This window comes from Seriola aureovittata, chromosome 16, assembly GCF_021018895.1.
Source record: "Seriola aureovittata isolate HTS-2021-v1 ecotype China chromosome 16, ASM2101889v1, whole genome shotgun sequence".
NCBI classification, from domain to species: Eukaryota; Metazoa; Chordata; class Actinopteri; order Carangiformes; family Carangidae; genus Seriola; species Seriola aureovittata.
The window spans coordinates 3056532-3118544 of record NC_079379.1 but is presented as its reverse complement, the minus strand read 5'-3'; the positions used below and the strand labels follow the sequence as shown (position 1 = coordinate 3118544).

General features: G+C 40.5%; 1 protein-coding gene across 1 annotated transcript; it reads right to left on the bottom strand.

Annotated features, from left to right (window-relative positions):
• Positions 1 to 3579: 3579 nt before the first annotated feature.
• erf (Ets2 repressor factor) lies at positions 3580 to 43320 on the bottom strand. Its single transcript, XM_056399147.1, has 5 exons — positions 42646 to 43320; positions 20500 to 20734; positions 13813 to 13925; positions 9522 to 10429; positions 3580 to 9419 (listed from the first exon to the last, which is right to left on the bottom strand). The coding sequence occupies exons 1-5, from the start codon at positions 42665 to 42667 to the stop codon at positions 8772 to 8774; spliced, it is 1926 nt and encodes a 641-aa protein (XP_056255122.1). The 5' UTR covers positions 42668 to 43320; the 3' UTR covers positions 3580 to 8771.
• Positions 43321 to 62013: the final 18693 nt, after the last annotated feature.

Below are 62013 nucleotides of genomic sequence, written 5' to 3'. Positions count from 1 at the left end.
TTTTATGTCACTCCATCCAACTCACAGTGTAGGCACAAGCACATAAAGTCAGTTTATAACTTATATAATTAGAAATATGTTAATAATCATGTGTCTCACCAGGTTTTAAATGTTGGAGGTCCAAAGTTTTCGCAGTGACCTGGTGGTGAAAGTGAAGGCGGAGTCCCAGCAGGAGCCCTGCAACAATGCATGATAATTAGCCTTCTGTTGTGATCTGGCTTCTGTCTCCAGCTCTCTGGACTGTGACCTCTGACCTCATCCCTCAGCCAGACAACAATCCCTCTCCGCTGGAGGCCAAACAGCCCGTCAGTCAACCTCCTTTTAATGCGACCCGTCGCCTGTTGAGATCAACTTCAAAACAGATAGCAGGGGAGAAGAAGAAGCGATGGAGAGGAGGATGAGTGCTGGGGGTGAGACAAACAATGAAATGATTAACAGGATTTTAAAACTTAGGACAAAAACTGTAAATGTGAGGAAAGTGAGTAAAATTAGATTGTGTAGTTACGGAGAGGTGGTTTGGGTCAGATAGCTGCTACATGACCTTCAGTATGACAGTCAACCACGTGAAAGTAACTGAAATTCAATTTTGTGTACATCTTACCTGGCACAGAAAACATTGTCTTTGTGGTTTGTTTTCACATGAGTTAAAGGAATAGTTTGATCTTTTAGGAAATACAAACTTGGTTGCCCCCGTTTACTCAATAACATTTGGGTCATTTGATTCATTATGAATTGGTTAGATATAAATAACGAAACTGCCATGTATGGGTCAACAGAGGCCACACAACAACCCCAAGTTTTTAGATCACAACTGAAATATGTTCATTTTGCAGATTCAACTGTCCAACAATAGCAGTTAGGTACTTAATTATATTATATTATATAATAATCAAAATATATTCAATTTACTTTTGATAATTGAAGCACATTTTCCTGACCTCACCTTTGAATGCTTTTGAATACAGGACTTTTAGGCTACTTGTATTGGAGTATTTTTCACAGTGTTGTTTTGTTACTAGTGAAGTATCTGTTTTATGTTTTGGTTTTTTAGTGATAAAATATTAAAACGTTACGTTAATTAGTGAGTTGTAGAGGTGCTGGTAGGTTTTGTGACCTGACACCAGAGCCAGGCTACTAATCTCCCTCTGTTTCAAGTCTTTAAACTACGCTAAACTAACCTAAATTAACCTAAACTAACCTAAGCTAACCGTAGCCTAGCTAATTTGAACCGTTTTTACTCGACAAAACCAATCAAATGCTGAATAATATAACTTTACCTATACAATATTATGTACAATATAATAGTTTGTAAAATATATGAAATTACTGAGTTATTTTTCTTTCCCAATTAAAAACAATATAAGATAATTTGACCTGCCAATGCAAAAAATATGAAGAATATGAATTTACAGTGATTACACAGCAAACGTGCCACTGAAATGGTTAAAAAAAAACTATTACGAAACTTATATTTTCAATTTAATACCTTCCAAAATGTTGACTGTTCCTTCTGTACAAGTTTCCTGACGGGGAACCTGATGAGTCTGGACATGAATATGTGCTCACATTTTTTTTATGTAAACTATCTCCAGATTAAACACGCAATTGAAAAGCCGGTCACGATTCTCGGGTCAAGTCTCGCGAGAGCTGGTAAAGCAGATTCCAAAAGGAGGGAGGCTGGAGCTGTAGGAGTAGTACTGAAAGCTGACAACAGGGGGAACCAGAGTCTGGGGGAAAAGATGTTGTAAAATGATCATTAAAGGGGAAATCAGCTCCTCAGGGTGTGTTTGTTTTAATGAGCCTCATATTTACAAATAAAGAGACCTTGTCCAAGTGATACAGTTAGAAAAGTTCCAAAACTTGTACATGTGATTTCTTAAGTATGAGGGAGAGCTAATGTACTGTGTTATTAGATTTACACTCTCATGTCTAAGCCTTGCAGTCTAAGAGCCCTCTGAGGAGAATTTGTGTGAAAATAACAGAAATAATTTTGTTTTAGTGGAGAAATCCAGAGTCTAAAAATAAAAATTGAATTCATTTTGATTTTATGCTGCGAAAACACCTTGGTCTCTGAGAACTATTTTCTGACTTATTATAGATCAATTAGTGGCTTAATTAAAAAAAATAAAAACTTTTGGCCAACTATTTGATAATGAAATTACTTGCAGCACTAGTTTTGCTTAAAAAATGAGAATTTCAATATTAGCCTCAAAAACACAAACTACAGCCAAATACTGACTTTCTTATAAAACCCAAAGGGGGCACAAACATTACTCTGACTCAAATCATGAAACAAAGCAGATGACAAAGTCACATCGTGTATGAGAGGTTTGCCAGTCTAGTGAGTAATTAAAACGTCCACATCGGCTGAAGTGAAAAAAAAAAGACACGTAGTGGCACGAGGTGTCATCTGGGACACAATTAGCATCAGAATTATTCAAGTTTGCAGGGATTTTGTTGGGGCACTCATTTTTCATGCCGGTGATTTAAGAAGTAAAGCATATTATTCAACAGCTATTACTATTAAGATTCATTTCTATATCTAATATATCAACCAACATCTTTCAGTGGACTAAAACCATAAAGCAGACAGTGCTGGTGCGAGAGAATCATATAAAAAACATTCCTCTCATCTGAACATAGACACAGCATAAGGCAAAAATAACTACACGACGACTCTGTATGTTTAAGACAAAAAAAAATCTCTTCCTAATATTTCTCTGCACCTGAGCAGAAAATAAAGTCAGTCTCCCTGTTGAAGGTTGACACAAGCATCTCTCCTTCTTCCTGAGTCATTTCCATTGTCATAACCAAATCCCTCCCATCAAGGTCTTTTTTGTTGCAGCTGTCTCTCAGACGGGCACAAAAAAAAAAGAAAGAAAAAAAAGAAAATCCATCACAGACCTATTGTGAGGAGAAGAGAGAATACTTATCCCTGGATGGCTTTTCTTTTCATTAAATGTGCCAGGACTTTGATGAATATGAAGCACTTGACTTGCTGTTGACACAACCTGAGAAACGAGGTGTTCGGAGAGGAGGGATGGGCTGGTACGACTGCTGATACTGCTTCAATACAAATTTACCAACACCAAAGAAGAGATCTGACTCAGTGATACAGTTTGGCAGAAGTCAGCCAGTAAGTTTTTATTTTCTTCAGACAATGGCTAATCAGGGCTTCAGCTAACATTTATTTTCATTATCAACTCACCTGCTGATTATTTTTCAGATTGATTGCTGAGTTGATAAATCTTGAAATTTCTTGCTGGTTTGGCCTACAGACCATTTTATAACATAAGACAAAGAAAAACAGCAAAGTTCTAAGAAATGAGAGACTAGAGCAGTGGAATATTTGGCATTTTATCTTAAAATTGCCAGTTTTCCATTGATTAATTGATTTTAGCTCTATGCCTAACAATTCTATTTCTGTTACAGTGATGCAACTTAAAACAAGCAACATCCAGAAGTAAAACTAAGTTATTCACAATGTTATTCTTGATTCTTGACTTTTTGTCAATTAAATGTAAATGAAGAAAAAAAAAAAAAAGGTGATTAAATGAAAGAAAAACTCAGAAACTGACATCAATTTTTTACCTTTTTTAATGAACCCTGATTATTGTTTAATTACAAATGAAGATGAACAGATAGAAGAGAAACAGAAGTACAGGTGGTTCCTCCATGATAAAAACTAAAGTCTCTGTCCCTGCTCTGGAGTGACAGCTCACCACCGAGGTGGACATGAGAGGAGGGACAGAGACGACCAGAGAGAGGGCAGGGGGATGCATTTCAAATAATACAATGGCTAAACAGTACAATGCTCTTTTTTTCTTACAGAATCCTCCAAAATGGAAAAAAAATATATACACAACATCAAAAAATGAAAACAATTGTTTCTTTCTCCCACTGTATATCATGTGGGGTTTATGTGACCCTCCTCTTGTCCATGGTAACATGGTTATAAAATCCGTGTGAGTGAAAAAAAAGATTTAAAAAAAAAAGAAAAGAAAACATTAACAGAAAAGACTGCACTGAAGTTGAATAGTTATAGTTTATGGAGACGAGTGCAAACTGGAACAAAAACTCACAGAAAACCAGGAATTCATGGAGAAGAGGCTGGGCCATGGCAAGAGGGTACAAAATAATCAAAAATAGTCATGTTAATAATATAATAATTACAAGAGTAACAGTAATACGTCTGAAAACATACAGAAGAAAATGATAAGAACAGCATCAATGAAATCGAGGGGTGCAAATATCGGTGGGCAAATAGTTAAAACTATCCTGTGTTTTGTTTTTGAAGCCACGTTGGGTAAGGCAGCGCGGGTGTAACAGTTCACGTACAGCTCTGTGTTTTTAAATCTTTCTTCACCAGACACTTGTCAACTGCTACTTCTGTCCTTAAACTTCACTGAAATATTACTGCTGGCACTTTTAGAAATCTCCACCTAAAGTAAGTGGGAGGTTTGACCCCGTTTTTAAGAAAGGAGGAATGCTGATAATGTTAACAAGTATGTAGAAGGACAGACGTACAAGTTTCTTTGTGCCTGGGAAGAAAAATCAATTGGAAATGACAATGTGAGTCTTGAAGATTCAGATGTGAGACTGCAGCTGGTTCCACAATCTGGACACGATAGCTGGGACTAAATAACCCAGGGCCGAGACTCTTTGTAGGCTGCATTGAATAGCTTTGTGTGTGTGTGTGTGTGTGTTGATGGCATAACCATAGAAACCACTCATTCTCTCTCTCTCACTCACTCACTCACTCACACACACACACAGGGCAGAGTGGGCGAGTCAGATTATGGGAAGTCCCTCTCTCTCCACTCCACTCTGAGGTTTTGTGATGCCATTTCCTCTGTGTGTGTGTGCGTGTGTGTGTAAATGTGTGTAAGAGTGTGTGTAGTTTGTATGGTTATGCCGTCTACTCTCTAGAGAGAGAGAGACTGCAGGGGCGTCTGATGTCACATCTGATGTCATGTTTCCCTTTATTTTAGCCACAGTAAAGCCATGTCTCTAGCCAGGACTGTGTGTGTGCGTTTGTGTGGGTGTATATGGGCAGGGTTCAGACCAGCCCATACACATGTGGTTCACACACAAAGCAGCTTGAGTCCACAGTCCACACTCAAACCAAAGTCTGGTCATATCATCTGTGTCGTCCAATCAGAATCAGAATCCAATCAGAAGCAGTCTGCTCTGAACACATGAGTCTGTCACTCGCTCCCCGTTACAACCCGCACCTCCGTGGGTTTTGATCAGATCTGGGTCAAACAGTGGCTGCAAATAATTCAGGAGTTTTAGTCCAAGGTGGGTGGGATTTACTAGGTGGGACAAAAATGAGGAGAGTCAAAATGTTTTACCTAACAATGAGTTTAAATTTACCTTTGTGTCCTGACTAGGCAAACCCCACCTGAGCTGCTACTCCAGGGATGTTAAAACAAACACACCCACTAAGAAGGTAAACATAATTTGACCTAGGCCTGGTTAAATGTTCTTGCTTGCTCATTTATCCTTGTCCCATCACACCCTCCGTCCCCTGAATACACAAAACTGTTTTTTATTTTAACAATATAAATATAAAACTCTGATGCCGGCGGCCTTTTGTCACTGCAGCTCAACGGTCAAGAGAAGGCAAGGGTGAGAAGGCAAAGGCTGAATTATACTGGTAATAATATGCCATTAGAATATATACATATCTTTACCATTAAAAATAGTAGGATTTTCCTGATTTGTATCAAATGACCATATTGAAATATAATATTTGAATTCAATATATATTTGAATAAAATATATATGTGTAGATTTACTTATTCTGTATCTCTCTTTTACAAAAGAAGAAGGCATGGTGGTACTGTACTGTGTGTGTGTGTGTGCATGCGTGCGTGCGTGCGTGTGTGTGTGTGTGTGTGTGTGTGTGTGTGTGTGTGTGTGTGTGTGTGTGATAAAATATTTTGCTGGGGGTACTTGATAAAACTCACGTTGGCTTAAAAAAGGCACACTCTTATTTGGAATTGTTTGTTCATTAAAATGGGTCTTTTTCTTTTTTTAAACTATTTGAATAAAACGTCATAAAAATAAGTTGTTTCTCAATATCTCAGTGAAGGTTTTGCCTGAGTTAACCTTGATGCTCGACATTCATGACATGGTTCCCGTTCTGCTCTCGACAGATTCGAAATCGTCGCTTCTCAAAAAACATCACATGAACAGATTCGGCTATTATCTCCAAAAATACAGAAAGCCCTCAGATCACTGCAAATGCCCTAAAATACTGTCCGTGCCCTCGGGAGGCACAAGCGTACTCTGACAGAAAGAATACAGTCTTTAAAAAATAAACGGGGGGAATGCAGAAGAGAGCTGTTGATCTGAAAACTCCAAACACCTCCAGGATTGTGCGAAGTCACACAGGAAACAAGAAAAGCGCTGACACCCTCTGTATCCTTGAGACTCTGGGTCCACGCACACATTCAGAAACAAGTGTGTCTTTAATTACAGCCTTTGCTTGTAGCTGCTTCCTCATTTCCTCCACAAATGAAGAACAAGAGACAGAAAGATCAGACGCTTTCTTTCCTCTCATGGTTTTTTCTGTACAGTGGGAACCGCGTCCATTCGCTGGCTAACAAACGTCTTAATGATGATGCTGTCTGTCCCTGTGACAGGTCAGAGGTCGAGAGGTCAAAGTCGGTTCATCAAAAATGCGCCTCTCCTCCTCAGGCTTTAGTTTGTCTGCCCTCAAGATGTACAAGTCTGTCCTCATTTCATGTCTTTATACACTGTAGTGAATGAGCGGGGGATGAAGAGACCACTCAGTCCGGCCACACTGAAGTCTGACAGCGTCCGAGCCGTTTCCTGGAGAACAGACTGTGATTGCAGAGTTCTTTCTAATCACCTCTTGAAAGGGAGAAAACCCTCTTTAGTCTGTAAGATCCATCGGTGCAAGGTCTCAGTTTTTTTTTAATAGTTTTTTTTTTTTTTTTTTGTCTTGCTCACTGCCCTCCACCTTGTAAACGACTGCATGGTGATGGGTGCAGACAGAGGCACTTCTGTAATCTCTATCAGGGCTGTTAAAAGTGTTTTTTTTTAGTAACATCAGGATCTGTTCGTCTGTTATGGTGAACACAAAAGGAGGGAAAAGGAAGAGAGGGAAGTTACGAAAAGGGGCTCAGCATCTTCAAATGAGCCAGACATGAGTGAAAAATTCATTCTATCTACTGCTGTACAATTCAGGCTGCCTCACTACTCTGTGAAAGAGGAGGATGTGATTCGTTTCACTGCACCAGACAAACAAATAGACCCATTAAATCCCATTAAAGACATAATCTGGGCACAGGTGTGATCCCTGACAGACTTACTGGCATAACTGGCACTATGAGGGCAAGGAGGCATGGAGAAGGCAGTGTGCAATTCCTAAGAGATATTAAAGAATAGGCTCCCTCTCTGTAGGGTGCTAAGTTTGAAACAGGACAGAAGTCAATATACAGACTAAAGTTTGGTTATCTCTTAGTGTTGTAAGTCACATCAGAAACTCTGCTGTGTTCTTGTCTTGATAAGGTACCAGGGACACAGAGGTGTCTTGCCTTGCAGTACATCAGAGGCTACACAGGCCATCTATGTTTTATGGTTTCACACAGATCATAACGCCCAGCAGCTACTTGCTAACAGCTCTGACGCATCAAAGCTACAGATCCTGCAAAAGCAGTGACAAAACCTGAAAGGTTAATAGATCAACACATTCATCTCGTTTTTTACTACCTTTCTAGGAAAAGATTGTGTCTCTGTTAAGTAATTTAAGGAGGCTGTGGGGCAGTGAGGTCAGTAAAAAGTGCCGAACAACTCCTTTAAAGTGATGGTTGTGGTTATTTGACGTGGGGTTGTGTGAGGTAGTCATACATAGTCAGTGTGTTACCTGCAGTAGATTCAGATCAGCACGCTGCCTGTTAGGAGAGACGGCAGGAAACACTGGGACACTAGCAGAGCCATGTGTTGCTGTGGGCGGGGCCAGCAGAAAAAACATGTTTTAGACACACCCACCCACCGGAACAATTCAATATCCATTTAAATGTGTGCTTCATATAGAATATTGTCAGTGCTTTATCTTTGCGGGAAAACAGCATTGGTTTTGTACTGTATTATGTTACAGCCGCATGTCACCTGCGTGAATCAGAAAGCAGCTTGATATAGTGCGTGCTGTAGGTGCGTTTGTGTGTAGGAATACAGTCATTTTCACGGGAAGATAAAGCACTGAAAATATTCACACATCTAAAAGGATATTGGATTGTTTCAGTGGGCGTCTTTTACAAGTGTCAGAAACATGTTTTTTTCAGGTGGCCCCTCCCACAGCAGCACATGGCTCTGCTAGTGTACCGTGTTCCCTGCTGCTCCTCCTAACAGGCAGCGCGCTGATCTGAATCTACTCCAGGTTATATACCGACTATGCATGACTACCTCACACAACCACACGTCAAGTAACCCCGACTATAACTTTAATTATTGCACAAAAAACTGTTTCCTACATAGGATGAAAGTAAATTTTCAAATTTACACTGAAGAAAATGAACATGTGTTTATGTCAGAACCTTTCGGTTTTGTCTCCATGTTTGTGCTCGGTCAAGAACCCACGAGGCATCATGGTCTACATGAAACTATTACACTTGTTAACAAGACTCCCAAAGGTGTGTGTTTTGTATCTAAGCAGGATCCCCTGTGTGTGTGTGTGTGTGTGTGTGTGTGTGTGTGTGTGTGTGTGTGTGTGTGTGTGTGTATGTGTGTGTGTGTGTGGCTCAGCAGCCAGTGTTTTCCAGAGACAGCTGCGCCGTGGCCCGCTGCAGCTCTGAGCTCGCTCTACGCTGGGTAGGAGGTGGTGGCAGCATCAACCCCAAAATAACACCTCCTCTTCCTCCCCCATTCTCCACCTCCCCTACTCTCCTCCCTGCCTCCTCTGTCTTCCCCTCCACCTCCTCCTCTCCCTCAGCCCTCACTTTTTTGTCCTCTGCCTCGTCCCTCTCTCCATCTGCCTCCATCTTCTGGTCTTCGCTCCAGCGGCGTTTGAAGCGGAGTTTGAGCGGGATGCAGCGCGTGCCTCCGGGGCTGATGGGAGCTGCCTGACCCGGCTCGCTCTTCAGGCTGATCAGAGGAAAGGCCAGGCCGGCACTGCCAATGGGAGGAGTGGCGGGAGTTTTGAAGACCTCCTCATCGTCTTCAGGATCATCGTCATGGTTACTGTGTGGAGGAAGAGCAGCAGAGGGGCTGCTGCCGTTCCCATTAGCCTGGTGATGGTTGTTGAGCTGATGATGATGATGGTGATGACGAGCTGCCGGGGTGAAGATGTCACCTCTAGCATCCTCGTCGTTGTGATTCAGCTCATCTTCCTCACTGATGTCAGTCACCTCCACTTCTTCTTCTGACTCGATGTCTGATATTGGCTCCACCTGGAGAGGAAGAATATCATTCATGACACATGCTTCTCATGCTCACAGGGTTTGAATCATACCTTAGTGGAAACACCACATCCTGTGCGGCGGCAGTCTTACCTTGATCTTTGGAGCCCCAGCAGCCAGGACAGAGTTGCTTGTCTGCCCAGACCCTGTGAATGAGGAGGACAGGCTGGAGGATGAGGAGGAAGCAGAAGCGGCCAATGAGCTTCCTGATTCCCTTTGCTTGCGCCCGAGTGGAGGAGGTTGCAGCTTGAACTTGAACGGAGACGGGTGCTGTTGGCCCTCCTCCCCTGCTCCTGCATGCTGGCTGAGCGAATGAGAGAGCGGCAGGGGCGGAGCGTGGAGGTGATGGGTGGCCGGTTTCTCCAGGGTGGGGCGGTGGGGCTGAGGGATGACGATGTTGGGGTAGTGGAGGAAAGCTCGGGGGCTGAGGTGGTAGTTGTACACAGACTGGGTGTGGGCCTGCAGGTAGTGCTTCATATCCTCTGGGTTGAAGGAAAAGTGGGAGCCCATCATTGGAGAGGACAGGGAGGGGGAGGGAGTGTAGGGCAGGTGGGGGGTGGGGGTCATGGACAGGGCTGGGGATAGAGTTGGGGCCAGAAGACCTCCGGGACCAGGCAGAGGGGAGACGGGGAATGGGGACAGAGACTCAGGGTGGACCCTGGGGGCAGGTCTGGGTAGCCCTGCTGGGTTCGGGGCCCCACCGTAGACCCTGAAGAGGGAATCATGAGGCAGGCGGGGAGGAAGCAGACCCCTGAAGGCCCTGTCAGGCCCCACGCCTCGCTCATCGGCCCCCACAGCCTCCTCCAGCTCTGAGTTGGTGGAGGTGCCATCACTGCAGTCGCTGACGGAGCCTCGGGCCATGCGCCGGGCCACGCTACTGAACATGCCTGGACTGCGCAGCTCCTCGCTGGATGAGAGGACCTCTGATGGCGTGGAGGGGGGGAAACGGAAGTGGGTGCCTCCGGTCGGCACTGGAGGGGCACTTTGAGGGACTCCTCGACCTGTGAGGAAGAAAAGTCAAAGTCAGAATCACAATCAGATTTATTTGTCACTACCATAAGGGTGCAGGTCACATTTAAAAAAACAGAAGACACATTATATGTGTGACATGACACAAGAGAGAAGCGTTTAAAACTTTGATAAGAGATTTAAAAAACATTTTTTAAATGATGTAATAGGTGTCCTTAATAAAGAGACAGTCATTAGACACTTAAAGTGATTGTGCATTTATTTTTTTCAGTCAAAATCAAAAACATGAAGTTTAAATGGTCTGACCAAAGATGAGACAATGAAGATATGGACATGATGATATGACAATGGATAGACCTAAAATCTTAAATGAACATTTCACCTGAAAAAAAACCCCAAAAAACACTTTCCTCTAGTGGCATCTCTACCTGCAGATAGTTTTGTTTTATCTTATCAATCTAATAAGGTTCTGAGATTTCTGCCTCCAATGTAGACCAATAGAGGCTCAATAGATCGGTTTTTGTGTCCTCAAAAATAACATTTAAAATATTCAATAGCAACATCTTTTGTTCAGAATCAGTGTCCTTGCTACTCTGGATTATCCACACAACGTGCTGTTAACTATTTTTACAGGGACAATTTTTTCAGCCTGTGAATTAAGCAGAATAACAGGGCCATTGTTTCTGTGAGGGGCATCTTTCTGTTCAGTTTTGTTTAGTCGGTTTTAAATGCTCCAAAGAAGTATGGACAAACCCACGGACAACATGAAATCATAATGCTGTCGCCAGCGCGGAGACATAAAAACTAACTACATGACTTGATACCACCCAAGCTAAGTGAGAAAATATGTTAGCTGTTTTTTTATTTGTAAATCTGGATGAACTAGGCCTATAAACTGAAGAGAAAGGGAAAAGTAACTAATGAGAGTAGGTCACATGTCTCCCATAACAAACTATTTTATCCAGAGGGTCACAGGCACACAGAAAGAAAACACTGGGTTACACAAAGCCACAAGTTCCCTTCTCTTTCAACCCCTCCCCCACCTCTCTCTCTCCTGCCAGGGAGACTGTGGCACTGCAATAAATTCTTGGCATCCATGCACGTGCCAGAATTAAATATTGGAAAAGTCGCTCCTACTGCCATCACAAACATGGGTTGGGTTCCTCTGTTTTTTCCAGCGCTGACGAGTGTGTGTGTGTGAGTATGTGTGTGTGTGTGGTTGTGTATGTCTCTCTCTCTCTCTTTTTAAAAAAAGCACACATCTCACAACCATGTGTGTCAAAGACAACGAGAGAGAGAAAAACTGTGTGTGTGTTTATGTAGTGTGTCTGTTGGTGAGTGTCTCTGCTTGCGCATAAATCCAGATTGACGTGGGCATGTGTGTGTGTGTAAAACCATCACATGAAACCATCATATCACAACATGTCAGTGTGTGGGCCACATCACACAGAGGCTATAATTAAAGTTTCGTGCTGCACTTATGTCACTCGTATCCAACGCTCCATATGGGCTGTGTTTACACTGGGTGGCCGGGACCAGAAAGAGAGACGACTTCAGAGGAGGGAGGAGAGGGATAAACTGGGACGTGGCACACTGATGTCTTAGAAAACACACACGTGCGCGCGCGCGCACGCACACACAACCAAACCAGATACATGCACAAGCACCCCACCCACATTCTATTGGTACATATGATTATACTTCTATTAATGATATTTTTCACAAAAATTGAGATGAACTTGCAAATATGAGTTGATTACACTTAATGTACTATTTCGACTCAGACTCAGTTTGGCCACGAAACTGCTCCCCGTCTTTACCTATAGCATTTGTCTTTGGCAAGTGAATTAGTCACCCACCACACTGACTGGAAACCTTCTCAGACAATAACATTTGAACATTTCAGCAACACTTTTGTCTGCTCCAAAAGACAACAGAGAGTTCCCCAAGTTTAATTTAATACTTTTATAGACACTTTAATACCACACAGAATGGAATTTAGAACCTGTTTCCATAGTAAGTACAGCTGCAATTTATTGACATGGTATGTGCCCAACCAAGAACTGAGATGTGCAGAAGGAGGCCTGTTGGTCACCCCTAGGTCAAGGTTTGTGACTAAAGGTGACCAGGTGTTTGCTATTAGAAACCCCACACTCTGAAATCAGACATTTTAACTTCCTTTAAATCTCTTCTTAAATGCATTTCTTTGTCTTAGACTTTGGTCATGTTTGATACGTGTTGTATTTATTTTATTCCTAATTATTGTTTTTACATATTTTATTGACTCTTTACTGTCAGAACCTTTTGCATGATGATCTATACGTTTTTATTTTTCTGTGAAGCACTTTGTAACTTTGTCAAGAAAAGTGCTATGCAAATAAAATGATCATTGTTATTATTATTATTATTATTATTATTGTAATTATTATAGTATGAAAGATATCAATGAAAACCGGTAGGGATGCATGCATGGACTTCCCAACAGGCTAGAACAATAACTCCTAAGAATATCCTCAAATACAGCCTGGATAAGCAGCAGAAAATGGATGGATGGATTAACTCTTTAAAAAAAAAAAAAAAAACTGACTAACTAATTAACTTTCAAATTTAACATAAAGTCAGAGGTTTAGGGCAACTATTGCCTTCAGCAGGCTAGAGCAACCTCTAAGACCTTTGTGAAACTTTTACAACATAAATGTACACTTTTTTATTTCATTTAAAAGGGCTTTTTCAAGGAAACAGAAATCATTGGTTTTTAAGCCTAAATATGACTGGCTGCCTGTAATGCTACATAAAGTAAGTGTAGTGGCATCTAAACCTCTGTTCTTGGCTAACAAGTAAACAACATCAAAATGACAATAGGAACCTCTACACCAGTTGTATTTACAAGTTATTTTGTCTGATTTAAATTATGCTTCACAGGTAATTTTTGTTACAGTTTTTAGAAGTCAGCAGCTGAACTACAAATTCAAGAAATTTAAAGACTGCACATACGAGCACCTAAATCTCAGACAGCTGAAGGACAATGTTTTTTTTGTCTGTCCCAGAGACAAAACGCTCCTCAAACATGGCCTTGCTGTCGAGTGCAATTCTGTTCTTTTCATCAGAAATAACTACAAGACAAGGGATGTCATTGAGGCAGAAAAAGAAATAAACGGGTCAGACACAAGCTTAAAACTCCTATTTCCACAACTGGTGCTACACTCACAATTTCTGCTTTTAGAAATTTAAAAAACCCGGTTAAGTGTTTTATAAACTGTCACAACTCCATGTGAATTATAAAGTCCTCTTAAGACTCCTGACCTCTTCATTGTCTACAGACATCTTGAGGATGTTTCAAATTGGCATGTTGCCAGGGCACTTGGAAGGATTTAATCAAGTAAGTGTAACAAAAGAAACAGGCGCGCCTACGTACCAGAGCCCATGTCGATGAAGGGGTAGTTGACCAGCACTAGTTTGTTAAAGTTGAACTTGTAAGTGAATCTCTTCCCTTTGGTCTTATGGAGGATCCTCTTGTTGTAGTAGTATCTGAAAGAGAGCAGGACGTGGAGAGTGTTATTTACCCTTTTTAATACTCAGCACATCATTGGCAACACATGGTAAACCTCTGATTTTGTTTTAGCAGAACATTTTAAGGGTAAAACTATGGACAAATACACTTACTGTGAACATTTTACCAGTTGATTTTTCCGACATGCCATGGAAATGACTCACAGTTGCACAGCCAGTCAGTGATTATTCACAGTGCAACCAAAGTGATCAACAAATCACCATTACCTGTGGACCTGAATGAACTGCCAAATCTGGCTCATATGTGGAGATTTAGTAATCTTACTGACTGTCACAGCTTTTAGGGTCGTTGACATCAACAGCCGATCAAATCTGCACATTCTTGCAGCCCTATTGATGTAAAGTGATTACTATATGTGAACAGTTCTGCATTGCATAAGATGTAGATGAAATGAGAAGACAATCAAAAACATTAGAGGGTCAACGGTCTTGAACACACGGACGACAGCTGTGTTCAACACCTGGATTACCACCACTGACCTCACCAAGATTATTATGTTCAATGTTAGTGTATTAGTGTTTGCTAGAGACCTATCCCATATCAAAGCAGCAAAACAACTGGTACCTATAACTAGTTTATTAATTGGCTTGTTAACACTTTATAAATCATTTATAAGCCGTTATAACACATTACATAGACAGGACACCAGTGATCTGGTGCCTGCTAAATAGTGAGCCCAGATGTCTCTGTACTCTTCAGCCTCATATCTTACTTGTTACTGAGCTTTCTTTGTTTTCTCCATCATCAGCGTTTGTACCTGCTGCTTCATCATGTTTGTTCAGTTACTAACAATGAACCAGCATAAGCATTTTAATGGTCAAAATGTTTCATCTGTCAGATCAAATTATGGCAGAGCACATGATTATATCAAATGATCAGACTCATCCTCTAAGGCCTTCCTCTCAGCAGCCGTCCTTCAATTCTCAGCTTGTTCTGCACAGTGGAGATTAACATGGAGATGCTTTCTGCTGGTTGGTCTCTTCTTTAGGACTTTCCAGGTAGAACACAGGTGGGAACCTTCCTTTACCTGGTGAACTGCTCACCAATTCTTTGTCCCACTTTTTTTTTTATTTTTACTTTTATTGTAAAGTGTGAAAAACACAATTTATTAATGAGTTACGATAAGGCTCCTTTTACCAGTTATAAATGTTAACAGAATCAATAACTTAATCATAAACCATTTATTAATCCTTTGAGGGTAGTCTTATTGTAAAGTGGTACCAAACAATGTGACATTGCAAAGACAAAAGTGAAACTTTAGAGACCACAATGTGGTTGTTCAACACTAACCCAGTGTACAGCACAAAATTAAACAAGCTGTGCACAATGTGAACACACAGTTAGATTCAAACTCTCACTGTGATTACTTATGGAAGTGAGGCAGCCACTCTGACTTAGCCTTACCCAGACGGCTCCATTAGTACGAGTGCATTAGTCATCGTCAATACACAGAGAGATGTGGAAGAGTGAATAGGGAGCCGCTGACAGCTCATCTAAAAAGATGATAAAATGGCTCCTGGTGACTCACCGATAGCCTCAGGACCAAAACCACATTCATATTTCCTCACACAAAAACTTCTACATCAGTGTCTCTCATTCAATTGTCAGTGGCCACTTCATTCTGGGAAATGTAATGCGTTATTCATCATTCCCTGTAGAATTGAGAAAAGAGGAGCTCAGTGGATGAATTTCTACATAAAAAAATTTTCTTGAATAAAAAGTTGCATACAGCTCTTCTATTGTTAAGTTTTAATTGAGCTGCTCTCCAGCAGAATAAAAGGCTGAAGGTTAAAATCAGAGCAGGAATACAGAGTTTTTCAGTTTCTTCCATCGATCAATTTTTCTTTATACATCTATCCATCTAACAACATTAACAGTTTCATTTTGGCAACTTATTATTATATATTACTAATGTGCTGGTGAAACTTCAGAGATAAAAAAGTAATAATGAACAGCATTACATAACTGTGAGGTGACCAATGTTTAAACAAACACAATAACCCTGTATTAAAACCTACTATTTTTCCTCCAAGTGGAATAAAACCAATTTTAGGAACTATTTGCAAAATGCTATTTAACTCTTTGCTTTTCCTCCCAGCTCCAAAATGATGCATGAAAATAGGAAACTCTGACCACAAAACAGCCCTGGACCATATTCAAGGTATAAATATAAAAATATTCTTTTCCTAAAAACCAGTAAAACCAGAAGTGATGGTTAAAAAACACTATAATCATGGATAAAATATTAGTCACAATGACAAAGCTGTATCCGTGCTCCAGTATGAACTGAGCATTAGTCACTGGGGTTTGGTATAATAGAGAACAAAGTAGAGCAGGAGTGTGTGAACCAGGAGCTCATCCAAGCCCTAAATGACTCAATGAGTGAAGGGCCTCTTCTGACTGGGCCAACTACTACGCACACCCACACCCACACCCACCCACACCCACCCACACCCACAGTAGGAGCAGGCAGGTATACTGCACGCACACAGGCCCTGACATACAATGCGGAACATTTGCAAGTAATAACTACAATCATCTCCTCGCAGTTGTATGACTGTGGTAACGATTTCTTCTTCTTACATTTTATCCTGTAAGACGTTTATTTAAAATGTGTGATAATTAGCGTATGAATTCTTAAGTCATAGCCAAGATATGTTTTATGTGGTGACAGTGACCTTTCATCTTTGACCACCATATTCTAATCAGTTCCTCCTTGAGTCCCTCTTGAATATTTAGAGCTGCGGCGACAAATTGATTAGTTAAATTGACTGAAAATTTCTATTTGAAAATTGATCACCACCCACGATATCAGTGCAGGTATTCTTATCACCTTGTGAGTCTGTGTGTGTGTCATCATGGTAAAATGTGATCCTGGAAATACCTAATGTAGCGGGAACTACCACTGAGGTGGTTTTGAGGTTTTGGCAGGTGTTAATCTGTCTGTCTGTGGACACATTGTGTCACCTGACAACCTGCAAGATACAGTCATGAAAGTTCACAGGTGTGTGGCTGACATGAATAGTCAACATGTTGACAGGTGTGGTGGCTGGCCCTTCGCAAGATGCTCTCTAGTTAATTGTTTTTAGCACTATTCCCAAGTTCCAGTTTATGATTTGTGAGGATTTTATTCTTTTCTGTCTTATATCAATGTAAACCAAATGTTTTGTTTTGTCCAAAAAATAGTCCAAAACATGATATTTAAAACGTCGTCATTGATTTCATTTTTCACTATTTCTGACATTATATAAACTAAAAAAATAATCAGCAGATTGATTGATAATGAAAATAACTTTTAAACACAGTCCAATTTCAGAATGTGAAATTATTAAGGTCTTAACCTGTAAGAAGTACTTGAATTTTTGAGATAGTCTTAACTAATACACGCACTAACAAGTGAACAGTTAAAACTCTAACAATGCTCTTTTTTTAAAAGTTGTACTGTGTATTACATCTAAACCCTTAATATGCAGTAAGATAAAGCAAAGGTCTGAGAGCTGCTTTAAAAGAAAATGATTTCCCTCTGAAATGTAGTTGACTTGAAGTATGAAAAACTCAAGCAAACAGTAGACACTTAAACTACACTTGAGAAGTTAGGAGAGATAAACATGATCAAGTACAGTTAATCTGGCATGCAAAAACAACAGAGAAATAAAAACATCACATATGACACACGCACACACACAATCCCTGTTCAGACGTGTGGCTGGATGGATGGTACGTGATGTGGGAAAAGACCACGCACATACATGTGAAAGGAACACACACACGTTCAAACAGTGGTGAAGTCAATGTATGACAGACAGTCTCACACACTGGGCCCAGGCTTCCTCGTGGCCTCCTGCTCTTTGAAGACCATTTGAACTTTCTTCAAATAAACTAGAAAGGACTTTGACTGTATAGACTCAACCTCTGTGTATTGAACACACACATAGATGTACGGGAAACACAAACTCACATACACACATACATGTCTCTACACACATGTACTGTATATGGATGAATGAACACACATGTGCACCAACGCACGTTCACTTCAAAGACGCTAAGAAGCATCAATCAAAGACTTCACATCTAACAGAGACAGAACTTCCCTCCAAAGACTTCACACTTAGTTAACAGCCCTTCAGTCCAATAAAAGGTTAAAAAACCACAGTAAAGTTTCACAATAAAGTTTGGCTCCAGCTGGTCCTTGATGTGAAACGCTCACTGTGACCAGAGAGAAAGCAACTGCTTCTGTAGCAACATCCACACTGATATAGTTTAGTTTTAAAACACATCACACCTGGAGTCCATGCTACTCTAGTGTCAACCTCGTCATCTCTGGTCTAACTTTCTGCTGTTAACCATTCGTAGTATTTTCTGCTTCCTGTTCACACCGCCTCATACATGCCCAGTGAACATGAATGGTCATACGATAAGGGTTGTGCTGATCATCAGAATGATCGTCGATTGTTCATGCCTTTGCAAATGTCACGACAATATTTGACTTGTTTTCTCATTAATATAGTAACTTATTGTTATTCGTAGTATTTAATTAGTATTAAATCTAATTCGCCCTGTGACAGTTTCACGTATATATAACCGCATATAACCATGGATACGATATGCATTTGAAATAAATCAGTTTGACTGCAAATTAGCTTCTATTTCTACCTGTGAAACTGTGTGTATCTTTATTGTTAAGTAAACTAGCAACTAAATAAAGAATGCCACAAAACCAATGTTTTACTTCAGATTTATAAATAACACTTTAAATTCACAATTACATGGATCAGAATGTAATTGTGAAGGGGTGTTCAAATATATTCCAATACATGTTCAGAGAAGGATTGGTGTCTGTAAATATGCAGTCATATGATGCTAAGTTGAAAACAAAAAAAGGTTTAAGCAACAAACAAGACACAGATGGGCTGGAGGAGGGCTGACATATACCAAGGTGTTAAGTATGTGAGTGTGTACGTGGGTGTGTGTGTGTGCGTGCATGTGTGTGTGTGGAGATGAGGCAGTACAAGTACTCATCGCCGTGGCAAACTATAACCCACACCAACCTACAACACAGGAGGTGACATTGATGACTAGCTGTGTGTGCATGTGTGTGTTTGTGTACATGACGATGGGAGAACAGACTGGCAGCTAAATAAAACTCTGCAGCGTCCCACATGTGCTCTGCGGAGGGTGGAGGTGTGCGTTTCTAAATCTACTGGAGTTTTAACATGAGGCAGAGATGCACGATTCACAACTAAACACCAGTGGGGTTGGGCGGAGACAAACAAAACGCCATAAGATGATGTCAGCAGTGAGACATGGTGAAAAAAGGTTCAAATTAGGAATAATTAGGAATTTAAGGTATTTAAAACATGCTTTCACTGGGTGGTAAATAGTGTGATTAAATAAGCCGTTTTTCAATGAGTAAATCTGGCACAAAGAGCTATTTCAATAACTAGAACAAACCCATGCTTAATTTTTTCATTGTCTGGCTGACACTTCTTCAAATACATGCAGTTCATCTGGAGTTCAAAACAAACAGGATTCTAGTGCCTGAAACTTAAGATTGACATGATGAACCCATCTGGGCTCTTTGCCATGATCTGATTCCTCTGATGTTGACACCTATTAGGAACACATGAACTGAATATGAAGCTGAATAGTAGACTAGCCTTACTAAGCACAGATAATACCTTTTAGACTGAGGAAAGAAAGGATGAAGAAAACCCCAGTGTTTGCTGCCAGTGTTAATATATCAAGTGTTATCCAACCAGGCTTTGTGGTCCTGTCCCAGACATGGGTTAAAATCAGGTCTAACATGGCTTGGCTTCGGTAGGAAAGGCATAACAACTTATATTGTGTATAAGTTGAAAAACTATTCTTAAGTTTATAAAAAGGTTCAATAAAGGCATGGTGTCAATGAGTGATCATGTTAAATAATCATGATCAAAATAATCGTGATTATTATTTTTGCAAGCAGCCCAAGTTGGGGGTATGAATATGTTTTGCAGTCATCCATGCTGACCCTTTCAGACTTGGGAAGATAATAAAATTGAAAATTAATTCATACCTTAAAATGATTGCAGTGAAATTTGTACTGCATTTACTCTTTAAAAAACATAAAATATCCTAGGAGACATCAGCCACCATGTGTTATCAACACTAGGTGTGAGACTAAGGTTTAGACCCATGTCAAGTTGGAAGTTTTGGCTGGACACGTGTTCAGTCTGCTGTGTCAGGGTTTTAGCTTCTAAGACACAAACCATTAACTTTCAGATATAAACATTTGTGTTAAGTGACATTGTTCTTATGGAGCAAATAACGAAGAATGTTTAAGGGGCAGATATAGTAAAAAAAAAAAGAGAAAAGATGTGAACGTCGTTCTGTTTAAACTACGTCAGGTGTCTGCTACCTTGTTTGTTGACACACAGTCTGCAGAGATTTATGTCACTCTGACCGTTGCAACCTCATGAATTCGAAGAATATAATATGGGCTTATTAGGTTTTGTTTCTTTCATTCTTCTTTCACCCTCTTTGTCTCACCTTAGTGCTCGGCTGAGCTTGTCGTAATTCATCTGTGGTTTACACTTCCTGGCCCCCCATAAGCGGGCCACCTCGTCAGGGTCCTTGATGACAAACTCTCCATAGTCTCCCTGCCAGGCAATGACGTCGTGGTATTCCTCTTTCCTCAGCAGCTCCAGGATGAAGTGCCACAGCTGGATCTGCCTGGAGCCCGGGCTCGACTCGGGCTTGTAAGCCCACTCCGGGAAAGCAAACCCTGTGGGAGGAGAGTGGTGTTCAGGTGGTGTTGAATTCAAAGAAAGGAAGGACACGACGAGAAAAAAGGTTGTTTTTTGTGTCTCCGGTGAAATTAAGCAAAAAATGTATGGAAAGAACAACGTGAGTGAAGAAGTACAGAAACAATAGTGACTTTGTGGAGAGAAGCATTTTTGCAAGAATACGCGAAGACATGAAATTGCTGGAAGCCACAGAATCAGGGGTGAAACTGGATGAAATAGGTACATTGAAATTCAAAAACACATTTGGATCTATAGCTTTCCCTCAAAGTGGATCTATTGGTTCCAGGAAAGCTGATGATGAGCATTTCAGCTAAATCTGTTCCCACAGACCGAAGTCATATCAAAACCTGCTATCAGCATCAAAAGCTGGAAAATCAGCACTGTTATAACAGATTAACAGGCTTTGAGATATGAGCAGACAAAATATAAGCTATGGTTTTATAACCACCATCAGAGCACACATTCACACAGGCACACACACCATTATCCAACAGTTAAAAGTATAGGCTTTGTGTTGTAAAGCAGTGGGTGGCAGTAAAAGACTCAACACCACTTCAACACAAGGCCAGGCTGCATAGCAAAGGCATAGTGACACACACACACACACACACACACACACACACACACACACACACACACACACACACACACACACACACACACACACACACACACACACACACACACACACACACACACACACACACACACACACACACACACACACACACACACACACACACACACACACCTCATTAGGACCAGATGTGTCTTGGCAATCAGGCTGAGAAAGCTGAGGATGGGAAACATATGGGCACAATATAACAATGCAGAATTTTGTGTGTGTACGTGTGTGTGTTTATGTAACTGTAAAAGACACACTATCCTAACTACCAAGGTTACAATCAGTTTCCCACACTCCATAAAGCCTGTCATATCTATATAGCAGTAGCAGTGAACTGTTAACAATATGTTCAAGGCTGACTGACTGTAACACTGGTGTGATGTGAGATCGATTACACTGCACCACACAATCATGCATAATATTAAAGCCATTGCATCATACTGTAAGTGATCAAGGTCTAGCAATACAAAAATACACACATCTAATGTATATGCAACCAATAGTCTGTCATATTAAACATGGAATTGTTTATTTTTTCAGTATTGTTGCCTCGTCAATGTTTGATAGGAAACTGCTTTGGGGAAACTCCATAATGGCAGAGAACCACACATAAGAACAACCACACAAAAGAACATAAGTCCGGACGAAAGACAGATAAGACAAAGAAAAAAAGGAGTTGTAAAAGAGCTGGGGAGAAAAGAGGACACACCTGGCAACTAAATTCCAGAAGTAAACTGTATATGGATATAGTGCCCAGATGGTGATTAAATCAATTATGACTTTTCCATTTACACAGTATGTACTTACTGGGATTAGAGTCATTTATGAAGACATTGGGAAACAGTAAAGTAAACTGAACAAAAATGGCAGGTGTGAGTTTATTTAAAATTATTCAGTTTACCTGATACTTACTTTTCAACACAGTGAGATGGATTTTCTTACTTTCTAGTTTTTTTGTAGCTGCTTTCAGTGACTGTTTCACTGTGGATCAGTTAAAGGAGCAACAACTGGTGAAAACAGATCGTGCTCGAGTCTTTTTGTGAAGCTGAGTGGACCACAAGCTCCTCTGTGAGTCACGACATTCCTGCCCACATGGGCGGTTCTTTCTCAAAAAAAAAAAAAAAAAAAAAAAAAAAGACCTGCATTTACAAATAGCTGACTCTGCTGATATCAATCGCAATGCCCTGATATGTTCGATCAAATCCTGACCAGAAAGACGTGTGTGTTTACAACCTGCCTAGAAATTGGCATGTGTTTCCTCTTATCCAGATACAGATCACATTTTAATAGCAGGTGTAAATGGAGTCAAAGTGAGTCATGGAAAAATGAACCATGTACACACCATGAACACGGCGAAACCAAAGTCCACCATTAGGTGTGCAGCTGTGTCTGCAATTGTCATTAATACATAGTAGTCGTAGTAGTAGTAGTAGTAGTAGTAGTAGTAGAGGAAGTAGAGGCAGAAGCAGCAGTAGATGTGGTAGTAATACATAACTGACTAGAAGTGGAAAAGTCTGACCACAACAAATGACACTTTGGAAACTAAGACCTATGAGAAGAAGCCACAAATATTCACTTTGAAATGCTTCCACACTACAAGTGACTAAGCACTGATTTTGTTTAGTGCATGAAAAACTGTCCATACTGCCACTGGAGTGTAACTCCAAGTATTTCACAGGCACGTTGCCTCTGATATTGCTGCAAGCTCCCTTGTGATCAATGTCTGGCTAAATAAAGGAGACACTCACAAGTTGAGTAACTGTAGCAGTAATCTGCTTTCCCCTTTAGGATACATTTAAGAGGTTCAAGCTGTGATGTTTTGTTGTCCAACAGACACCAGATTTTGCAAGAATTCTGGTGGGGCAGAGTTGCATCCTTTCTGTCCTCAACCTTCTTTCCTTTTGTTTCAAATAATGATCCCTTCATTCATTTTGTGCCTTGTAATTCATGCAAATACTTCAAAGATATTCCCTTATTTAAAGGGGTTCAACTTATATCAAACCATAAATGTGGAGTGTCCTAATTCTAACGTAACTCTTGATACAAGAACATAACGTAGCTAAATATACTTTAACATAATTTATCCATTTGTACACATAGGTGCATCTCTGCTGAGAAATATGTCTTGTGATGAGCCTGCAATAGAGGCATTGTGCTTGTTTACACATCGGAATATCTATATCCGTCTTTGCTGTGTTTTCAAAGTATCCGTGACCCTGGGAGATTATCAGAAACAGACTAAACACTGATAATTCAAAATATAAGAAAGTGATGTGAGATGCTCACTCTCCAAATTACAACAGTTTCACAGACTAGCACTTCACTTTTTCTGAAGGCGGCAGCTAGCACATGCAAAAAATATCTTACAAAAGCCATATTAAGGAAGAGAAAAAAATATCCCAAAAACAAGAGTTGCTCCTGGTGACTAATAAACCACATGCTGCTATCTGATCTCCTATGGTGCTTGGAGATCGAGCAAACACACAGACAAGCTGGCTGTGACAGTTGATAATGGCCATTTGAAGGCAGATTACTAATGGGCATATGATTCATAGACATGACAATAAGGCTCTTGTCACTGGGGACAGGTTAGGCGTTGTGACCGAGACACAACGCACAGCTGTATAATGGGGTACACTGGTGATTGCTGCAGAAAAATACTCATGTGCACATGCAGTACACACATGCACAGACACGCACTGAGACACACAACACACAGAAGGAGTGTATTAACTCAAAGTGGGCGAGCTAATATCTCTCTCACACAGGAAGTACACAGACACACAACACAGGTTAGTGGGGAGAGGTAAGTGGGTTCATGCGTGGGTGCACAGAGCACACAGACAAAGAACACAGGAATAGCAACCATGCCCACCGCATGTGTGTGTTGCAGATGTCCCTGCTGACTCATATCTCGTTCATTTGTCGTTCAGCTTTCACAGATTCCGCCTTTCTCCCCCTCAACACCACTGCCATCGATGTCTTGCTTTCTTTTCTCTTTCATTCTGTCCCTCCCTCGCTCAGCCTCTCCTAAGACACAGTCTCCTAGCAACAAAAGCTTTTAGCTCTAAAAATAAATGGCCGAGTCACGACAAACAAGACAAAATATGATTCAATAACAGAAACTGGCCAAAAGAGTTTGGAGATAGGGCGCAGATCCAGGGACCTGCGATGTGAGTGTGTGATCTGTCTAACCAGCGGAGACCTCTCAGCTCACCGTCAGCTTCGCTGTCACACAGAGTTTACAATGGAAAAGGACTTTCCGATCCCTAGAGCACCGAAGCACCACGTTTCACTTCCACTAAAGTCAATTCAAGCTTAAAATACTGTACATTAATAACATTTTGTCTCTGAACACAGACGAAGCACATTCATTCACATTCAGGGTCCTGAATCAGAGACACCACCTTGATAGCAAGACAGACGGGTACAGAAAGTCCGACAGCACAGCTGATCAGCTGATCGTGTGGCATTCTGGCAGACTGAGGGTCCAGTTGGAGGTGCATCTGTTACAGCTGGTGGTTAATGTAATGTGAGTAAAAACAGAGATTAACAGATAGTGGATGGCACAGGCAGAGCACTAGAGAGAGAGAGAGAGTGACAATGACAGTAAAGGACCAGGGGATGGTTGCACAAAACACCTGAAGTTAAGATTATCCTTAAAGCCTGAGTTACGGTCTCCTTAAAATAAAAACAGTTACACAAAACAACCTTAAGTCCTCTCCTTAAATTTTTCCTTAAAATCTTCACTAAAGTATTTTAGGTTTTCTCCTTACCTTAGCCTTAAACCTTTAGAATCACTTAAAATAAATTGTTGCACAAAGGACCTTAGCGACCAACTTCACCATGATGAAGTTCCTGTCAAAACAACATGAGGATGAGCTAACAGGTATCAAGAAGTGCTAATGGCAGCAAATCAACAATCTCCATGGAAATTTTACAGCTGTAAAATCTCTTTCACTGCTGTAAATTTCTTTACTTTTGAAGACATTTTGTGCAACACCCTTAAGTAACTCCCTCAACTAAGGAGAAATTAAACCTTGAGTGTCATACTTACAAACAGGAATTTAACATGGCATGGGAAGTAATTCAGTAACTATAGCCAATCTTTGTTAACCAAACTAAGACACAAGTGGCCTAAATTCACTTTCAGGTAAAAGTCATCCAGTATTGATGATTAGCCCACTTTTGATATGTTCATCTCTTTTTTTGGAAAACAACTTTCATTTTTACTAACACATGCGTGCAAGCTATAGGAACTTCACTAGTCGTGGCTGCTGTTCATTGTATACCTCTTAGACCCCCTTTTTACTCAATATGCCCAGTGAAGTGAACCTGAGATGCCCGGTTACATTATTATCTAATAACTGCAGGGACCAGCTGTGTAAACAATGGCAGTCTGTGACTGACAGAGTGACTGAGTCACTACTTCCTGTGGAGTTTGCTTTTTTCCTGCAGCCAACCAACCAATCAAAACTTAGTCAACTAACATTTGGTCAACCATTAGGGCGAATCCCTACACTTGAACTGTATAGAAAGCGTTACTGGGTTGTAAATAAGCTGTTTTCCTAAGCAGTTTTTGGGGTCCTTTTTGACCAACGTTCTACAGCTTCGTCAAATCAGTCTATGGTACTGACAGCACACGAGGTCTGAATGCAGAGCTTCAAGTTAGTGAAAACTTAAGTACACGAACGAACCCAAAGGCCTTCGTACTATCTGGCAAGCTCTACTCCAGACAGGAAGAATTTCTGATTGTTAGGCGGAGGTGAAACGCACAATTTCAGGCCTCACTGGATTCTATATATAGCCATGTACAAGGTAGAAAACTCATTTACTATTAGCCTGCGGTCCCAAGCCACCTGCATTCTCCTTTCCAAGAGAAACACAGGATCTGCGCAGCAGCAATCAGTGGGTGAGGGGGTTTTAACGCACAGCTCTGCTTTACTTAGGGACTCTGACGTCACCACAGTTGGAATAGTGCTCATAATAACCGATAGCCATCATTGGGGTATTGTCCAGAAAGCCTGCAGCCGCTGAGACTAAACACAAACCACCCCCTCCTCTCTTGCTCTCCCCCAGCAAGTTTCTTTAACATGCTGTTCCATCTATTCCCCCGTTTATTTTTCCCTCCCTTCCTCCTATTCTTTGGTGGGTCTATATTTAGCCGCTGGAAAGGTCGGTCTGTGTCTGTCTGCAGGGTAATGATTCAGGGGCACGGAGAGCGACGCGTAGAGGTAAGAGGCCAGGCTAAAAGACCGGGGGCTTGATGGCTTCTGAGATCTGGATGGGGTTTTATCATGAATGGGATCAGGACAACACAGAAAGGCAGGAAATAAATGGGCACAGATTAGGAAATGGGGAATCGCTGTTGGGCGTAAACAGACCTGACATGTGCATAAAGTAAAATTCTAGAGAAAAACACACAAATAAAAAAGAAAAAGAAAAAAACTGAGAAGCTTCCCGCCTCGTTTGAACATTTAAAGTGCAAAACTTAAAATTAAAATTCTTACTCATGATTTTGTCATGAATTCCTGCAATCTACTTAAAATGTAAGGTCATTTTTAAATCAACCAAGTTTAAGATGATGAACAATGAACTGTGGGTTTCCATTTTTGCCTTGCTTTATAAAAGTACCCGCCTACAATGCTGGGATCACAACAGGCAATCTAACCCTGCTTTATTGAGGAGTCCTGAGCCTCAAACTACTGTTTAAAAACCCTCTGCTCCTCATTGAGGTGATCTCATAATTACCCTTAAAGGATGGAGTTGAGATTCTAGGAGCCAGTGGCTTAAAGCCAGGGAGGAGTCAGAGAGGAGGAAATCAGGTGGAAAGGTAGAGTGGAGGAGGAAGAAGAAAAATGGAAGAGAAGGCAGAAGGAGAGAAAGAAACACAAATCCAGCAGAGATCAAAGGGAGAGGAGGATGGCCATCCACAGGTGCACCGCATAAACCTTCACCTCGGTTCTCACATGATGCCTCCATTACATAAGGCTTATAGAGAGACAGACGGGTGAACAGACTGACATGACAGACCAGGAGAGGAAGGACTGGAGACAGGGTCAGTGTCAGGGAAGAGGGAAGAGATATAAACAGACAAAGACAGAACAAGTGCATTGCTAAAAAAAACCAAAAAGAGAGAAAAAAAAACCAAAGAATATTTTTAAACTGGAGAAGATGTGTGTAGATGTGTATCTGTATGCTGAAATGTGTGTTTGCATAATAATGCCAAAGGATGGACCTGAATGTACATACAACACAAAATTAAAAACATTCGTGATATAGTCTGATTTAAGGATTCTTGGATACACAGAATTGGTTGCTAGTGACATGCAGACTCTGCATGTCAAGTGAACAACCAATCACAATCATTTCTGATCAATTTATCAGATGACCATAACAGGCTCTGTCCCCACTAGTCATCAACCACAACCTGAAAATACCCTGAGGGACAGGATAAAAACAGAAAGGGAAGATTTGTTTGCAAAAAGAAAATCTACTTCACTTGTGTGTAATTATTTCAGCTACAGAGAAGATGATGTAGCCTATTCACGTTAACTGGTATAAATTCCTGTATTTCTTGATATCACAATATCCCAGATATCCCAGAAAAACAAAAATAGTAATGTCAGGTTTTTTCCAGTATTGTGCAGCCCTACTTGATGGAAAGAGAAATAATTACAGAGAATACAGGAAATGAGAGGTAAGGGTGTGAATGAGTATTTTCAACACAGGAACTGAGAATTGTATAAGGATACAGAAGGGACAAAAGAAAAGTCACCTGAATACCAACAGTAGATAAAGGCTAAAGAAAGACTTTGAGTCTTATACTTAGTTTAAAGTCTGAATCTCAAAATATCTGATAATTATTGGCTGTTATTAATCAATTTAATTTGTTGTTGTTGAGTTATGCTTTGTTGGCAGATATGGGAACACTGCTGGAGCCTTACATAACTATCAATGAAGTAGCATTGCATGGCTTAAATCAGCTGATGCTGCTTTCTATCTCAGTGCTGAGAAATCCATCTTTATAATACTATAGCTCATGCTGTGAACGAAGCTTCCCTTACACTAAACTAAGCAAAGTTTCACCATTTGGAATGAAACGTTTAGAACACAGAGAGCTGCAATGCTGTGTATTCAAGCACGCAGAAAGACACAGCAGAAAGTAAAGAGTTTGACTGTTTGCCACAGCATTAAAGCCATGGACTGAAAACTGAAGCCTGTAAGTCTATAAACCATCTCTGCTACAAGTGAGACAGCTAAGACACTCTAATCTGTGGCACAGCGGCCGCCTAAACCCCGCCAGACAGAAACCTGTCGCGTCCTGGAGAACTCCACAGCACCTTAGAGGCAGCCAAGGCTGTGATTAAGCCAGCCGGTTTGGTGTGAGTATCTGTGTGTGTGTGTGTGTGTGTGTGTGTGTGTGTGTGTGTGTGATTTCAAGAATCAGTTATTATAATCAGATATGGGTCACACAGAAGTTTTAAATATGTTAAATAATCATGTCACTGTGGTCATTTGCTCGTATCATTTAATAGATGCACCTTTCAATCTAGTCTAGACGTATAATTTAAGCACCAATGGGAAGGAGAAAAAAAAACGCTGAATATACTAAGTGCAGGGAAGAAGTTGTAATCAACAGTGAAGCAGTGGATAATCTTCACAAGAAAGATTATCACTGTTGTGTTAATGAAAAACAAAATCATAAGCAGTCATATCACCTTAGAGCACAAACTTCTCTCTCCTAATCTGCAGCGCCTGAGCCAAGGTTGGAGACAGAGCCGTGTCAGGCCTAAAGTCCCAGAGAGGATGAACACTTACATGCGTATACACATGCTTTAAAACTCGTCTGAGCATGCTTTCCTCTCAGCAAATAACAAACCTTTAAAACATTCAGCTCTAATGTGCTCCTAGCTACCTGCCTGCCTCACTGAGATCTCAAGCTTACTTCCTACAGTTGGGTTTGGTTGTGAATAATAGTGAGTGAGAGACGGAATAAGAGACGGACAGACATATATAAAGACAGGGGAGAGAGATATACAACTACTGTCTCCATGCAGAGATGCAGTGAGGCAGAACAGACTTGGTTTATCTGTTGCACAGCAACACACACTGTTGTGCACATACATGTGTGCACAGAAATACACACGAATTGTGCATGTTTATGATACATTGTCTGCAGGAAATAAGGCAGGCTGACACCCTGCAGAGTGAAGTCAACCAAAGTTAAGCTCAACAAACCAGCCATCTCCACACTCGGGCAGTCCCTTCACTGTTTAATAACATCAAACTGAGCAGCCGGCTGGCAGGACGAACAAGGAGACCACTCTTCAACCGGAAGGATTTGGTTAAATCACTGCAAGATGAAGCATTATTTTTCCCGAGGCTACAGCCACACTACTACGTTTTCATTTTAAAACATTTGTCAGCATTTTCAAACGAAAACAATCTCCGGTGACCGTTTTAGCTCCGTATCAGAGACAATCTCCATCCATACTATCACATCTGAAAACACATACATACATGATCACTCAAGTACACTGGGCATTCATGATGTAAATAGGAAGCAGATTGTCTACTCTGCTTGATTGCAAAAAAATACTAAAAATACTAATAACGAGGAACAGCAAAGACAGTTGTAGCATAAAAATACAGAACTGAACTGAACAACAGCTGCTATCAAAAACAAGAGGGTCAGTAACACTTGTAATTCATTATCGTGTTGTATTCACCACTGGTAGTCGAGGCTGATGAGACCCAATCAGGGAGCGGCAGGTCCCAGTTTTAGCCTGTCCAGACTACAACACAACCCCAGAGTTTTCAAACTAAAACGGGTCCAGCAGCATTTACAAAACCCTCTTGTTTGGGTCTTGAAAACTCCAGAGTTGTGTGGACGAGAGGCGCAAACGTAACAAAAGAGATGAGTTTTAAAATGAAAATGTAGTAGTGTGGACGTAGCCTGAAGTACAATCAAGCCAGATGTGGAAGGGCTTGTTTCTGGAAGGAGGGAAAGACCAGTGTATATGGGTAAGAGGGAATGTAACCATGAACAAAAAAGTGAATCCTGAAACTGTCGTAAACTGACAGACGCCACAATGGAGCAGAGCGGTGGTGATGTACAGGAGCCGACTTCAGAGCAAGAGAGAGAGAAGATAAATATCTGCATTTAAATCTGGTTTCTGTGTTGTGGTTTGGTCGCCAGACTACTTTCATTTTCCTCCAACACACACACACACACACACACACACACACACACACACACACACACACACACACACACACACACACACGTCTTTCTATACTGACATAATGCATTGCCCCTAACCTCAGCCTAATTCTAACCTTAATCCCAAAACCAAGTCTTAACCCTCAAAGGAAAGTTAAAATGTCCAAACAACCAACATTTGCCCGCACAACCATAGACAGACATGTATAAACACATACGCACACAATGATGAAAATTTGGTGACTTCAGCTGTTGGACTGAGCCATGTGAACACTGGTGTGCATGTGTACACACGTACACACACAAGTGTACACACACACACGTACACACACACAACCCAATACATACACGTGTCACCACAACCCAGAATAGGCCTGTAGCTCCATATCCAAGGAGCTGGATGAGTGACTCATTCTTGTACTCCACGCCAATCAAATTTCATCTCCTCCTTTCCCATAATGCTGCTTTCATTTTCAGCATCTTTCCACAGAGACAAAGAGGCTCCACTGTTGATTACAACTAGTAGGAAGGACAATCAGCTTGACATTACAAAAAGCTTCAGTTCAGGGATGTGACAGATAAATATTCTTGAAGTCATAAAACTTAAGGAGCAGAGGAACCATACAGAAGTTTTTATGACGAGTGGGTGTCAGAACAAATATCAGTCAGGAATGTGCATATTTGTGCGCTGATTAACACCTGGATTCCAAGCATCTAAAAGTGTCTTCTACAGTGCTTTTTCTACTGGATAAAGTTTCACTAAACTCTTGGCTATGAGAAGTTAAATCAATCTTAAAGCCAAAATCACATTCTACACATCATATGACACCCTCTGTCCTTAAAGGCTTGATGTGGATGAGGAAAATAAACTCTACTAAAAAGCAGAAGAGGAAAACCTTTTTAAGACAGACTTACAATAGGTGTCTTGTACACAGATTAGACAGAATTAGCAGTAGCTAAGTAACAATATGAGGTAACAAAGTAAGGTAAGGTACAAACATGGGCTGCACCAATCAAACCTTTTCCCTCCCGATACTGATTCTGATAGCTGAAGTCAGGATATCTGCCAATACGAGGACCAATGTAATATCAGTGCATTCATTCTTTTGTGCCAGTTATAAAATCTGCCTGATCTACCATGGAAAAATGGGTTTGCTGTGGCAATAAAACCCCAGTTAGCAGCCTGTTGTGACTGAATGACGGCAACTCATAGTGGAAACATTGAATTTTAAATATTGACAACATAAATTGCATTAAATGCGAATTAGTCACTTTACCCAGTATGCCTGATAATTAATCTGCTATTTTGATAATTGAATGATTGTTGAAGTCAACATTTCCTGGGTCTAGAATCTTATGCTTTTCTTTGTCAGACATAAAAATAAACAGTCTTTGGACTGTTGGTTGGATAAAACAAGTCAGACTAATTTTAACTGGAATTTTTCACCTTTTTTGAAATGTTATAGACAAAACAGTTGATTTATCAATAAGAAAATAACCAGATTAATTGATAATGAAAATAATCATTAGTTGCAGCAATGTCAGGAAAAACTGTTCATTGGTGGGCTATGTGCTCTTCAATAGTCAAGATAATTGAAGTGGAAATATTATTAATCATGTCTGATACTTAACTCAAGCCTGAATGACGACCTGTTCACTCTGGGGGAATTATTGTTGATTAGATGTAAAGAATCAAACTGGACCATCAAGGACACCTTGTATGAAGTTGTCACTGAATAAAAAGAAACCTTTTCTAAATTTTTTTCTCAACATATACTTCTTTTTATTACAGCCAGAACTCTGATTCTAAGCTGCCACTCTTCAGTATTGGCTCATAATATTGTTGATTTACTGCTTGTAGCTCAGAGTGCAATCACAGTGACAGTAATTCGCTCAGCATGAGTGTGTCCGTGAAATTCTTAAAATGTAAAACAGCCAGCGAGGGACTTTCTACATGTGTGATGTCTGGGCGCGTTAGTCAGCCTTTCCTCATTGGCAGAGCCACCGCAGTCTTAATTCTGCCGTCTATTGCATTAAAGCTGGATCTTGCAGTCTCTAGACTGAGTGGCTCGCTCTCTGTGTAAAAACATTAAAGACAGAGGCACGACGGCGTCACCACAGGGAGATGGCAGCCCAAATGAGCAAGCCATGTTCACTAGCTGCAGTGAGAAAATTAAAAGAGTGTGTCTGTGTGTGTGTGTTTTAATGCAAGACAGACATCACCCATTTTCATAGCATGTGGGGGGTCCGGGCCCCCTAATATAGTACGCATGTTGGGAGTAGGCGAGATGACTGAGTGTCTGAGGGACTAACTGACTTTCACGTTTCAATAAAACAGAGACACGACTCATTCATCACTGCCATCGGCCTGGGGCCTTTCAAACAGCCAACAGGGACAACAAATGGGTGACAAATCTACTTCTTATGAGTTCACAAATGAACAGGGACAGATCTTTGAACTTAATAAATTCATCAGGTTAAATCATACTGATGTTTAATGGTTAACGATTTAGCATTCTTTCTCAATTAGATCATTTGCTTCAATTAGCTCATTCATCAAGTCATCTAAGCAAGTATACACAAGCCTTTTATATTGGCAAGAGTTTTAAGTTGATGTTAGCATGTTAGCAGAGTGTGAGTGCTGCAGGTCGTGAAGGACAGACGGGGAGAAATAGCGAGCTGAACTTTATGTCCTGACCTGACTAAATGGTGCCGTTCTTATCATTAATATAATTTATGGCCTACCTTTGAAGCAGCTAACAAGACAAGGCCAAACTCTGCATTGGCTTTTATAGTTTCTACAGTTTTAGGTGAGTCTCAATGCCAGAAGTGTGAAATGATTTGAACAAAGGCCAAGATTGGTTTTCAATCACATGACAGTTTATCATAATTATGTAGAGCAACAAAGCAGATGTACATCAGTGCTCCCTTCTGTTTGCATGTTTTTAGATTAATATTAAACAGGGGTGATGTTAGATAACAGTGTAGTAGGACTGCAACCAATGATTATTACCGATAACTGAATGATGTGTAATTATTTTCTTGAGTAATGGATTAATTATTTGGTCTGCCAAAATGTCAGAAATTTGTGACAAGTGTGACACATTTTTTTAAATGGTTAATTGTTTCATCTTTACAATGTACAAATACAACTGGGCACAAATAAAATTTCATTTGTGAGGCATGGCCAGTTAAAATGGTGCATTCAAGAGAAAAATGTTGTATTTAGCTTTTGACCAGCTAAACCCCTCAAAAGATTTTGTACAACTTTGTTAATGGTCACTAAACACACAGTTACATGCAATTGCTCAACAATAGCTGGTTGAAACTGAGTAGGTATCCGGTAAAAAATCTTTAGGCTGTTTGTGTTACAGCTTCTCCTCCTCATTGACCTGCCCCTTTTTTGATCTGCCTAGAGGTGAGATAAGTACTGTAGGCTGTCAGGTGTACACTGTGTGTGTGAGCTTGAGATGGAGAAATTGTGAAAGTGTCCCTATTTGTTACGGGGAGTAAAGTTTCACTGTACTCTTATCTGAATGTGGGTGTGTGGGAGGGTGAAGGTTGGTGTTATGCTGCCTGGATGCAATTGTGTGAAAACTAAAAAAAGTTTATACAATTAGCATTTAACACAAACTTCCTATATTTTAGGTTTCAAACGCTGACACACACAGAGTCACATCAGTCAACACACCACACACAGAAAGTCCTAGGACAAGTAGCGATGGCCATGAGAGAGATAGAGGGAGAGAGAAAAAAAACACAGAGTTCCCAATAGACCGATGACTGAAGCAAACACAACGGCCAAGAAAGACCGTGCTCTGCTGAATTCATCTTTCTCTTACTCCATCTTTTCCCTTGCAGACCCCGACAGGTTTTATTAACTCCCAGACAAGACAGAAAACCTTCCCCAGCTCTCTTGGACTTTATTCAATGAAAACAACACATCGTTTACTTTTATATTATTTTCATTCAAAGTCATTTAAAGTAGAGCGGTGCTTGCAAGAAACTCAAAGTGAGCATGCAGCATCTCATTGTGACACTGCATGAATTGAATCAAGGATTTAACATGCTACTGAAAGGCCAAAGACTTCCATGCTGCTTTAACAACATTAAGCTATACGATGTCACCACAGCAGGGAAAAATGTAAGAGGAAATTTCACATAATTATATATATTTATTATTATTTATATTATTATATAGTTTGGTGGGTAGCTCAAAAATGGCTGCAGAGCTGGCAAAATAAAAATCAGATGCCTGTGTCTGAAGACATCCATAGTTAATGATGTTAACAGCTCAACAGTCTTTCCACAATATACCTGCTATGCCAACACACAGGTAAGGTGCTGCTGCCTCTCCTCATGGCTAGAAAGTGTGCGTTCAGGGTAACTCCTGAAGATTAAAGGAGTTCCATCTCTTTCTGTTGTGTGTAGAAATGAATAAAACTCAGCTGGAGGAAACTGTCGCTTTCATATTTAAAAAATATGCCTGTCAGACAGACACTTGTAAGAAGAGACCAGATGTGTCTTGGTTTTGGATTTAATTTCTTTGGACACAAGAACAGCACTGCAACCATTGATCTTTCCCCTGGGCCTACAGACTGCTGCCACAATGATACTTGAGCCTTTTTGTTGTGCACATGCATCATTTTGGATGAAATCCTTTAAAAACTCTAAATAACTCTTAGTCATTTTGTTGACATATTTAGGAAAAGGGGCAACTGCAGAAAGCATGTGAATTTAAATATACTTGGGGTACCAGCAAGAGACCACAAATGTTGTATAGTGGGGACAAAGGATATGCTATAGTAAAATGTGTATGGTTACTGCTACTGTCACAAACCTCTGAGGCTACTTCCACACTACTACGTTTTCATTTTAAAACGGCATTTTCAAACAAAACAATCTCCGTCGAGGCTATACATACATGAGCATTCACATACACTGGGCATGTGCAACAGCAAAGACAGTTGTAGCATTAAAATACGGAATTGAACTGAACAACGGCTGCTAGCAAAAATAACAAGGTCAGTAACACTTGTATTTCATTATCAGTAGTTGAGGCTGATAAGACTCAGTCAGGGAGAGACCCTGGGTGTCTATGTCATCATTTCCAAAGGGCTCCATCTTCGCCAATCCAGGCTACAACACAACCCGAAAAATTCTGTAATCAGTGCTCAAAAATTCAGGAGCCCTGGGACAGGAGGCGAAAAAGTGGCAACAGACACGGACCTCCCCGACCAAGCCTACTGTTTGGATGTCAGAGGTTGTATTTCCAGACATCACTTTTCCTAGTCACAGCTGCCATGGTGGACATAACGCTACCTGAGTCGAACTAACTGAGCCAAAAACAACATGTGTGCAGGTGCGCGAGTAGGGAAACGCTACTCGAATAATGACGTCAACAAGTACTCGAGTACCCATCATTAGTGTGGACGTAGCCTCGGTGTGGCACCGTCAAATAAAATTCACAATGTTACAGCCCCTGAGTCCTTACTACTGAAACACCACACAGAACAGACACACACCAACACGCTTGTCCTGAATGTCTATTTGGGTTTACAAGCTATATATTCAAACTGTTTGGTTTCAATTGTGCTCCTAGCTTGACTATCCCCTCCTTGACTTTTTTATGGAAGTTTAGCTGGCAGCATATCCAACCGAGTGCTGTTTGTAGAAATTTATATTTTGAAGAGTATTATAGTTCGTGTTTATGTGATTATGAATTATTTCACAAAGCTGGACATCTCATATTTTCAGTCAAGCAAGTGAGGGGGTAAAAGTGCAGGTGTAAGGCCAACAAGTGTACGGGCAGGAAAAGTCTGGGTTGGATCAACCCTGTCCAAACAACCACAAAACCAAACTCTTTTTCCTCTCTGTAACCTGTTGGCATGAGGGGGGTTTTCCCTCAGTGACTCTTGAGGTGGCCCCTTTTTGACAAAACGCACCCAATTTATTTTGCATCGTTTTACAAATGGTTTCTGAATTAGCCGGGTTTTTTTTTCTAGCTAAAGACTTTCCACTCGTGCTCTGCCAATGAATGTCACAGTTGACTTCAGTGTGTGTCAAAGTTCCCATTTCATAAAAAAAAAAAAAGAAAAAAAAAGACATTATAACCTAGTTGTTGCCACCTACTGCAGGATATAACCTGGCAGGCTAACCACTCCGCTTAGCTAAAACAGACTCCGTAAAACATATGGGCTTTGGTAGATATTTCTGTCTGACAGCAGCTTGGTTGTAACTACTTTAGCCCTGGCAGTGGCAGTGTGGGCAGTATTATACAGGACCACACCTAGTCTGTACCCTTATTCTTTTTTTTATACAGTCTGTAGAAGTCAGACCCACATGTTGGTAGAGCCCTACCTCAATCTTTCTGGCCATAAAGGACGCCAAACCAACCTGGGCTCCCCCACCCCCACCTCTCTCCGTGTCATTCTCCACGAACCACAGATGTTAGCCATAACACACAACACAACTCTCCACACTGCTTTCAGTTAGAATGACTCCAGTCAAAACAGCCAGAGACAAAGCACAGACCTACCTCTACACCTTCTGTACTCTCAGCCTTGGTTGGATTCAAAAACTTACAAACGCAAATCAAGGGCAACTGATGTGAAAAGACTGTCCGTCTAGATTTTCTGATGAACAAGGGCTTGTGAAGCTCCACTGAGAATGCTTACTTTTTGTATATTTACAATAGAAAATCTATCTGGATTTTGTATAACCTGTAACTTTATGCAAAAGGGATTTATAAGTGTGTTACTGAACAGTATCCTGTCAGGTGTTTTAGCAAGATGTGTCCTGCTGCAGAAGCCTTCCTTATCTGCTCGGTGAAGTGAGTTGCTGGTTTCACTTGACCTACTCTGTCCTTTCATCTGCCCTGCTGGAGGTCAACTGCCACAGAGCCAACGCAGATCCACTCAGTCATAAATACTTACAGATACTACTAAGCAAACAGGCCGGCTGACAAAGAACATTAAACTCATGAGCACATTCTTTGGAGTAAAAAAAAAAAAACGGGACTGTCCGTACTTAACAAATGACAGTGCATAGATAAAGAAGCAAGCTGCACTTTGTCTAAGGCGGGTCTGTATTTTGAGAGCTCGGAAAGTTAATTCATCAAAGCAAAATTACATGGCGAGATATTGCTCAGGAGCACCTAGGCTTCACAGTGTTCTCACACCAGATTTCCCACACTTGGAAAAAGGAAGAAGTTACATTTCACATGAGAAAAGTGGCTTAAAACTGCCAGAAAAACAGCCATTTCTTTTTGATAGTATATTCTTTATTATTACTCTGAATAACTGTCCAAATGTAGACACGTGGTACCACAATAAAATCTATTTCAACTATCAAAAATATCACCGTAAACGACGCTTTAGTGTCAACCTCTAATATCCCAGAGCACAAGTTTCTTTGCTTTATACAGATGTTCAACAACCTTGCAAACAGAAATTCATCACTGAAGAGGCAGAGAGAACATTTGTTTCTCCGTCAGTAGCCTCAAAAGATACATACAGTACAGCCCCAGGATGTATTCCAATTAGAGCAACAGGTGCAACGCTCATTTATTCTCCACCGGAAAAAAAGCGCTCTTGTTGTTATTGCTTTTCCACCTGCATGTACAGCCCACAGCTGAATTTTACAAGTTTAAGCACGGTGTATGGAGGCTGTTAAAAGTCATCCTGGGGACTGTAGGAGATCACTAATTGCAGTAGGAACGGATGAGGCATGTAGATATAAAGTATGTGCAAAAAAGACAATTACCACAATTGATCAAAAATAACTACTGTATTGCAACATTACTACTTTTAATATCTGGCCTGATACAGAACAACCACCCTGAGGTAAGGCACTTCAAATCACCAAATCCCAATGGGTGCCTACAGAAATAAAATGTCTGTTTAGTAAGAGGAGGAGTAAACTGGTCATGTACAATAACAAATTGATTAATTAAAAGTGTGAAGCTCAAAAGATTTCCAGTGCCTCTAAATAAAACATTTCATCTCACACATTATCAGCGTGTGACAGTTTAATTCCAAAATTAGATATCCAGAGCATCACCTCAGAGAGATCTACAATCACACAATGATGAAAAGCACTACTTTAAATGTGGAACTGTAACTTTTTATTTGATATAATTACACCTTTAAAAATGGATCCTCTAGATTTAAAAAAAAAAGTGAATAAATGTGCAGGCATAGATGTCTATCAACGTTCATCTCACCGGCTGATTGTGAGGCTTTCCTGTGCGTGAGGCCCTGGTGTTTGTTTGGCCTGCATGTCCCAGCTCGCATAACCTGTTGTCTATTCTCTTAGCTTCGCATGGGTCACCAAAGCCACCGTACATACACACTTCCAGGAAAAGAGGCTCGCCGTAACATCAAGAGATGATCATAGCAACACTGACCTGGGCCGCCACTTGACAACACACCAGAGAAATGCTGACGTCACTCTGCTGCAGTTTTTCCAGGGTCTGCTTGCCCGGACTTTGCTCAGTAGTAATCAGGAATGTGATCAGGTCAACCTTTGCGTTGACCTGATCAGTCATAGTAACCACATAATGGGAGGGAAACCAGGGAAAGGGTACATCCTGTGAGGAACACTGGAATTAAGGGATTTTTTTTTGGTTATGGCATTTTCCTCCCAAATGGATTCTGTCATGATTTAGTATGTGTTAGAAAGGTGAAACTGAGACCTGAACCCAGCAATTACCCTCATGTTTACAGCCTGACCCGACTGAGCCTGACTGGTCCTGCCAAAAATAAGACCCAAGACCTGATTGTAGTCGTCTCTTTTAAAAAAGATAAAGATATACACTTGCTTTTAAAAAAACAAAAGCTTTGTCACAAAAAAAACTCCACAAAGCACAAGTAACTTAATATAGCAAATTATTTTCTTTAATGTTTAGTGACATACACACGACATAAATTGCAGCCAACTAGAAGCACATGACACTACAACATCTCCAATAAATCACACAGACACAGGGTGTCCTAAAAAACGGCGACTGCGAAAACCACATCGTCAGTCACCAGCACCTCTTCTCAAACTTTCCCTGAGACAAACAACTTGGCCTCGACTTGTTGTGTAATTGTGCCGTCTCTGCTGCTGGTGCCAACAGCATAATTCAGTATAGTGGTGAGACAGTAACACAACAAAGTCCTTCCCAAAGGAAACTAACAGCGTCATTTTTTTAACAACCCGAGCCCTTGGTTCATTAGCGTTGGTCAAACCAGTGTTATTAGAGCTATTTGAATCTACATAAAGACGTCTAGTTGCTCTTCCTGTAATTACAATAGGCTGAGTCAACTGCCTGCAACCAAATGGGTCTTCCTAGAGGGCAATTTGGTCTCGCTGGTAAAAGCCAAACACTCACTTTATTGTGACCACATCAATGTCAGGTAGAGCAGCACTGTGGCAGACATATGGGTGCACACACATACACCTGCATTTGTGCACAAACACACACATTTGTGCTCACAAACGCATAAATACATTCAGTCGTAAACAGCAGCTCAGCCCTCGCCAGACTTAACACCAGCTAATTGTTAATGTATGGCTCCTTTCATTCCACACACACACACACACACACACACACACACAACCCATAACACACACACGCTTACATACAGAGTGCAACAAAGCGTGCTAGTTCGCTGGCCCCGGCCGTCTACAGCTGTGACGTTTTACATGTGGTGCATTGTTGATACAAGGAGTAACACAAGTGGAAAATTGAAGCTGGTGGGGCCAGACTGCTGACTTCCTGATAGGAAGAGAGTGGAGGTTGACCCATATATATAGTATATATATTTTAAGTAGTCACCAGGCTCTAACACTACAGGAAATACACACAAAGGGCCTGTGTAGCTGTGTGCATAAAGTAATGTGGATACAGTTCATGGGTTACTCAATGAGATCCTTTAATATCAACACGGCTCTCCTGACAGAAAACTACATCATACTGATGTCACTTTGCAAGCTACACAGCCTCATTTAGAGTTATGACTCACCAGTGAAAAAAAAGTCTAATTTTAATCCCTAGAAGCTATGGGAAGTTAGTATGAATCACACAATAAATGCTGAAAAATGGGAACTAACCAAGTTAGCTTTCATTTTAGACCTACCAACAAACAACGTGAACTCCTTTAAGATGAATGTAGACCTAACAGCAGAAGATTATTTATATATAAGCTGTGTGGCATATGGTAAAACAAGGTGGTCTACTTTTAAAACAAAAAAGAAGAGCAGCAAAACCTGGCTAATCTGATTTTCTCAAGAATTTTTTTAACCGTGTATGACAGATAAAACTATTTTCAGTCTGTAAATCAAGTATATATAATTGCCTGCAAAGTATTTTCTGCATGATAAGCTCTGTGGTCAAGATCAAAAAAGGATGCTTCATGGGTCATAGCTCAGTACTGCTCAGCTCTCAAGTACTTTGGGCCTATGCTACACATAAGCACATTGAAAATAAAAATAATACACCAGCAAAAACTTTTTTTCAGCATTTTATTTCCACAAAGTATTAGATGCTGTATTTGCACATCAATGTGGCGACAGAGCCTTTGACAAAAAAATCCAACTGTGTAAAAAGTGGCTTGTATTTTAAGTTTTCTCACAATTTTTGGGGGATATGAAAGGTTATTTGAGGCAGCAGAGAAATCTAGAAGTCATATTTCTAATTATGACGTTGTGTTGTGGTGTGGCATTCCCCTCTTAAACATCCATTATGGGAACTGGATCTTTGCCTGCCCAAGATTACCACACAACACTCCTGACTTAACTGAGTTTCAAAGCACCTAAATGCACAATGGAGTAGAAATAATAACCTATGGAAGGAAAATCATAATAATTTAAAAGTTTCTGAAAAATGTGTGGAATTTGAAAAAGCAGAATCTGAGATTTCTGAGCTGAAATCTATTTAAATTCATAGAGTAGATTAGCTTTGGTAAAACATTCCAAGAATCAAACACATTTACTCACAAATGCAAATGTATGAATAAAAGGGGCATAACATGTTTCTCACACCAACAATGAAATGAGCCTGTTATCCAGGAAAGTTTAACTACCTCAGCCACCCACCACTATATCACCAAACTGATCAAATGCAATAGCAGTCAAGTTCAGGATCCAATCATGCAGTCACTTTCCACCATTCACTGCAGACTGTTTTGTTGTGATAAATGGAAAAGTGTGTTGGCTGAGACCTCCCACTAAGAATAATCAAAATGCAAAAAAAAAAGACACCAAATCCTGTTGCTTTTTCTGTCATAATATGTCAGCAGCTAGATAAGCTATATATTCAACTGTATCTGCTCTGTGCTACATCCTTCACAGACTTGTAATCTTCTCTTCTCTTATCAACTTTACTAGTTTCACACATTTTCTCTTAGAGAACCATTCTTCTGTGCATTTCCTGCAAGATAATGTAAATTCCTTATAGTTATCTCTTCTAACTCACACACCTCGTTTTTCTTCTTCTGATTAGGGGCCACAGGACTAGTGCGGGTGCATTGCTATCAAAGATCGTATAGTTTCATTCACTTCTTCCTCTTTTTCCCCACTAAACTGAGGTCGTTTTATAATGAGGCATTAATTAAATCTCAAACACAAAGCTACTGCACTCAGGGTCAGTGCACTCTGGCCCTGACCCTGACTCCTTACCACTGATCCGGGAAATTAAAGCTAACTCTACAGTTGCCCTCGTTGACTATAAATCGCTCAGCACAGAAGCTGAGCGATTTACGTTTAAAGTTAAATGTAAATGGAATTAAGTTTATAAAACAGTAGTTCAACTTCCCTTGATTTATTGCAGTTGAAAACAAAGTGGTGCTGAGCAGTACGGACCCTCTGCGTTTGTTGAAACAACAACAAGCGACTCGGATGGATCCACTCTAGCGCCATAATTTTGTCACACTTTCCCTGGAGTTTGTTAGCGTGCTAACCAGCTAGCCGCCAAAGCTACAGGCGCTGTTGTTTTCTTTTTGAGGAACATGAAAAAAGAAAAGTATATTTAATGTGTGTGCCCGTCAACTCACCCGTGTCTGCCGGGGTTTTCATCTTGGTTGCCGTCGTCGGTGTGCTGCTTCAGTCACTTTCCCTGTCGGGTGGTAACTTTAGACGTTAGTTAGCTAGCCTTTAGCCAAGTTAGCAGTGACACCCCACTCCTTCCTCCGGTGTTGTTCTCACAAGAGGCTCGTTAGAAAGAACCTGCCCCGATTACAAGCTCGGCTCTGAAGTTGAGTAAAAAAAATCTCCGCTAACTTCGCATGAGGTTCTGCTTTTTATCTCGACTCATCGACGTTTACTCAAAAAACTTTTGTGGCAGAGTATTTGTTTTTCAGCACGGGGGCTTCTGATGCGAAAAGTTGCCCCGAGTCTCAGGGGGGAGAAATCCAGTCGCCCTGGTCTGAATGGCGCAGGTCGAAGTTTGGAGGAGTCGTGCCGCCGTTGGTCGGTGCTGGAGCAACGGAATGCGACGAGTCTAAATTTTCATCCCGTTTGTTGCAACGATGTCGCATGGTCGATTCCTCCTCCACACTACCATCATCATCATCATCCTCACCGACAGTCAAACAGCGGCGCTTCTGAAAGGAACAAAAGTACCAAAGCCAACTCTCTTCTTTCTCTGCCCCTCTTCTTTCTCCGGCTCAGACTTTTTCTTTTTCCACTCACTCACTTCGTGTTCTCTCAACCCCCCCTTCCTCTGTCGGGGTGTCGTGTTTCGCTCTCCTCCTGCCACACGGGGCCGCCCACGCTGACCTACGGAGGGAGGGAGGGAGGGAGGGAGGGAGGAACTGAACGCCCACTTGTTGCCAAAGATCGTCTATGTTTTCGGGAGATTACTTTTCATTCCACTCCAGCAGTGAGCTGGAAGGGCATTTTAGGACTTGTGGACACTAAAACTAAATCAGGGAGTGTACAAAGGTGCACTGTTAAAAAAAAAAAAAAATCAACAAAATAAAATGAGGTTAAAAACATTAAAGCTGCAATGCCTATGCCTCTCCTGATGCCTTATCTTGAACAGGATCCCTGAGTCGAAATCTGGTGGTGAGATCTTAGTAATTACCTGTTACAAATTCCTAACATATATAGCAAATTTGGGTCCATGTTGAAAGTTCGGGAAACAGTGTTTTTTAGGGGTGCAAGCAGCTCATTTTAGGTCAGTGGCCCCCACTGTTAGGGTTAGTTTTTTTCCCTGTAAAATCTATTCAGAAACATTGGAGTGAAGTATACCCATATCAGAAGCAATTTAAAATCAGTGATTTTTGTTTTGTTTGTAGGCCTTCAGCTTATTTTCCTGGTAGTATATATATATATATATATATATATATATATACTTAGATTATTATTAATTTACAAGCCATGCCACACTGGGTGACATTTCCAGTAACAAAGCATTCAAGCTACCACATGAAAAAAACAATGCCACTATGAGGCTACTTTTCTTAAATTAGCCTCATAGTGGCAATTACAAGCTAAACATGCAACCAATTATTATTCATTATCGATAAATCTGCAGATTATTTTTTAATAAATTAAGATAATTGTGTGGTTTCTTAAATGAGACATTTCATCAAGTCTACATTTTATTTTATTTTGTTTTATTTTTATTCGAGTGGCTCATCTTCTAAGTAGACGATCTTCGACGAGGACTCGTCGCTTGCTGCTGCCCGGAGCTGCCACCGCTGCCTCCAGTTTGTCGCCCCGCTCGCTCCCGTTTGGCGCGTCACGGCGTTGCTGTGGAGACCCGTTACCGCCGCGGGTGATGAGAGGCGCCGTGTTTACCTGTAAACTGCGACAGCGAGGCAGCCAGGGAGCCGCCATCCGTCATTTATACACGGAGACGGAAAGGAAAGGCCAATCAACAGGTGTTTAGTCCCGCAGGAATAGATGGAGATGGAGGCCGGGTGAGACACTGAAATTTACATAGACTATAATTATAAGAGGACATCGCCTGTAGCCTATCAGGCGCTTATTAGCATTATGGGCTCAGTATACACACACACACCACACACACACACACACACACACACACACACACACACACACACACACACACACTCTTTCTCCCACACTCCTTTCTTCCTCTCTAATGAAGGGCCCTTCAGCACTTACATCAGCTCTGAGGAGGCAGCAGAGAGAGAGGGAGTTGAAAGAAAGGAGCAGTAATTACTCAAGAGCGTGAACTGGAGAGCAGGGAGCAGACTGAGCTCAAGAGCGGATGGACGGAAATGAAGTGGAGAGAATAAGTGTGCGGATTGTGGGTAGTGGTCCTTTTCTTTCTCCTTCTTTCATCCCAATCATCATCCCACTGATTTCTCCATCCAACCGTCCATCCATCCATCACTCCGCTCTGCTCATTTACTTTGAGTGGCAGGCAGCGTGTGGGAAGTGAAGGCCAGTCAGTGGGTGAAGCATTTCATGCGACTGTCACACTGTCACACACACACACACACACACACACACAACACACACACACACACACACACACACATACACTCAACAATACCACAGAAAACATGTCATCACTGAAAACTGCTTCACCTCCAGCCTCTCTGCTGTCACACTTCCTCCCTCTCCTCCTCCTCTGTCCTTTGCATCCTCATGTGCCCCTTTATATTCAGTGGTACAAAGTAACTAAGTACATTTACTGAAACACTAGACAACTTGAGGTACTTGTACTTTAACAGGAAGTGACCCCTGATCACCATTTGATTTACATGAAATTTTTATGGTGGTCCACACTAGATATACAGAAACATAATACATGTTGGCTGTGTCAACCCATACAGAAATGTAATATATGACATATGTCACCTATATGATGATATATGTTATCATATATATACATCCTGGATAGATGAAGATATACGTTTATAACTTATATGAAATATCCATAGTACAATTTGTATATATTAAAATACATATGATTAATTTCTATATGGTATAACATGTTGCAACCATATACTGTATGTTAACGATATATATTTAATTTATATGTGCAGGTTTATTAAAACAATATACATATAAAGATTTTATATGTTTATATATGTTATCTTATTCATTTCTCATTAATTTTTCATTCCGTGAAGCTTGTCTCAGACATTTGGACCATACTGTTTATGATATCATCATATACTGACAGGCTTTGGGATGGATATAAATTTATATAACATATGTCTCCAATATAAGCATACATACATAAACATTCATATATACGTCAATATATGGAATTGTTGCACTTTCTATTAGGTTTCATATATAATTTTTACATTTATGTTTTTATTTAATATGAACATATATTTCATATATTGAAATGGAATATAAGTACATATATTACATTTGTGTATGGGAAGTCGCCTCCGCCCAGCACTCCTGAGCTCAACGCTACTTCCAGCTTTAATATTATATTCATTTCCCCTTTAAACCTCTCATCTTGTTTAATTTAAATCACTGAATCTTTCACAAAAATAGAAAAAGGTAAAAAAAAAAATCATCACCTCACAACCCCTCAGGTCTATCTTGCAATCCTTGGAACCAATAAACTAAACATACGTAACCGTACATTAAGTAGTTAAAACCAGCTCCAACTACAGCAGTGAAACAGTATTTCTACACTAGTTTCCTGGTACTTTTACCTGTTTATATTACACTCCTACTCCTCTTCCACTCCTCTGCTCTGCCCTTCATCCTCCTCACTACTGTAACTTCATCTCCCACTATCTGTTCGCCTACACCCCACCTCCTTCATGCCTCCTCCTCTCCTCTAAGAGCTCTCCACTTCCTCTCCTTCTTAAAGTTTTTTCTTACTCTTCGCCCACCCACTGTCCTCCGGTCTTTACCTGAGGTCTTGTCCTCCTTCTCCTCTTCATTACACCTTCACCAAAACACTCTACAGTCATGTGTGAGGAGCTGCAGCTAACAGTTGTTTTCATGACTGATTCATCTGCTTAGATTAAAAGGTATTTCTACAGTTTGGGAAATATTAATATTCATATTACATCCTGTGCTTGTGGTGGTACAGATTATATTCGACCTTTGGACACAGCCAGGCTAGTCATTTTCACTTGTTTCCAGTCTTTTTGCTAAGATAAGCTAACCAGCTGCTGGCTCTATCTTAATTTTGAACAAACAAATACAGTATGTGAGTGGCATCAATGTTCTCATCTCAGTCTTGGCAAGAAAGCTTGTAAATGTGTTTCCCAAAATGCCAAACTGTTCCTTTAATTGTTTGAATATAAGAGCATAATAATATAAATATAAATGATCATATAAAAGTCCAGAAAAATGCAACTTTTCACATTTGAGAATTAGAATTTTTGGCATTTTTGATAAAAAAAACAGAAAAGAAAATCAACTTTGACATTTTGTCATATGGCAGCAGGAAAAGTTCAGGTGTAAATATTAATGTTAATAATGGCTGCTCAATTTAGCTCCTTCAGTTTCAGAGTCCTCGTGTTGTCTCACTGTCACAGTGGGATACGTGATCAAAATAGAGCCACTGTTAATGTCAGTAATACCTGAGCTTTTCCTGCTACGACGAGTCAAAGTCTCTGCAGTGAAAAACCTCTGTTGACAAATTGTTTCAGCTCCAGCATGCGTTCATTTGCGAGGTTGTTGTATTTTCTGTCTCTGCTGTGCTACTGACCTCTGGCTCCACCTGAGGACAGGTCAGGACGAACACCTTGAGGAAGTGAGGTGAGAATGGCCCTGCTGTGTCTGGCCCGCTCAGCACTACGACCTGTGGAAATTAGAAAGAAAAAAACTACATTTAAACTCTCAGTTTGGACAGAGAATCCTACATCCACCCGAACATCTCAAACATTTCGATGTCTGACGCACACTGGGTGGAACAATTAAACATTCACAGAGATTTGATTTACACGAAATCAACCAGCTTACTGGAAATTGTTTTAGTGAATTATAATATAATGCAAATTCAGTCTTCAGATACATGTACCCGTAGGTGGGGAGATACCGCTGTAAAGAAAGAAACGTATGAATCAAAATACATCTTTCCACCAAAGCTGCTTTTATAGAATTGCACTTCTTAATCAAATGAAAGCGTTTTTGTGTTCTCTAATGTGCTGTGACCAGAGAACCACAACCAGATTTATACTTTATGCACTTTTGTCTCTTAAAAATTACATTTGACCACCGTGTTGATGCTGGCTCTTCACACAATGTATTTAATGGAATAAAGTGCTCAATCATAAGAGGCCTTCACTTAAGCTGATACAGCTAATGCTAACACAGTTCAAAATGTCACACCACTATCTTTGGACAGTTCTTTCACAATTGCATTTATTTTTATTAATATTAGAAAATCTGTTATTTTGTATAAACTTGGATCTTTCTAATTAACAAATGCAAATAGCTCAATGTAGTTTTTGCAGGTGCCAATAGCCAAAGTATTTTTCATAAATGGAGATTATGTTAGTTCATCAATTAAAAACTGGTCTGATTCTCTGTAAAATTACTAAACTTGAGAGAGTCATTAACATTCATATAGGCACTATGGATAATTATAATTATTTTACCCCCTTTAAACAGCTTCAAACTGATCATTATAATGCTAATGTGGTCATGCTTCATACCAAAGGACGGGGTAAGAAAGGGAAAACATGTCTGGACAGAAAATGTCATAAGCAAATATGTTTGTTTTTGTTGCTTATATAAGTTTTCTCACTCACTTACATTAACTGAAATACTTATTGTCCAAAAGAGATGTTCTATAATAATATTTGGTTTGACCTGCAGAACATTTCAATTCAAAGCCACAACAACAAAACAGATTTTTGGGAAAGTGTCACTGCAATTACAAAGCTTCTGTTTCTAAGTAATGATTTTGGCAGCATTATAAGTACAGGACTTAAGTTAGATAATATCTTGAAAAGAATTTCTCAGTTTTGAGTCACACACTCACAACACAACAACTTAAAGCAGAGCTGCATCAGCACTTTGCTCGAGTCTGTTGAAAAGCTGTGGTGGAAATAGAGGTTTGTTGATGGAGCAGGAAGGATGCAGAGTGTGTGTCTGCAGTGGCGATGGTTGGGGGATGCAGACCCCGGCTCGGCTGCATGTGAAAGCAACGGTGACAAAAGCTCAGCAGGAGCGCTGATGGCTCCATACGTGTGAATTGGTGGGGTGATTGGGACTAATTGATCACCAGAGTCACTCTCAGTTCATTACTGAGGTGGTAATGACCCTAATCAGTAAACAGCAGCAATCAATCAGCAGTGATTGGTAAATGATGAAGAAATAAAAGAATCACAGGGTTAATGAATGAGGACGGTTTATGATCAGAGGGAATGAAGGAGTTCGATTTCACTGTTTTTGTGTTTTCTTTTTAGATATTCCTGGTGGGTTATTTACTCAAACTAAGATTTGTTTTACCCACTTTTAGACAAAAGCTAAAATTTTACATTAGAACTGCCCAAATACACTGTTTGTTACAAAACTGTGTGGCACAGTTGGCAGTATGGCACTCAAAGAAAATTGGTAACAAATAGTTTTAAAAGTTCACAACCATAATTTTAGTTTGGATAAAACCCCAACAGTTGTATAATAAATAACACAAACTATAACTCAAAATAACCCGCATTCCTGAGTTGAACCAAACTGGGTTAATTTTGAACCTACTGATTTTTAGTATGTAGAAAAAAAAATATTGAAATGTTCCTTTATAAGTGAATAAAAAATGAAATTCAAATACTGTGATACTTTAACTTGAAGTGAAAATAGAGTATTTTGTTTTAGGTTTCGTGCTGTCAGTGAAGCTTCAGGAAGAGCTGTGTTCATGTCTTTATTTGTGTTTTTAGAGGGAAGTGTTTTCTATCTCGGAAATCTGGTGTGTTTTGAAAATGGAAAACAGGCCTGAGGGGGGCAAATGGTAACGGCGCCACACCCAAGAGTGAGCAGCACTTCACTGTGGACAACAAAACTGTAATGGGAGAGGCCTTTTCACACCAGCCCATCTGTATGCATAAGAAAACACTCACACATTCAGTAGCGGAGTCTAAACGAGGCGGCTCGTGAGCTCGTGACAGCAGAAGGAAAGTGTTTGAGTGGCTGCAGGGGAAAGTTTGCCGGCGTCCATGTTCATGTTTTGCACTGAAGATGGAGTGATGAAGACATTTTCCATGTCGTGTTCCTCTGCGCTGCACCATGACCGTATGTTTGTGGAATAAGGAGGCCCTTGTCTGTGTTTCTGTCTGTCTGTCTGTCTGCCCCCTGGCTGGTCAGATGATGTCTGTCTGTCTCTCCGCAGCGATCTGTCTGTCTGCTGCTCTTGTCTTCCAGTCGAGGCAGGAGCGCAGTGTTGAATGTGTAGATAGGATAGAAAAAAAGAGGAAGGTTGAAACACATGGAGACGTTTTGAAATGAGGAAAAAGGATGAAAAAATAGAGGTCAGGAGAGGGGAGCTGAGGAGGACTACCAAGGATAAGTAGAGGGGGAGGGGGAGAGAGGGAGGGAAAGAAAGAAAGAGAGTGAGGCAGAGAGTGAGAGAGAGTGAATGGGCCCTTTGTGATCAAAAGGCTTGTTTATTTTCTTGGCGCTTGAACTCTTCAGGAGCCACATTGGGCCTGTCTGTACTGTCTAGCTCGCGTCCCCATCAGCTCCCCGACATCCCAGCAACCGGCCCTGGATCACAGAGGGGACCGGGAAAGTGTCAGAACCAAAACACACAGTTACAACATGGAAAATAAAGTTTTAAACATTTCAGTCGCTCGACATGCTGGGCAGGAACAGTGGCAGACACAGAGAAAAAAACTAAGTTCAAGTTGAGTTAAAATAATGTGTGACTCTCACTTATGCAATTTTAGTTTCTTTATCCTCATTAAAACCCAGTGGTGGAAAGTAACTAAATATATTTACTCAAGTACAACATTAAAGTGCTTGTACTTTTCATTTTATCCTACTTTATATTTTTTCACTACATTTCAAAAGGAAATAGTCAGTTAGTAGTTTGCGGATTCATATTTTACATAGAAAACATGATTTAGATTTTTTCTGAACTATAAGAACTTTTCCTTTGATATTTTATTTAAATTAGATTTGCACATCAATCAAACATCCTCAGGACACAATATATAGATATATAACAACATATAATTATAAATATTCCACTGTAAAAGATTGGATTATTCCACCTATAAGAAACTTATGTAGTGACAAAGGAATATGAGACTTTTTGTAGAAAAGGCTGCAGGGACCAAGGATCTTACACAACACTGACCCTGTGTTGTGATGTACATTATACTAATAATTCTTCTGTACCTTTACACTTGAATGCAGACTGTTATGTATTTCAAAAGGCTGTTTTATATTTACCTCTGTTTATAACATTTTTTTCCTTGTGGCCATGGTGAGTAACTAACTGATTTTTTGTTTTTGATTCAGCTATTTTAAAAGTTTATACAGGAGAGTAGTGAGATGAAAAATGCAGAGAGGAGAAAAGGAGCACTTGGTTTCCACACTTGAATCAGGTATAAAACACACAGAACATATAGACAATGTGGAAAAAAGGTACACTGATGTTCTCTGAGTAAACACATTTAAACTGCACTGTATTAAACACAGAGTTCCCCCCCTTTTATTTCCCATTAAGCAGCCTTAAGGTTTATAAAATCATCAGAGAATCACAGAAAATAACCTATTCAAACTCCGACAGACAGACACCTCAAGTTACAATAATTTTGTTGAACCAAGACTCGCTTTTTTATGGCAACACATCCAGCAAATAGAAATCCTCCTTTTAAAAACACCTTTTTTTTTTAAGAAACTTTGGGTCTCCAGTAGAATTCCTATATAAAGTTCTGCAGGTTCTGCAAGAGGTGTCTGGTTACTTTTCTAAATATAAACTTCTGTAAGTAAATTACCTTTGAATCAAAATTTAAAGAAAAAAGTTTATTATAGGATTTTATACCTTACAAAATATACTAGTTTCTCTCAGGCCTGTAGGATCAGTCCTCCTCTTCATCACTAGAGCTGCAAACGGAAAAACTCCTACATTACACCTCATTATAATTCTGTACATTATGTTACCGTAATCCTCACTACTTACAGTAGTGGATTTTGCATCAGGCACACACAGTCGTGTAGTATGCAGTCACTCGCACTTGGACACAAACACTCTCTGCACCCCCCCACCCCCGTCCCTCTATTTTCTGTTTGTCCCTCACTCCCTCTCTCTCCTCCAGCTGGTATTCACACGTGTGTAATGGGATTAACGCGCTCCTATGCCGAGGAGGAGAAGAGGACAGAAACAGAGGAAAGAAGGGAGGATGAGGCCATGGAAGAAATAGGGGAGGAGGAGGAAAGAGAGAACTGAGAAAGAAAAAAAAGAGAGAGAGAGAGAGAGGGCTAAAAAGGGGAAGGTTGAGGGGGAGGAGAGTGCGGGGTTGCTGAATAGGAAAACAAACGTACAGAGGAAAGAAGAAGGGTGGCAGAGCTATTTCCATTGGCTTGTTATTAGGCTACGGGAGGTAACAGGGGACAATTTAGGCTCATTTGAATTTCAGGGAGGACAGCCCCCTTTCAAACTCAATCTGCATACGGTCAGAGTGAGTGTGTGTCCCCTGGAAACACTTATGTTGTGTTGTGAGTATTTGCTGTATACGTGCTGTCAAACTGAAGTTGTTTGTTTTGTCCATTTGCTTGTTTTTTCTTAAGTTGCAGTGCGTTGAGCTCTCAGTTAGAGACACAAGATAGATAGATAGATAGATAGATGGATAGATAGATAGATAGATAGATAGATAGATAGATAGATAGATAGATAGATAGATAGATAGATAGATAGATAGATAGATAGATAGATAGATCGATCGATCGATCGGTCGATAGATAGATACTTTATTTATCCATCCCAAATTACTGTCAATATATGTTGATATTATAAACAGTAGGGTCCAAAAGTCTGAGACCAGATTCACAGAATGAAAAGAAACATGTTTAGAAAACATATATGAACATATAGAATCCTTATATATGGTGTGTTTAATAAATTTGTGCATATAAATTAAATATATATCATTGACATATATGGCTGCAACATGTTATACAATATAAATATAAAATACTATATGTACTGTACATATACAATTTTTACTATGGGTATTTCATATATGTAATAAACTTATGCCCTCATATATCCTGGATGTATAAATGTGATAATAATATATCATCTTATAGCTTACATATATGTCATATATTACACTTCTGTATGGGATGTGTCTGACAGAAAATATGTTTTGATCTAATTTGGGTGAACCGGCCCTTTAAGAAAGAACGCACTTAAAATCAGGAATGAGCACTAAGAGCTCATTTTATATGAATCTGTCCCACACACTCTAATCCTAACTCAGAGTGATTACCACTTGAATTTGTTTTGTGCTCGATCAATAGTTTTATCATTAATGAACCACTGCAGACTATTGCTCTGTATAATGAATTGCATGGGAGAATCACACACTCACCAAGCAGCCAAGTGGTGGGAAGTTGAAAAAAAAGTGAGCATTTAATTAGGAGCAAGTCAGAGAGAGGGTGGAATCACATTCAGTAAATCCTTTAATGTGGAGAGAGATAGTGTGAGGCTGCATTCAGTCCTTGGAGAGGAAGAGTGACTGCAGAGAGGAATGCGAGAGTTATATTTGACCTATTTGCGGCCTTGTGCCAAGTCTGTAATGGAGAGAGAGAGAGAGAGAGAGAGGAGGAAGAAGAACATGAGTAAGGGAAACCCGAGAGGCAGAGTGCACGAAGACAAGAGGGATAAGTGAGTGAAGGAAAGAAGTGTGAGTTGGCAAGATGGAAAGAGGGGGAGAAGGAGAAGATGGTGAAAGAGGAGGAGTGTGAGGAAGCAAAGAGAGAGAGTTGAAGGGTGTCGGTGGTGGTGTTGGGGGTGGGGGTTAGGAGGTGGATCAGCCTGCAGTCAGTCAGAGAGAGAGAGAGAGAGAGAGCGTAAGGTATGTGTGGAACGGTGTCAGTCTATATAGAGCTCACTGTGTGTGTGTTAACAGTCTCCTCTGTCTGTCTCTGGAGGAACTCCTTCTTCCTTTTCCAATTGGCACCACGCACCGCTTCCTCCCATATTACACTCCCCGAATACCCAGACTGCTCCGTCAACTCCATCAATATAGAAACACTCAGCCTCTATGTTAAAGAAAGATGTCCTACATTTCCCAGAATGACTTTCTGCAGTCCCTTGGGAACATGTTTAAACTTGTTGAGCTTCGTAATGTGTATAAATAAAACCAACTAGACCGTTAACACCATGTCAGGAGCCACATTCCTTCTTTAAAGCTGCACTGATCAATTTTTAACCACTAGAGGGCAGAAGAGCTCAGACACAAAGACACACACCAGTAGCATGACATTATAAAGTAAAATGTTTGTGTTGTTTGTTTAAGTCCAATGTTCACTGTTTGAGTTTTTGCTCATTTTGTTCTCTACCAACTCCTGAGAAAAACATCCAGGATTGTGTCTCCTCACCAACCCTAATGAATCCACTCTACACTCCCTGACCAGCAGCAAACAGCAGACAGACACAGTTAGCAACCAGCTTGTTAACTTGTTTGCTGCCCACAAAATCAGTTACTGCAACTTGAATGTTTAAAGCTAAATTCAATAAACTCTAAAACAAGATAACACACATTAACCTGTTGGACATGGTCTTAAGAAGTGAAGTTGGACATAGCCGAACTTATCATCGCACTGGGGTCATCTTTCTGTCCACTGGTTTAATTCAAGTCCAAAATACTCTCTTTTTATTACCAGTACTGAATGTTGTCCTGTATTTGGGTCTTAAGTTACTAGCTAGACCTCTACCCTTTTTAAATGCAAATAAAGGCCGATTGACCCATTTTCCACTGCCAGTCAAGTTTGTCTTTCTGTTAAGACTGAGGACACACACAACTGCAAGGAGTGATGTCATCACCTGCAACATACAGCTACACACACACACACACACACACACACACACACACACACACACACACACACACACACACACACACACACACACACACATGCACACACACACACACACAAATGCAGTGGAGGAAGAGTGAGCTGCTAGCCGCCCTGAAGACTGCTCACGTCTGTCAGTGTGAGACGCTTCACTCAGGGATTGTATGTTTTTAGGACTTTCACTCTCAGAGGAAGGTGTAGCTGCCGTGCTTCTGGTGTAACAGCACCGTGGACAGGTAACAGGTGTGTTGAAGGGTCTGTGCTCTGAAAGACATTACAACAGGGAAAGGGGCAAAAATTAGCGGGTTCACCCGGATGTTGTATTTACATCAATGCTGATTGGAGCTGGAGCTGATGAATACCCGTGTCATGTCAACCAGTCAATCAAACACTAACTTAACTAACAAAGCTTTACAGGCGCTAACAAACTAATAAGACTATGGCAGACAGTTGATGGGTACACAGTGAGTAATCAGTGCACACATAAATGAACTAGAATCACCTCCTGGTGGTTGTCTGCCTCCTCCACTCAGACTAGTTTCAGATTACATCCCTGTTTATCCAGTCAAATAAAATATGAACCATTTGTGTGAAAATGTGTCATTATTTCTGCCCCGAAATCTAATCAGTTCATCCTTGAGTGCCAAATTTGAAGAAATTCCCTCAAGGCGTTACTGAGATATTGCATTCACAAGGCCAGAACTGCGTTATGTGAGGTCACTGTGACCTTGACATTTGACCCCCAAAATCTAATCAGTTCATCCTTGAGTCCTAGTGAATGTTTGTGCCAGAGTCTAACAACCTGAAAACAATATGCCTCTAGTTCTGACTGTCGCCGGTGTGGAGGCATAAAAATATGGAAGTATTGAGAGGATATAAAATTTGATTTACAGTAATAAATCAAGAATCAAGTTAAATGCAGCTGTTGAATAAATAAAAAATTACACACACATCGTATGCACTTCGCAAAATCCCAAGTAGCAGATTTGTGACAGTATTAAAATGATTCCAGGCTAAATGCTTCCTCAACAGTCACCAGTCAGGCTGCTTCATCTACTCCAGCACTGACTGTAAATCAGACTCAGCAAACCGAATCAAATGTAAAATTTAATTTAGCAGTGATAGCAGTGATGCTAACAGGCTCTTTGCCTCTGAGAATCTCACAGAGCTTCATTCATACAACTTTACTGTCTGTTGACAGCAGAGACAGAGAAGTATGTAGAAGTCGACACAGTGACAGGCCAATGAAAACACTAACCAGGTGCTCAGATCTGGTTCAGTGTTGATCCAAACGTCTGTGGCTTGGATGCAAAGCTGCAGGAGTGTGGAGCTTTTTTCCTGCTGTGATTCTCATCTCTATTAGAGCTTTTTAACCTTTTTTATTCAGGGATGGTTCCTTGTTTTTCTGTAAACTGACGCTCACTGTCCCACTGTCTTTCTCCTCCTTCACTTCCTTTTCTATATCTTCTCCTTCTCCCCTCTGATCCTGTTCTTCGTCACTCCGTCCCGTTTCCTTTTTCTACGTGTCTCGCCGACAGGAAAACAGATCTGAGATTCAGCAGCCGCCCCCCCCCATCTTCCCTGTCTTTATTGTTTGAATATAATGTATATATTTAGTCTGACATGTGTAGTCTACTGTCTTGCACTGCACACGCATGTGAGGCCCTGTTGTATGTCGACACTCGTCTGTACCTGTGAGACAGATTATAGAGACTGTGCTGAGAGATGAAGGTGACTCTGACTCGGCTCTTTAATCAGCTTCCTCTGTAGTTGAGTAAAAACAGTTTTGAAGAGATTTTTTTTTATGATAAAGTATCATTTTGTTCTTTTACTGGTTCCTGTTCCACCAATAACCTGAAATAAAGACTGAAAAATTGCATCACAGAGAAGGTTTTTCCCTCAGCTCAAAGACGAAACCTCTCTATCATTTTCTTCTTATTTGTATTTGAGTGATTGTCTTTTGTACATGGAAATAATTTGTGATTTATGGTTTTGGCTCGTAGCTGCCACTCCACTCCACAGTAACTAAGACTGAGTGGTTTGTGGTTTTTCAGTCGTGCTAAAACACTTTGACAGTCGACTGACAGACAAATTGGTTGTCGATATGATCAAGTCTGTGACCTTTAAGCTGTGAGACGCTCCCTCTGCCCACAAGACGATCCTGCCACCTACAATTATGATGATTTCTTCCACTGTTTGCAGTTATAAGTCGCTCTGGCTAAATGATGTCTGGAGTATAAAGTATCACATGTTGGGTTAGGGCTGGGTGGACTGTGGTGGGCTTGGCTGCACACACTTACGCTTGGATGGTTTTGGATTGAGACTGAGTTTGTCTGAGATGGGTTGAGATTGGCTGGCAGTGTGTTTGTGTAGGTTTGGCTGGGTCGGTGGGGTTGGCTGGGTTGGTGTGTGTGTGTGTGTGTGTGTGTGTGTAGGGGGGGGCAGCCTATAGGCTCAACAACATTCAGGAGTCCTGCTCTTCTTGGCTGATGCCAAAGACTGTGATGGCAACAGACATCACACCAGGGCTGTGGTGATCAGCTAGCTTGACAATGCGCCAGCCAACCAGTCGTTCAGCCCGACCGCAAGCAGCCGGCCACCTACCACACACCCAGGGCATACAGTTTGGTTTCTATAGCTACAGAGTAACTGTCTGTATCACCGCGGTTACCAGAGGACGTTGTGTCTGGAGGTGTCTGGATTATGGAACCTCACGGAGACAGTCGAGCGTCAGGAGCAGATGTGGTGTCGTGGTGGCTCTTGTGTTTCACATTTTAGGCGTGTAGCAATGTGCTGTCATGGCACACGAAGGGGGGGGGGGGTCACACCCAATCTATCCATCCTGACAGTCTGCAGGGGAAATCCCCGTTCTTAGGGTTCATGGACCAATGAACCGCGCAGATAGCATTTAGAGAAGCAGGATTTTTGTATTGCACATAATTCTGTAACTTAACACTTGGACCAAATCACCTGCTCCCAGATTGATCTTTGAAATTCTGGAAAGTAACTAACTAACTACTCATTTATGTTACTTTATGCGTCCACTCCACATTTCAGAGGGAAATGTAACTCTTATTTCTTGGCCGGTAGCGTTCTCCAGTCTCTCTGGGCTGTGGCTACAATTTTCTTTACCTGGCTTCTATAATCACTGACACAGCAGGACAGTCGACTCAACCTCATTCTGCTCTCCTAGCAGGACATGTACATCCAATGGACTGTCACATTCACACCTGTCCCCCTGCAACAATGGCAGGTAGGAACCAAAAGTATATAATTATAAACAATTTAAATGTTACACCTACAAATTACATTATGAAATAATAAATTGCAACCGATAATGACATGGTATAATAAATTCAACGAAGTAATATTAATTAATTATATAATATACTCAAATGATATAGTAAAACTGCAAAAAGAAATACAAAAAAACCCCCAAAACAAATGTATATGGTAAACTTACGATACTGTAATTAAGATAACAGAAATGTTAAACTTATTCCACTACATTTATTTGACAGATTTATAAATATTAAACCAGCGGTTTCTAAACTCTGTGGCTTGTGGCACCTCCCAAGACATGAACTATACACAGTTTAAAGTAGTTAAAACTACAGGAGCTCCACCTCAACCAGATACAACTGTAAAATGTGACTTACACACTGAGATATCAGTGTTAACAGTTAATTATGTCACACAGTGTTTGAATCCATGTCTTTTACTTGTAATAAAGTACTTTTACATTAATGTACTGGTACTTTTACTGAAGCATCCAGCAGTTTCCCATAGAGTCAATAATCAGCATTTAGTATTTACAAATTAAGCGTAAAAAATATGATGGTTACTTTAATAAATAAACATAATTGACTGAACAAATAGAAAATCAACAGTCCAAGGTCACGAACATGTGGAGCCAGAACTGTTTACCCAGTAATTTCAATATTTATTCAAAGTAACTCAAACCAGTGTGACGTGTTTGAACCAGTTCTGTAACGCAGACAGTTTAACTGTGGAGGCAGAATTTACATGTGAAGTGTAGAAAAACACGCTAATGCTACGATATGACTCTCCCATTCAAAACAAGCTAAGAACTCATTTACATTTATCACACAGAGACTGAGAGCACACAGTTTGTTTACAGCGGCACCTGATGATGATGATGATTGTGATGATGATTTTATTCCTCTGACTGTAAACATGCAAAACATTTTTACTTCTCAACTCCTGACATTAGACGTTTGTTTATCTAAGTCTTGTCAAAATCCTGCTACAGAAGACACGACTCTTCCACCGTCTCATAAGTCAGACTCATCACTGAGCTTTTCCACTTATTTCTCACGTCTTAATCTGAACTGAAGACAGGAAGGAAAAACACAAATGAACCTTTTGTCTTCCTTCAGTAATAATGAAGACACACTATTAAGGCTTAAGAAAAAGCACCGGCTTCTGGCTTTATAAATATATATATTTTAAATTAAAAATAATAACAAAAAAATAAAAATTATTATTAATAATAATAATAGAAATAATAATAAAGAAAAATAATAATAATAAAAAAAATGATGGTCAACACGTCACCTCTTCTTCTTTACTTCTAGTTGGTCACCAGTTTAAAATGAATTACAACATTATGTGCATCAAAAGTTCTTGAGGAGCTGAGTCAGTGAGCTGACCGGTTCACAGTCCTGCTAAAGTATGAATCTTTTTATAGTGAGAGGGCACCGCCTTGTGGCTTTTGGGATAAACTGCAACATAACACTCCCTCCACACTCACTCGTTACAGAAGTGGACAGGTTTTCTTCATATTATTAGACTGTCCATTCAAAGTTAAATAGAACATATTTAAGGAAAACATATTCAAGAGCAGACAGAAGAAGAAATGATTTAAAATTATATTAAAAGTGTGATCATATTGAATGAAAAATGTTGATTAACATTTAAATATTTGAAATGAGAAATGATATAATTTTTAAACTAAATATTTGAGATGAGGAAACAGTCGCTGCTGGTCATCTCTCTGACCGCTCAGCCTCGGCGCTGTGGTCAGATCGGCGCTGCTGATTTCACGGCTGCTTCACACCTGGTATTTCATTTCCAAACATTTGGCTCATTCATGCAGAGTGTGTAAAGGTGCAAACACAGAGGTTCATTCATGGTTTACAGAGCAGTTTGGACTGTGAGTGTGTTTGTGTGTCAGAGACAGAGAGAAAGAGAGAGTTAAGCTGCTGTGGGTTACAACACGTTCATTCCCAGAAGAGAGACTGGGACTGACTGGAAACACACACACATACACATACGCACACACACAGAGAGAGAGAGAGAGAGAGAGAGAGAGAGACCAGGCCACCCAGATCTGAACCACCCAGGACCAATAGCGGCATCATTATTTCATGAAATGGGCTCGTGAGGAGGCGGCTGAATGTCACAACTACACATCATCTTCACACAGAAACCTTGTATCTGCCTTTTATCTCACCACAGCTGGCAGCTGATGAGAGGAAAGGTCTCACACGGCTGGGACAAAGTCAAACTAAACACTGTACGGTGTAAAACATCTGAGGTTTCAGGCCTTCAGCAAAGGGATCAGAGGAAAAAAAAAAATCCCAAATAACTATTGATTCTTGATTTGGCCACAAAATAAACACAAGTTCTCAGATGAGACAGTGAAGACTGAGCTCTAACTTTTTACCCAGAAGCTCTTTGTATGTGGACTGGTATGATTTACTGTAGATGGGAGGAGCAGTGTGGATTATGGTTTGGCTGATCTGTGACATTACAAACTCCAGCTCATAAAAAACAGCAGAAGAGGAGGCGGAGGAGGAGGACGAAGGAGAAACTGGCTGAGAAAAGAAAATGAAGTTTGACAACAACAAGTTCGATCTTCGTTCACTAAACAACAACAACAACAGCTCACTTTTAAGCTGCAGCAGCTGCAGTGTGGAGGGGCGCCACTAGAAATCCTGCCCCCTGTGAGCTCAACACTAACACATTAAATATCTATACCCCCTGGTAGGTTGCACGGCTCCTGTCCTGCTCTGCTCTGGGCCGCCTGAATGATTCAGGGGTTCCTCTCTCTAATGGCCCCCCCCCCCCCCCCCGAACGTGCAACTGCAAGAATATAAAGCAAAGTGCACGTATGCGCTAAAATTCCTCCTGCTATGTCAGCAGCTCTCCACAAAACAAAGATGTGAGACAAAAAGTGAAAGCGGGGAAGACATGCAGCACTCTGTCAACACAGAATTACAATATTTTCATATTTTGATGTTTTGCTCGTTCCGACAAATATAGATATCATTTTATTGTTTTAAAGTAGCAATCAGAGAGTGAAAAAGAGGAAAAAACACACACAGTTCTCCTGACCCTGTTAGTACAGCTAATTTGAAATAAGGAAAAACTGAAAGTATTGATTTTGTAGTAAAAATAAAGTGTTGGTGTTAAAAAAAGACAGGAAAGCACAAAAATATAGTTTGGTCTAGAATTTAACTGCCAAAATACAATAGTGCCTGGACACAGAAAAGAATCTTTCTTCAGGCACTCAGAAACAGGAATATTCAGCTTTTAAAACACAAACTGGTTTCCACTCATCTCCTCCTCACACCGTCTTCATCGGGGTCAGAATTTTAAACCGATGACATCACAGACAAAAGAAAGTCTTTAAATACACCTGTTCTTCTTGTCCTGTCTGAGTGTCTGAGGAATGTTTCTTTTTCTGTGACCAGTTTTTTAATCTTCAAGGGCTTCTTAACATTCACCAAATGTACTGCGTGTGAAACTTCAACACTTTGCCTCTGAGTGCTTTTTGTGTTTGGAGGACAGAATATTTTCCACTCTCATTGCACTGGATTTGTAGTGTTCGCTGAGGTTGTTATCTGCAGAAATCGTACTTCAAGCAACAACAAAAAAAAACTTTTTTGTAACTTGAGGGCAGTGAAACACAACACTTGACGGAGAGTCACCTTATAAAGTTGATATTGCAAATTTAAATCTTCCTTTAAATGTACGTTTTAGGGCAAACCGACACATACAAGACCATTCTCCAAGAAGAGCAACAGTCTTCAGCAAGTGCAATAAGAAAGAACATCTGGTTAGGGTTCAGTGACACAGCCTCCCTCTAGTGGTCATAGTTATTATTACATGATGTTGATGCAAGAACAAAGACCAAATAGTGAAGAGGTCAGAGGGGATGGTCAGACAAGGTTATGTTTTTTTTTAAAACATGGGCAGATCTGTAACCATGTGTTTATTATTGTAACCATGATGACAAAGTTCCCCTAACCTGATCAAAGTTGTCATTTTAACCCTAACCACGATGTTTGGCTAACCGGTGAAAACACCCACTGTGCGTTTCCTGTTTCAGAGTCAACTTCGTGTTTTTTAAAAGCCTGTATTCACTCTCCTTTTGGCTGTTTTTGTTTTCCGACAGTGAAGAAAATGCT

Coding starts and splice junctions, on each gene's coding strand:
- erf (XM_056399147.1), bottom strand. CDS start 42,667: ATGAAAACCCCGGCAGACACGG. Junction 20,735..42,645: donor GAAAACCCCGGCAGACACGG/GTGAGTTGACGG, acceptor CTCCTCCCACAG/GGTTTGCTTTCCCGGAGTGG. Junction 13,926..20,499: donor AAGCTCAGCCGAGCACTAAG/GTGAGACAAAGA, acceptor GCTCTCTTTCAG/ATACTACTACAACAAGAGGA.